This window comes from Corvus cornix, chromosome 6 (genome assembly GCF_000738735.6).
Source record: "Corvus cornix cornix isolate S_Up_H32 chromosome 6, ASM73873v5, whole genome shotgun sequence".
NCBI lineage: Eukaryota > Metazoa > Chordata > Aves > Passeriformes > Corvidae > Corvus > Corvus cornix.
Genome location: NC_046336.1, coordinates 6,813,757 through 6,876,183, shown reverse-complemented (window position 1 = coordinate 6,876,183; position 62,427 = coordinate 6,813,757). Strand labels below are relative to the sequence as shown.

General features: G+C 41.1%; 1 protein-coding gene across 2 annotated transcripts; it reads right to left on the bottom strand.

Moving 5' to 3' along the window:
• Positions 1–4,651: 4,651 nt before the first annotated feature.
• Positions 4,652–57,883, bottom strand: HSPA12A (heat shock protein family A (Hsp70) member 12A). Of its 2 annotated transcripts, none has more exons than XM_039553884.1 (12): positions 57,663–57,883; positions 43,806–43,891; positions 41,773–41,900; positions 35,292–35,478; positions 34,335–34,439; positions 32,394–32,510; positions 17,187–17,358; positions 14,112–14,198; positions 13,522–13,626; positions 12,845–13,103; positions 11,099–11,202; positions 4,652–9,827 (listed from the first exon to the last, which is right to left on the bottom strand). In XM_039553884.1, exons 1-12 carry the CDS (start codon positions 57,688–57,690, stop codon positions 9,193–9,195), a joined length of 2,013 nt encoding a protein of 670 aa, XP_039409818.1. In that variant the 5' UTR covers positions 57,691–57,883; the 3' UTR covers positions 4,652–9,192. The 2 variants fall into 2 exon arrangements, with proteins under 2 accessions (XP_039409818.1, XP_010406817.2); XM_010408515.4 differs by lacking the exon at positions 57,663–57,883 and adding an exon at positions 45,701–45,816.
• Between the last annotated feature and the right edge of the window lie 4,544 nt (positions 57,884–62,427).

The following is a 62,427-nucleotide window of genomic DNA, read 5'->3' as shown; positions in this document are numbered from 1 at the left end:
AGATCTTTTAGGGTTTTCTGGGTACACCAAGATGCTCATACCAGTCCCATAATCTTCTTTGTTCATGTGAGGTATTTTGGGTATGGAGACTGTAAAAAATGCTTAATTTCAGCTTTGGAGGAGTAGAATAGAGCAGATGAAACAAATCCTGCATGCAGTTTGACCTACAGTGAGCTGTTTTCTTGTTTACAGCAGCTCTGCTTTCTCCACTGATTAAGCAAAGAGGAAATAGTGATGCACAAGGTTTGTCACTCACTGTTGGCATCACACCAGTCACAGTTTTAGGTGATGGAGCATTGGGAATCTCCCAAGAGATCATATGGTTCTTCCACAGCCATCAATTTGAGTAAAATAGCTATTAAATAACTGAGTCTAAAACAGTCTTCCGAAACTCTTCATTTAGATCTTCATTTTCCAAAGGTCAGGTTGTCCCATAGCAGCCACAGAGAAAAGCCAGAGATTTTAATGACAGGGGTGTTTAAGGGACACTTAGACACCCAGAGGTGCCGACACTTAGTCCAAAGTAGGGGTGACTACTACCAGATTAAATTAATCTTTAACTCAGAGTGGAACCCGATTTTCTGTGGTTGGAGTATTTTCCCGCATTTTAAATTCAGAGTAAAAAGCTCAATGTACTCTGCCAAAACCTCCCCCTCAAGTCATTCATGAAGTCAGAGATTTCTCACCCTCTCTGAAGTTTTTCATTACAGCACTTTTCATGCAGCTGAAAAGCTCAACACACTTCAGGCCTGCAAAGTACAAGTAGCTTATCAGAACTTCCACAGTATAGGAGTTCAAGGAAAATGTTTTAATGGTGCAAATTCCAAAAGCAAAGTGAGTGGAAAATTCACAGTCTGCTTCATAACCATGACTTGTGGTTACCTCATCAGTGCCATTTATCCAAAACACACCCAGCCAATATAACATTAACTACTGTCACAAGCTCCTAAGATTTAAACACATACCTTTCAGCTGAGACACAAGGAGGAAGGCCTTTAATCAATGTTTGCAAAAGACAAAACCACAACGTGCCTCAAATACCCACATCCCATTTCATTGTTTGTTGGTGCTGGAGAGGGATGCTCCCAACACAAGTCCTTCACGTGTGTTCACACAGAACAACATCAGCATCAGTTTCCAAATCTCCTCCCAGCAAGAAGATGCTTATCTGCCAGAAACCAGCATCCACTGCCTAATCCTCAAAGCTCCCAACAGAGCCATAAAAAGCATCACAGGTCTATAAAACATGATTGAAGGACCTGGCATTTAATTAAATAATCAGATTCAGGGCATGCATGAAACTGGTCCTCAGATATGTCAGAAGATGTCAGGGCAGGAATGAGATTAATTGTTCCCATGTTCTCTAGGGGTAGGACAACCACAGAGAGTCAAAGCTGACACTATGAGGAAAAGGAAACAAACTGCCCAGCAGGTGACCCCAATTCAGCATCAGAAGTTTTAAAACCAGATTAAACAAAAATTGGGAATAGTTTAGGCAGAACTAATATTGCTTTGCAGCAGAAGGTGATATATGACTGATACCTGAGGTCCTTTCCAGCTATATGAATCTCCTGTGAGGCTCTGACAGAGCTGCAGTTGCAGTCAGCAAAAACACTGGATGGATCTGAACAGAGAAGAGAAAAAACCTGGATTATTATAAGCTACTTCACTCTGAAGGGGAGAAATTAAAATTGCTTCGGTTGGATGTGATCAGTGTAGTTGTCAACATCCCCTCAGTCCTGTAACATCCTTGATAAATGTGTGGCACTTTTTGATCTTCAATCTCATGTGTTTCACCCATAAGACAAAACAAAAGAACTATGACATTAATTTAAATGTGCTTTGGAACATCCTCAGTGATAGTACCTGATTCTTCAGCTGCCTTACACAGTTATCAGGCTAAAATGTTGACCTTGTTTCCTGAGTAGACAAATCTATTCTCCTGCCCACTGTGTAAGGGATTTTTCATGGGCAAGGCTGTGTGTTCACAATCACCCTGCAGATAGTACTGCTACCCAGACCTCTGCCAACACAAAGAACATAGGGAGCAAATCATGCGAAGAAGGATGCTGGAATGTTGTTTGTGGAAAAAACCCCACATTTAGATACAACTCCTGCATACATCATGCAGAACCAACACCTTTTCTGCTGGATTCTGCTCCACTCACAGTGAACCTCCTCCAACTCCACTCATTTCGAGGAGTCATCTAGGCCAAGTTTTGGTGGGGGGACACAGCTTGAGAAAAAAGATCCATCATGATTGTCACTAGATGAAAAATAAACCTTCAGAGCAATCCATTACCTGCAGCCTTGTGTGTTACCAAGTGCACAGCCTGCAGGCTGTTTGTGTGTGAGAAGCACCCGGGCACCACCGAGGCTGCTCCTTGGACTACAAAGGAAGAGGATGTGTTCAGTCTGGTGTCTGCTCTTATCAGCTGATGGCAGACGGAAGTTCCTACTAGAGGTGCAGAGATTACTCCTCAAAGGGAAGGAAATACTCCTTGTTGCCCTTAGGAAAGGGAGAGTCACCTTTCTAACTCCTTAGATTACTGCGGTTTAACAAACTCTGGCAATCACAGCTGTCTTACCACTCTCTGCTTTGAAACCATCCCTGATCTTGTAACTGCTGGAGCAGCACTCCAGTGCCTCTGTTTACGCACATCAGGTCCTGGTTACACACCTCTCCAGCCAATTCCTTTGTTTCCTTACACTCAGTCTGGTATCGTCCTCCTTTGACGTCTTGGCTCTGCTGCAGCACACAATATTCCCCGAGTAAGCTTAGATTTATTTTTCATTTCCCCATGTCTGTGTCAGCTCACATGTGGACACTGATAGAAGGATCATAGTGGCTGCAATCTACCAAGTTCTTAATTTTTTTTGCCATCACATGGTAATGAACACCATGTCATCATTCAGTAACTTCTGCTCTGGGCACAAAGCCAGAGCTCCTGGGATATGGCATCTAGTAAACTTTTCCCTATTATTGCAATCCCTGAAAAATGAGAAAATATGTACTACTTTAAAATCAAAGCCAGCACATAATCAACTGTATGTTAACTAAAGAGAGAGTACAGAATTTCTTGTTTGCAGAAAAAGGTTTGCAAAGATCAATTTCTTTGCATCTGTGGAACTGCACAGGCTGTGGTGGAAACTCCTTCCTTTTTTGAATACCCACATTCAAGGTGGTTTCCTTCTTAACTTGAAGGAAAAAAGCTCAGTGCCTTATTGTGACTTTGCATTGGTTCCACCACAAAAATGTTTTGGTGTGTTAGAACACAGCAAGGCATGAATGAGAATTAATAAAGCAGAATTTATTCCTAAAAAAAGTTAAGTACAAGACTGGCAAATAACAGGCCTGAATCCCAGACACACAAAGCATCTGCAATTCTCACCAATTTATCCAGGCTGCACCTCTTGAAAATCAACCAGTTCTTACACTGAGTAAAGGAGCTCTGGGCCCACTGTCCCTAAGACAGAGCTGGACACTGCTGTCAGGGAGGCTCTTTTACAAGTGGTTTTATTGCATAGCTATTCACATGAATACAAAATCTGCAAACTTCAGTAAGGACTTAACGTGATTTTGTAGAACCAACAACTTATAAAAAATCCCTCAAGTTGGGGCTGTAACTTTAAATTAAAAAACACTCATATGAGATAGCCTTAAGATTCAGAAAAGCCCAGTGTAAGGACCAAATTCTGAATGCACACACATGAAACCCCACTGGAATCTTCAGCAATGTGGTAGAATACTGAAAGTAAAATTTGGTTCTTAATGTGTCTCTGAAGACTGTAATTATATTTCCCATTGTACTAGTAACATTAATTGAATGTTTAGGTGAAATCAAGTTCATTACAAGTTAAATACAGTACCTAGCCTATTAGGATGGTGTTTATAATTATAGTCATAAAGCACTTGTAAAACACCTTCATTGCAGCAAATAGGTGGAAGCTGGCTGTAGTGGCTGCTAAAGCATCTCAGGTCACTCTCTGCATCTTTGCAGCCTCGTGGACCAAGGTCACCTGTGCCACTGAATCACCTCCAGAGCTTGTGCCAACACTGCTGAATTTCAGAGGGACATGGCCTACAGCTGTTAGCAGAATGTAATGCTGCACAAATTGTTATGCAAGGGTTTTTTCAGTGCAGCTGGACCTTACTAAACATCCCTAGATCTATAAAGAGGCACATTCTCATGCTAATGTACCTGGTTATTGGCCAGCTTATTGGCCTGATAACGCATTTTTAACAATAAAACAGCTTTTAATAATGCAAGACCTAAGAGATTACAGTTCTCTTTATCAAAATTTGTATTTGATTTCATGGCTCTCTGAGAGCATCATTACAGAAAATAATTGATCTGCTTTGGGTATTGCTCAAAGTCTTTCTGTCTGAACTCCAACAAAACCTTACTTGGACAGCTACACCAATTTTGCTGGAAGCTGAGTCATGAGCAGCAGTGAAGTTCCACCTTGGGCACACTCGGAGGACACAACTAAAGCAGTACAGATGGTTGGTGTCACTTCTGCTCAGTTACACACATGAAGGAGAGCACCCAAATTCATGCATAACCACTTGGCCTGTCTCACTTTCATAATAAATTAGGTTTCTTTTTATAGCCATTTTTGTAAGAATAGTAGCACCAAAAAAGAGAAATTAGTTTTAAGGTATTTTATTTGACATGACTGAAGACACAAGAACACTCAAGATACAATCCAGACAAGTTGTGAACAGCTCCAAGTATCAGTGAAATCTGAATTTATCTTGCACAGAGGTGAACAAGACCACAATGGTTGGTTTTATAATATAGTTTAAGACTATTTCAAGCAGGTGTGACATTATGCCCAACAACTTTTATACTGTTCATCCGCTTAAGCCACTTCGTATCATAAATATGCAGCTTATCTTGGCTATTAAATCTCTGCAATATATAATTAGCCTTCTCATAATAATGCATTAAAACTCCTGTATATTAATATTGGTATACTCATACCAATGCAAGCTGTCCTAACCACCACTGCACATTTATCATATTCTAGCACAATTAATCATTCCATCACAATTAGCTGCTAAACTTCAGCCGAGAGTTCAGTAACTTGGACCCAAACTTGCAAGTCTGCTTAGAGCAAAACTCCTGCCAAGACCTTCTGCTTTCCCTATGGATAGCAGGCCTTGTTGTCTTTTCAACATTAAGTTGCACAATGTCATCCGAAACCCCTACTAAAAAAATGCTCTGCAGGGAATCTCCTGCAAAAGTATCACAACTACAGTTCTAAGAATGCCTCATTTCCTAGTAAATTTCATATTACTTTTACAGCCTAGCATCCTTTATCAAAATGGGCATCCACATGCCTCTTACAATGTAAAGTTGTTTAATTGGGTTATAGTCTATAGACCACAGCAAAATATTCTACTCAACAATTCTAATTCCTTAGAGAGACAAGCTAATTTTCCATTCTGAAAGAGGGCAACAAGGACAGCTGGGAGTTTCTTCAGTAGTTCAGTGCTCTGCAAAGATAAGCTTGATAGTGTTCTCACCAGACTGAAGGAGGAAGTGCAAAAATATGTAAACCACATTTTACAGTTACAGGGATCTCAGCAACAAGGCCCTGCTTGGATCCAGATGGGATCTCACAAAAGGTGAATCAGAGAGGGCAGAGAATCACTGCTGTGTAGGGAACTGTGCTTCAGAAGAGCTGCAGAAACCACCTGTAGCTTTCCCTGCAGACAGGCTGGAAACAGCACAAAAATCATGGGCCACCTGACCTTGCAGGTCACCTCCTCTTCACAGGGGAGACAGGGGGTGGCAGCCATTTATTAGATCAAATCCTGTGTTAAGGCCACTGAAAACAGACCTGTGCAGAACTGGACAGATTCAGCTTAACAAAGCATGCAAAGACAGCAAAGCTTATTTTTCTGTAAGAACTTTTGTTTTTTGGTAGGTGGACACGGTAGACAGAGACTGGATCTTACCTGCAGCTACAATACAAGAGTGTTGCCTGGCTTTGGAAGGTAGTTTTTCATTTGTTGTTGTTGTTTTTTAAACTAGAGAAGATCCTTTTTAAAAACCCAAAACCTAGTGAAGAAGCTGTATACCCAGATTTTACAATCTGATTTTTGGTTTTACAGGAGGATTCATCCATTATTATGAAGAACTGCTGGAGATGGAACGGTCACCATCTGAAACAAAGAAATGAAAACCCCAGCAACAGACTATTGCATTTGTGTGATGTGCTTAGCTGGTATGACTTGCATTGCAGGAAGAATGTTGTATTCTCTGACACACCAACATTTCTTTCCTATTATTATAAGATCGGCCTTTCACATTTCATATCTTACCATCTTTAAAAGCCTATAATTACAGAAGCTGATTGAGAAACTATGTTATTTAAAATTAACAGCTGAATGAAATCAACAGAGGCAAAGTGCATTTTTATACAAGAAAATAGCACTGTAGAAAGAAAGATTCTGTACAATATTTAAATATTGTATATACATAAAATTATATTGTTCATAACTCATCTTAAAGTTTCTCTTGTTTGTAAACCATGGAAAGCAACACACACAAAAAATCCCAGTATTTAGCTTTTAAAGCATTTAGCAGGCAGCTAATTTAGCAGGAAATCGACTGCTAGCAAGCACACTTTGTAATTATAGAAAGTATCCAGCAGGATACTGTGACTAGCATTCTCCATAGTCCTTTATTTATTTATTTATTTTAAAGCTGAATGCAGAACACATTTCCCACTCAACCAGGGAATTCTGCAGGAGACACAGAAAACTCAATGACAAAATGCAGTGGATCAGTTCTGCAGCTCTCTACTGTGGCAAAACTCCAGGATAAACACAGAAAGTTTAAGTGCAGGATTGGAACATAAATTAATGAAATAACTGATAAAGCTTTAATTTCCCAAAAGTGTCAGTAATGGATTTAACTCATGCTCAACTCTTTAAAAAGGAAGGTTTAGATTAATAATTAACATTGCAAAGTTTTGGAAATGTAATGAATTCCAGCAGGTAATCAGGCAGCTCTGTATAAATGCTCTGGAAAGTGTCAGCATTTTAGGGTGATTCTGCAGGTTGGTACCAGTCTGATAATTTGGAGTGGGACTAGGATTTGAATCTGAAGCTGTCAGTTCATGGCAGATACAGAATGTATGTTTCAGAAGTTTTCCTCCTGTAGCATTTTGCAAAATAAAAACTATTCTAGGTGCAAAAGAAATTTTCCAGGTGAGCACGCTCAAGGAAACGTTTCCAGAAAGTTATTATTTGGAAAACAAGATGCTATAGTGGCCATCAGTGCATTTCCCCTGTGTCAAGAGCTCTGTGCTCACTTCCAGTAAGGAATGCTTTATTTAATGCTATTTGTACTTTCATTCTATTGGCTTCTACCTTCCACTTCATTGGCCATTCAACTCAACCCAGCAATACATTTTACTCAACTAAAATGTTTGCTACAAAAAATACATTATGGTACCTTTGATCTGAATGTTTTGTCTCTTCTGAATTGTTTAAATGTTTCAGCCATCATCTAGCTGTGCTTCCAAATCTTAACATAGGAATGAACAAGAAAACAAATATAATCACTTGGGGAAGTGCATGATAAAGCAGATGGGTCAGAGGGACGTTGGCAGGCTGGAGAAATGTGCAGACAGGAACCTCAAAAAGTTCAGCAAAGGCAAGTACAAAGTCCTGAACCTGGGCAGGAATAACCCCATGCACCAGGAGAAGCTGTGGACCAAGTGTCTGGGAAGCAGCCTGGCAGCAGAACAGCACCTTGACATCGTGGCAGACACAAGGCTGAGCGTGAGCCAGCAACGTGCCCTTGCAACAAGGAATGCCAGCAGCCTCCTGGGCTGCACTGGGAACAGCACTGTCAGCAGGTCTAGGAAAGTGATTATTCCCCTGATTCAGCCCTGGTGAGACCATGTCCAGAGTGCCAGGTCCAGTTCTGTGCTTCCCAGGACAAGAGAGACACGGACAAATGGCACTGAGACCAACAAAGGGTCATGAAGGCAATGAAGGGATTGGGGGATCTTTCATGTGAGGTGAGACTGAGAGAGCTGGGGCTGTTGGACTCAAGGAGGCTCAGGGGATGCTAGGAATGTGTACAAGTGCCTGAGAGCAGACAGGAAAGAGGATGCAGCCAGACTTCTCAGAGGTATCTAGTGAAGGAGCAAGGAAGAAGCAACACACCTGAATTTAAACTCAAGAAATTCCTTTCAGAGGTAAGAAGAAACTTTTGCAGTGAGGGTTGTCAAGTAAGTCACCTGGAGTTTAGGGATCTTCATTTTGGAAATAATAAAAATTAGAAAAAGCAACTTGTTCTGATTGATACTGCTTAGAACTGAGAGGTTTTATCAGACAGTCAATGGATGTCCCCTTCAAGTTCAGCTACTCTGTGATTCTATGGTTTCAGATGGAGACTAATAAAAATAAATTTAGAAGACCCGGAAGAGAAATAGGTTTGTTCTTAATATTATTTTCCGAAGTATAATGAAGGTAATGCTAGCTAATTAATCTGACAGCTTGTTCTGAGAGCTTTGACAACAAAGGCCCTGTTTTCAAACTGGAGCAATCAATATTAGGCTCCCAAAACACATATCTATTTCCTAAATATAATTCCAAGGATTTCTGGGGATTTTCTTTACTCAGAATTTAAATAATTTAGTTCCTATTTCTTTGAGTCATTGATTTTCAGCACTTTAAATTCTGAAAGCACTGGGCAAATTCAAAAGAATACTATGAACTACTAATTTGTTCCCATTGCCAGAGGATGGTGCTGTTTAAACAGATATCCCACACAGATACATGCCCTACAACAGCCACGTGGGTTAGTGAGTTTTTCTCAGGAGGAAGAAGAAGAAGGCGAAGAGATTACAACTTGGTATATTTTTAACTAACCTTCAGGACCCAACAATAATCAGTGTTTACTAAATAAAGGTAGATCTTTAAGCATGCTTGAGTAACTTGGTAACTTTTACTACCTCTGGAACTTTTGCTCCCAAAACCTTTTAAGGGTCTTTCAAAAATCCAGCCTTTGGTCACCAAAGGGCACAAACACGACATACCCCACCTTACTAGCTGTTCTCATGTAGCCTGCTGAAATTCAAGGTGATGACATGACAGACGGAAGTCAAAAAATGCAACAGTGGAAGATCAGTCTCACAAACAGGCTGTGGTGGGGGAAAGGGCCGTTAGTAATTTAAGAAATCAATACCAACTTTGACACTTTTAGAGGTTGCAACATCAACAGCCATGGCTTTGATTTCAGTGTCCCCAAACTGCATCAGTGTTTTGATCTCCCGCCGGCTGGGCACAGAAGCGTCAGTTCCCGTGAGATCCAAGCGCAGGGTGCCGCACTTCTTCACGCCAGGCTCGGTGATGAAGCTGACGTTGTCTTGCTCTGAGCTGTAGATATTGATCACTATTACTAACTGAGAAGGCTTGGCAGGTGTGTAACTGCGTGTCACAGTCTCTCCCAGGGCTACAGACTGGTCGGCTGAGATGAATTTGTCAAAGACATCAGTGCACCAGCGCGTGCCGTCTTTGACCAGCAGCTTCTCCGGGGGATGCTTCCCCTCCACAAAGCGGTTGAGCACCCCGACACCGTAGGTGAGAGGGGAACGCCGCACCTTGATGACAGCAGGGTCGAGGCCAAAGAGAACAGCTCCTTTGAGGATGGTCAGACCCACATCCTGGGGAATGATGACCCTGCACCTTGAGCCAAAAGCGCTCTGGACGGCTTGTTGGAGCAAGGGGGATTCAGCGAAGCCGCCCACCAGGAACAGAAACTTCACATTGGTCACCTCCGGCTTATCAAACACTTCACCTGAACAGAAACAGAGACCATTCAATAAGGAAAAATCCACTGTGATGAGGCAGAGTCAGTGAAAATCCCCATGTCTGAGTGCACTGAGTGTTTCCTGCACATGATCTGAAATTGACACATCTGTGCCCACACTGCCACCCTCAGCATGCACCAGTCCCATGTCTGTAGTCTCTACAACATTTCACTATGAATTCACTTACCTCAAAGCATACAACATTTCTGAAGTGGCATTTAAAACAGACCCTTTACTGAATTCCAGATAAATCACCCCATTTCAAATTCACTTATTATTTCTGACCCAAACATCTTAACCACAACAAATACCACCTGCAAAATAACACCTCTTTACATTTTTACGCATGTTCATTCTTAACTTAAGCCTGCATCTCCTACTTTCCAGAAAATCATGCAGTTCAGTTGTCAGCTCACTTGTAGTTCAAACAACTGAGTTACTTACCACAACTGTTGCAATCCTAGGTGCCTCCCTCCCTGCTCACATATAAGCTGCTCTATAATTGTTGTCTTACTAAGTTCTGAAGTTTAGCTAATAATCCCTCACATGTGATGAGCAAAGCTGGATATTCCATTGCAAACAGTGCTTTGTAATCTGTAGAAAGCAACACTTTTCTCACCACATGCATTGTACTCTACTTGATACAAATTTCATCTTCCACCAGAAAAGACCTTAAATAGTAACTTTCCTAATAAGCACATGTCACTTTCCATTACTGGACAAATAAACTCATTGCTGTTTAAGCCATGCCTGGAAGTACTTTTACCATGATGCATCATTTACCATTTGTGTTTTAGAGATGTCAGTGATTTGGATGGTCATGAACAAATGTGACCTTCCAGTGGGAAGGAAGGAACCAGAGGTCTTAATACCAGGAATAATGAGAAATTAATTACACTTCTGGCATTATTTAGTGGTTGCCTGAAACTGAAAAAAAGAAAGGCAGGATCGGGGTTTCTCAGTGCATGTCAGCCTTCTGAATGCTTGCAGCCCTGGAAGCACAGAGTAATTGAAGCTTAGGCAGGAACAGGACTGGATCACACCCAGTAAACAGTTCATAGCTAGTAGGAGTATGTGCTCAGGACACATCCCTTACTTTTATTATCTGCCTAGCTGATCTGTAGAGAGCTGCAAGTTTCAGAACTGAATTCCTTGTCCACAACTGGTGCATAGCAGGAGGGTTGTTACTGGGTTGAACTGGGTGAGCAAAGCTCCAGTTTCAGCTCAGCCAGAAATGGAATCACACACAGGTACGTACTCAGGTGCTGAATGATCTGGTCAATCGTGGGTTTGAAAAGAGCATTCATTGCATCTGGGCTCATCCTCAGCATTCCCTGGGAGGACCACTTCACAAAGTCCACACTGCAAAAGAACAGTGAGAAAGAACATTAAAGCATTGCAGCTGAGCTGCAAAACAACCACCAGGTATTAAATAAATGAATTAATAAGTTTACAGAATCTGCATGCCTTTTCCTTAGTAGAAAGTGCCCCAGCTCACCCTAGTCCCATACCAACTGCAGTTATGTAAAACTTGAAGGGAGAATTATTATTTTTGCTTGTCTAATTGTTGTTTTCTTTGCCTGATTGCCTTCCACAGCATTAGCAAGGCTCAACTGCTCTCTGAAACAGCTGGCAGTCAATGCAGTGCTCGCTCATCTGAAACAGCACTGATTCATCCCCAGAAGGGCAACATTTAGATTACAGCAGTAGCAGGCCAAAGCCACTGGAAACACACAAGGAAAACAATCAAGTTGGGAAGCCTCAGGAGGCAAAAGAGAGAACAGCATTTTTAATGAGGCATAACATTTATTAAGTGAATACAGGCATTATGCTATTCTATCACTGATACACATCTGTATAGCTCAGTAATCTCCCTTTCATTCATGCACATTATATGTCAACCTTTACACTCTTTCTACCCTGTTAGCCAATTCATTTCATTTCATTTGAAGGGAGCATTTAGCATCCCAAGATTCACCATTAAGGTTATTAATAAAAAGGAGATGGCCTTGTGTGGGGGATTATTTCCAGAAATTTTTAATGATTTCAGAACCTCAGTCTCATTTAGAAAGCAACTTTTAGCTGGGTTCAAAGTCATTTAAGCTTACTGTACATTTGCCAATAACTTCTGAAAGAGATGCAGGAGTTCCACCCTGCATACTACATTCAACACTGGCTAGTTTAAAAAATTAAGGTACAGGTACTAAATACCAAATCTTCCCCTCTCAGGTCCCAAGCCTCCTGCTCCAGATTCACAGGTTCTCTTGTTCATTCTCTTTTACACCATTAAACTCCAAGTTTTCTGTAGTATATAACTTCAAAAGATGCAAAATGCCCATTTCTACTTTCTTCTCACTTCCTTTTCTACAGCAGTCCATGATCTTATCACTTAGGGTGACTTCTCGATACTGAAAATCATGAATTAAAATCTCTGGAGGGGATTATGTCTCCCTGCCTATCAGGAAAATTATCAAACTTGTAAAATACTGTAAGAAACAAAAGCCTGCCATCACTTCAAAAGCTGAACACTTTCCCCTTGCAGAGCTTTATGTAGTAGCATATGTTTTCTCCAGTGATCTGATACTGTTAATAACTTCCTTCAAACCATAAACATATTTACACATCTCACAATCTTGGATTTTTTCCAGGATCCAGGCCGCTAAAAATTAAGGTTCTAGGCAACAAATCCTGTGTTTGATCTGACATTCCTAATTAACATGCAAGGGACTCGAATATACAAAGGAAGTGATGCAGTGGTGGCCTAGCAGAAGTCGTAGAAAGCAATACCTGAAAAGTGCAAGTCTTGTACAGAAAAGCTTTTGCAAGACATCGATCAGAACTTTTCATTCTGGAAACTGCACTAGAGGCAGTCCCATTTTCTCCTCCTTGCATTACACTTTTACACCGTTACCTTTCAGTCCTAATATAATTAGGATATTTTAATTATTTGTCTTTGCTACCAGTAGTTAATTCTGCATCCATGTGGTTTCAATTGTCTACTCACTTGCTTTTCCTCAAGGCATGTTCTACGCTGTGACCTCGGAACTTCTTGTAGTAGTCAATGAAGGAGAAAGGCAGGGTGATGTTCAGGGGGTTGGTCCTGTCGGGAGCTGCCGCCCGCTTACGGGACTCGAACGCGATCATCAAATCCACCCAGGCTGCAGGACGCTTGATTTTAAACTGCTCAATGAAATCCTCTCCAAATATTTTACACAGGAGCTTTTCAAACTCGTAGTCCACACCTAGAGAACCATATGGTCCACCTGTACCACAGACACAACACAGCTTTAATATTCTGGATATTCTTTAATATTCTTACGACATTTCGAGTTGACCACGTACACATCAGAACAACACTCTCAGGGCTGTCATGGGAGAAGGTCCACAAAAAGAGGTTCTTTTCTATAGGTAACAGCTGGTCTGATAGACAACATGCTCTCACCTTTGCCTCACTGTTACTCCTGTATCATCATAGCCACTGTAACACTACCACTTATAAATGAGTGATTCAGCCATCCAGCAGCTGGGTTATACTAATTTTGAGTGCTGGTCTCATTTCAGGAAGAACTGTCTGTAAAATGCAATAAAGGCATACATTTCCTGCCCTGACAAGCCAAAACATTACACAAATGTATAATACACAATCTAATTACATAAAGCAAGCAGTGGAAGTGACGTTACCTGTTGCTTTGTAGAGCTCCTTCAGATGTCCTTCAGGGAGCCTGATCTGATGGACAGTCATATCCACTGTGCCTCCTCCGCTGTCAACCACGATGTACCGATCACCTGGAATGCCAAGGGGAGAGCTCACTGCAATGAGAGCTCCTGAGGCACCAGGGGAGATAATGGCCTACAGACAGCCAGGAATGGCTGTGCTGGAGACTTGATCTTTGCTAGTAATTATAACACAATGATTGATAACAGATATCAAAGTCAGATGTCAAAAGCTATTGAGGCAGCACAGCTGAAAAGCAGATCAGTGGGACTGCTCATGCTGCTGGTGTACATCCTAGTGGGCTACCAAATTAATGTTATGCCTGTTCTGAGTAAAATACTCTGGCTGCAATGGCTTTCCAGCATCTCTTTAATAAATCATACTTTGCTAGAGCATACAGAATTGCAGTCCAGAATTTAAACTTGTGGGTTTTTTCCTTTTCCCCTTTATAACCACTGTGAGAACAATGCAGTGCACAGCACCTTTGTGGGAAACACAGTATCTGCCTGCAATACAAAACCAGTGAGAGCAAAGTTTGTTCAGGAAAGGACAGTACCTTCCTCCAGCTCAGACCAAATCTCTCCTATGACATTTTCCACCATGAAGGTCCGGCTCTGCCGGTTCCGGCGCACGTGTTCCTTCCCTAGTGAGTGACAGAAAGAAGTTACTGAGTATAAAAAAGCAAGAAGAAATAAAATCATAAACTGCAGGAAACAAGTGCCAAGCAGGCTGACAGAGCTGTATGTGCCACTTCGTAACAAAACAAATGTACAAAAATTATTGCATTGGAACCAGGAATGTTAGAATGTCATTCCTAGAAAGAAGGAAAAATGGTTTATAGCCACCCTGATCTTCCCTGATATTGTTATATATACTTCTATGTATTTTAATATATATTAATTACCTAATACAAATAATGCAAATTAATCATGTACAGTAATAACCTAATAAGAAAGCTATAAACATCTCTGACTTGTGTTTTTTAATACACTCTGGCTTGCAAAGCGTGTGCTGGCAGCAGGGTGGGGGGCTGGCAGCCAGCTGTGCTCACAGCAGCCTCTATCAGTAGGTGGCAGTCCCAGCCCGCTCCCAGACAACGCCGACACCACCCGGGATGGGAACATTCCCACACTTACAAAAATTGCTGCTCATTTTGAGTGCTCAGGCAAATACACCTCCCCAACCTCTTAGGATGTCAGTCTACCTCAAAACAAGCAGCCAGAAGCACTGCTGCTCAGATTAGTAACTTCTTAAGGACACAGTGACCACCAGGGCTGACCCTCATGATATTTAAAATATACACCAATTAAAAACTAGGAGTCATCTTGCAAGACTATTGTAACAATCAGTTAACTTACAAGATTTAACTTCTACTTAGACATTTAAAAGATGCAAAACAATCTGTCAAGAGAAAGCAGAGTAGTGAGAACCTCTGCTACTTATGCTTCTAAATCAACCTCTATAACTCAATGATCAAAAAAACCTGCATTCCTTGTGTTATCTTCACTCACCTTCAAAGGCACTTCATAAAACACTACAAGAGAGGCAGCCTGCCATGAGTGAAAATTCTTTGTGGAAATATCAGCACGCAAATCACAGAATGCACTTTGCTTCCTCTTTCTATAGTGCCTGTCATCAGGAAACAGAGCATCAGCTCCACTTGCTCCTGCACCCTCCCCAAAAAGACCCCACGATGCAGAGAAGCTGCCCCAGCCTCAGTACACTGCCTGGGCAGCACAGGGAGAGCTCAGATGAAGCATTCCATGACAGAACAAGAACTAGGCCCAAGCAAGGGCCTGTCAAGCCCACAGAAATCAATGGCAATCCTTTCATTCCCTCCTGTGGGCTGGAAGTGAACACAAGAGCCAGTCTTCAACTACAACTGAAGCAAGCTTATCCTTGTTACTATGAACACTGAAATTTTTGTTTTGACTTCACAGCAATAATATGGCCCTTGGAGTGCTTCTCTCTGTTTATATTTAAAGGGTTTTTCTCCTTAATCTGTTCTCAGCTTGTCTTGGGTGCCTGCCATGCCTCTATGAAATTTTAATTCCAACCCCAAATTAATTCACTCCAAACTTTGTTTTCATTAATTTTGACATGAAACCTTTCTCATCCCCAATAGCTTTTTACCATACAAAGTCAAGAATGAGAGTGGTACCCCCACCCAAGAAAAAGCCCATTAGCAGAAATCCATGATCTGCCAGATTCTGCCCAGCTTCAAAACCGTAACCAGATAAACTCCGTTATTATTTTCCCAGAAGCAAATCCCTGTGTTGTCTGAAAGTGAGTTCACGTAAGATCACATGGAACTGGAATAGTTCATGGCACAAATGAGGGGGACAGCAGCCAAGGGGCCCTGAAGGGACTGAATCCTGAAAACAGATTGTGTCCTGTACTCTGTGTGGGCTTCCAAACACTGAACACATCTGACAAGTGCTGGCTAGGAGAGGCAAGGATTTGAGTGAATGATGTAGTGACTCTGCCTAACTAAAAAAAAAAACGCTCTGCTAAGTGCAGGAATAGCTCTACTAGCTCAACCTCCCACCTGCCTCTACTGTTGTGACCTAGCAAATGTGGTAACATACAGATTCTTCTGAAAAATTCCTTCTAGGATAGACTGCCACACTACCATCAGTATGAGGGCAACTGCTACAATTTAGACATACAGGGGAAATATGCACATTATGCAGCAATCAAATCTTACTGCTGCAGGCCACTTTCCTTTTTTCCCCCCCTCTATTTCCCTCCAGTTTCAGTAGGCTACTAAGCTCAAAAAACTCTGATGATGAAGGATCTTTTGGCAAGTGACTTACAGTGGTCCAATCTCTGTCCCTCCCCTTCAAACACTGACAGTAGCAACAGATCCCAGGTCAATAAATCAGAAGTGCATTATCCAGTTGGTCTTCAACAAGCAGACAAATTCACTGCTACATTCCAATGCCATGTGTTCCACTGAGTGTTGAAAGTCATTAATGCTATTTCATAAAGATGACATCAAAAAGCATCTGCCAATACTTTGGAACACCTCAGACTGATAGTTTCATTGCAGATCCAGTTATTTAGTGCTGCCTCAATAATGCAGATAATCAAACACATAATTGCTTCCAACAAATTAAATGAAAAAAATGATCCAACATGAAGTACTAACTTAAGGCAGAAAAATACCATTGTGAAAGTACTAAAAGACTCCCACAACATCCAAATAAAGGCAAGACAGGGAAGCTACCTGCATGCTAAAATATTAGGAAGAAATTCTTCCCTGTGAGGGTGGTGAGGCCCTGGCACAGGCTGCCCAGAGAAGCTGTGGCATCCCTGGAAGTGTTCAAGGTCAGGTTGGACAGGGCTTGGAGCAAATTGCTCTAGTGGAAGGTGTCCCTGCTGATGGCAGATGGTTAGAACAAGATGATTTTTTAGCTTCTTTCCAATCCAAATCATTCTGTGATGTCTGCTGAGTCAACTTCTAAGCAAGTCTAACTATGGTAAGCAGCAAAACGGTTTATAAAAGCAAACTGATGCCAGCCTGAAACATTTCAAGAGAACAAGGATAACAAGAAATGGTCAGAAACCAGCCCTCAGGGACAAAGCAAACTTAGGCATGAGAATCTAAAAAGTGAATGAACAGAAGTACCCTGTGTAAATCCAGTTCCAATAGTGTCACTCGGGCTGTAGCCATTGACAGGTGCCCTACTACTCAGGTCTATCATCTGGTGCAGGCGCAGCTTTCGGCAGTAGATAGAGGCAGCCTCGGGTTCCAGGGCAATGATCAACTGCTCAGGATTTTCAGGAGATGCCATTCCTGCCTGCGAGAGAGAATGGATCAGAGAAGTGGGGTGGGGGATCCCGCAGCCCAGCAGACCCTCTCAGCACAAGGCTCTCCCCAGCTCGTGGGCTTCGCTGGGTCACCCCTCAGAGTTCAACCCACAAAGGAGCTGCTGCCAGGGGCTAAAGGTCTGCATCTGGGAATTGTCCTGCCCACACTGCATAGCACAACTCCACAGGCTGTAACAGGGAGGTTTGCATGCACTTACCATGCTAAGTGTCTAATCGAGCACTTGTGTACATGACAGGTGGAGAAACGAAGAAAATCGCTTTGAAACCTGTAATAATTGGCCTAAAACCTGAACTCCTAATTAACCTGTGAATCTGCCAGCTAAGAGGGGCCTCAGCCTCCTTGCAGCCTCCTTTGGCCTCTCTTTGCCACAACAATATTTTAGGTATGTCATTCTTTATGTCCCAGATATTCACAGTCCTTGCCAAAATGAGGTTCCTGCACTGTTTAACTGTATAGGAATATACAATACACTTTGCCGGTAATGCATCTTCTGTCTTACAACCAACATTTTCTATTTCAAAATCCATTGCTTTAAAGTACATTTGCTTTTATAACATCTTCAAAATGCTCAGTATACTGAAGGAGACAAAATACAACAGGGAAGGTTCCCTAAAATGTAATGAGAACAAGCCTGAAAATAATACCACATTATAAAATCAGCATTTGCCATTCTTTCTATTTTCTTTCTGGATTTTCAGCCTTCAGACACAGATATTTTCAAAAAGCCACAAGTTCTTATGTAACTACATCACTCTCAGAACTGGGCTTAAAGAAAAATATTCAAAGAACAGTTCACAAAACTGTGTTTTAATTTCTTTTCCCTGGTACTTCTGCCTACTGAATGATAATTCTGTTAAAATAGACAACTTTCAACTCTTCCTACCAACTTTTGGGTTACTTGCTGTTACTTTTCAGTTAAGTGCCTGAGCATTAAAGCTTGCCAACCAACAAATAAAACAAAATGAACATTTTTCTGCTCCAACAGTCAGTCTTCCAGCCTTCAACCCATACACATACACTGTGGTCCCTACAGAGCATCTCCAACAAAGGCAGACTCACATGGAAAGTCTGCAGATTGGTTTCAATAAAGCTACTTTGTGGGCTGTGGGAATTGCTGGCTAATTGACACCTGCCGCCAGAAACTCAAAGTGAAGTTGGATTAAAAAGTAATACCAGGGTAAGACGAAGGACAAAACTGTCCTTCATATTTACTGATTCATTTTACCCTCTCCATGCTAGTAAGCAAGATAAACAGATTCTTACAGAAAGCATCTTCCTCACTGTTGGTAACAAAAAAGGCAAAACAACAAGAACAAAGTTCTAAAATAAGAAAGAGTTAAGAGTTAAACTAATCAAGGTTGCTCATTATTTTAAAAGCACACCATGACTAGGATTATTGTCACTTAACATCCTTTATTGCCTTTGGGCAAAACTTTCAGCTTCAGTTACATCCACTGGGCTAAAGAGCATGATCTGAAATTAGCAGAATTGTGTGGGAAGGAAAATACTGTGCAAATACTACAGAATATCAAACCGTGCCAGCTGTGTGGCAACACATACTGAAAAAAATATTATATTGAAGAGAATGTTTGCAACCAAACTTTCAAACTTTGGGGCACACAGATTTACAGCAGCCAGACTAACCCTAAAATGTCTAAGAAGAGTATCAATTAAGCACAGACTCTCCTGCCATCACAGCACTTGTATGTGAGCATGTTGGCAGATTATCTATACAGGTTTAGATAAGGCCCTGGAGCTGTACTGGGGATGAAGATGTGCCTTAGTATAAACCCAATCCCTCCTGTGACCCATCTGGATGTAGTAAGCACAGGCAGGGCTGGTTTCATGCCAGCTCACTGCAACATCACTTATCTCCAGCTGAGCTTTTCCACACAGGAAGCTTCGGTTTGCTGCACTGGAAAGAGCAACATCCCAGATATGAATCAATACTCTGTGACAGACATTAGTCTAATTTGCTTAAGAATTCCAAAAATGTACGGTCTCTGCACACAAACTGTCTTTGCCTTTGGAGAGTTTTGCTAAAAGCTTAATCTGGATCTTGCTGCAATTCTAAGGGCTTGGAGAACAAATAGCTCCCAACTACCCTGCTGCAGTTTTCACTTGTATTAAATCCATTACCGTGTTGTGTGAGAGCTCTGAATCTGAGCAACAAGTGGGTTTTTTCCAATATCTAGCAATGGGGATGAGCCCAAGAGTGCTCAGTCTGCTCCTTGTACTGGCATGTGTCAGCAGCACAGACAATTCTAGTCTCAGTCTAACCTATGCACTAAAGACAAAATTGTATTTTAGTGAAAAAATAGTTTGTTGCTAAGGATATTAAAATCCAAAGGCTTTGCAGGGGTGACAAGAACTGAGTTGCACACACATGGAATGCACTGGTATTTCCTAACTGGAGGTGGCGGTGGGGGGGAAGATTGTATTAATTGACAAATCATCTGTTCTAGGGGAATTTTAGTACAAACTCCCAAGGCTGGTTCTGCTCAAAGCAAACAGTAAACCATTAACAATAACATTTGCTTCCTCCCCTCCTCCAGCAGCAGCCCGTACCATGAACTTTTCACACTGCAGTCAGAAGAGGAAGGCAGTGACCTGCAGCGGATGGACTCGGATCTGTGTTCTCAGACCCTCCATGCACAGCAGATGCTATTCTTGCTCCTTTTTCTCTCTAGCTATGATTTTAACATACCCAAAGTATCTCCTGAGGAAAACATCCAAGAGAAATGACAGTTTTCAACGGTTCAAAGCACAGCTGATCCTAACAGAACCTCATGAAGAAAATGCTGAGGTTTTTTGTTTATAAGCTTTTCTCAGAGAGTTTGAAGGGCCAGTTACAATGAAGAACGGGTTGTTTCACATCATAAAAAGACCATACAGAGAATCTTTAACAGCAAAAGGTACAAGGCATCCAACACATATTTTTATATGTAGACACACATATACATGTACATATATACACACATACATATTTATATATAAATATATATATGTATATGTAGCAATCAGTATTTCATACCTCGTGTATATAGTATTTCTACTTAGACCATGAGAGAGAACACATTACATATATATCTATACATCTATACACAGCACAGAGAAAATGGGGGAAGGGGAGATGATAAAGAAACATGAACACATAAATACTGCTGGGGAGGAATGGAGCAATGAGGTTGTTTTAATACAAGCTCCAAGATGAAGACTTAGGCAGTACATCTGTCCCATCATTACGGCCAAGGGACAGATGGGAGAAAAATATTGAGCATGCAGAGAAAGAGGAGTGGAAACAGCAGGCAGTCAACATGAAGAAACAGTGATGCATTTGTTAAAATTATTAATTGCAGGCATTTGGGAATTTGCTGTATTTTACACTTTCTGCTTTCTGTCTGCCTCACTCCGTGTTCTTGCCCACTGCTGCCCAAGTACTACTGAAATAAAGACCAGGGATTCACAAGTTAACAGGCCTGAGCAGGACAGATCTAAACAATGTCTCAATATTCAACCTTCTATAGATCATTCTGGCAGTGGGACAGACACACCAATTTGCTTTTGCCCAGGGCAGCTTACAGCAGACTTTAGAGCAGAGCAGTGTCTTGACTCCAGCCTGCTAAATCTTCTTTCTCCCGTAACGCTCACTAGCAGCATAAACCCAGCCATCACTTATGAAACATGAACGAAGCAGACAGCAGCTTCCCCAAGAACACAGAAGTGCAAAACTCATCACGGGATTACAAAAATTCTTTTGAGCACAAAAAATTTCTTAGAAATTAATTTGCAAGATATTGCTGCATTTACATACCTGGAAGAAGCAAAGAACACTATGAAAAGAACTGCTCTAAAATTCAACTTTGCTCACATGCCTGAAGACTAGGATTTCATTTTTTGACAAGAGAACTCCCAGACCTCACTCACTCCAGTAGCACAGGTCTGTGTGCTGGTGCCAGCACACTGCTGTTCATGTTCCAAGATGCATCATCGACAGCAAACTTCAAAATCTCATGTACTGGAGCACAAATAACTTTACCATCCAGATGCAGGTGAATTCTCACCCTGGCCACCAGCTCTGTTTTTATAGCCAGAGATGTGTCACCAGGAGAGAGCCACAGCTGACCACAAGACCACATTCCTGATTCCCCAAACAGCATCTGCTGCCAACTGTTAGACTAATTCACCACTAGAAAATACTGAGGTCTGGACTGCAGCTCAGTACAGCACAGCAGTCTGAGCACTTGCAGAGAACTGTTTTCACTCACACCACAAGCAAAATCACCATTTCTACAAATGAAAAGATGCTGCTTTTAAAACCCAGCCTCACACACCACAACACTCAGGGGAAAAAAAAAAAAAAGCAATGCACTTTTATTTAATATTGCAATGTATATGACCTTAAAGAGAGTACTATAGTAGAATATTCCATGCAGTCTGAATCTTTTTAAGGTAGGCCTAGATGAAAATGTCTGAACACTGCTGTAATTAGAAGCATTAGCATTTAGCTGCAGTTCTCCACAGCCAGGCAGAACACTGGTGTTCTATCTGGCTTTATTTATCATACCACAGTGATCTCAAAAGAAGTAGAATGTTAGGAAATACACCATCATTAACAAGGTACCTGTTTCCTATTCCTATCCTTGAAAATTATTGAAAGCAACAGTCAGAGTTTCTTTTTCTGGTTTTTCAGAGAGATACACCAGATATATTTCTAAAGGTGGAAAAAAAAAGCCTGATCACTGATTTGTAACACAAGGAACATGCCTTACATACAGTGCACTTGTTCTTTTGAGTTATAAAACTGATTAAAAGAATTGACTGGATGAATTCTACTTTAGTGCTTTGATATATTTTGTAGTCATTAAAGACCTAATTCAGTACGGCTGCAGGGCTGTAGGCACTGCATTCACAATTGATAAGGCATTTCTGGATACAAAAATGTAGCATCAATAAAATAAACAGATAAACACGTGTGGAAGAGCCCCCCTCATTACATGGTTGGAAAAACAAGGCACAAAGACTAAAAGGCTTTCCTTAATGTTGCACAGGAAGCCAAAACAAGGTGGAAATTCCCTGGATAACTCCAGTTCAGTGTCACAGCCAAATGCTACTCTTCCCCAACCAGCAAGGTTCCATTTCTGCCTGTGACATGGAGCACATGCAGAAGCTGCAGGGAACAGCTCCACCACAGCCTTGGGTGCCCATTCTTCTCTCCCAGTTTGTCACCTTCACCAATTGCACTACTTTAATCACTTCTGAAGCAACGCTGCAGACCAGACAAGTGCAATGATCTGTTCTTCTGGTTGGTAGGAAAAACCTTTCAAACCTGTTTTACCACCAAAGCCCCATTTGTAGGCAACAGAGATAAAATTTAGAAGTTGGATCCTATGAAACGGCTCTGTAAAGATGATGTGGTTTATTAGGAAATGAAGCTCTGCAGGACCACATCATTCAGTCAAAACAACAGAAGCTGAGGATTAACATCAACATTTTTCTATTTTCCAAGATACTTATTAGAATTAGTAACAATAGGAAAGGCATGATTGCAAGTTAAGCACTGTGCAGACTGCATGAAGAAAGTATTGTGAGGCTGAATCAAGGCAAGACAAAACAGCGGCTGGAAATTAAGTGCCTTGTGAAACTTCCACTGTTTAAACTAATCAGTTCATTGTTAAGGGATTCATGATAACACCATCCACTTAGTGCCTTGGTAAGTGAGCTCCTCTAATCCTCCTCCTTTTTCACTAGCTAGCACTTTCTCCAGTCCTATGGCATCAGACTGGGATGTCACAAATAAACCACTGAGATCTAATTACAGAGGCAGAGCGTGCCAGGAAAGAAGATGAGCAACATGGGAAAAGGCTCCCAGCACTATCCCAAAGAGGCACACAAGGGGAAGCAGGGTTGGCAGAGAGTGGGGACAGTGGGTACCACAAAGCTGCAGGAAAAGCAGCGTGCATGCAGTTTTGACGGATCTTCAGCCTGGAGAAGGCTTCATAAAAAGTGTTTGAAAATCACTACACATACCCTCACATACCCTGATGCTTTGCCCTTAGACTTTGGAGTAATGAAGAGTGCTGCAGTACAAGAAATACTGTGGGTAAACAGAATAGTGAGGTCAGACAGCCCAGTTAGCTCTGCCCACCTACCTCTTCAAAGACAGATTCTTAAAATTACTCAACAGCCACAAAATAAACAGGATTTTCAAAGATTCCTCTTAGTGACCTGAGCAAAGAGGATCGGTTTGCCAAAGGCAGAAGGAAGAGCTGCTGGGTGCTCCCCTCCTTTCAAAAATATTCACTCTGCATATAAGAGCCTAGATGAAAACTGAATATTGACTTTTTACTAAAAATCCAATCAACACAATGTTTGGGTGGTAGTTGATCCTGCAAAGATCTGACATCTACAGTGTCATAGAAGCACTTTTTGCTTTACAGAACCATGAGCATTTTGCTTTCTCTTAACATTTGCTACCCATACATGCACATACCTAACAAATGTATGTGAATGCATACATTTTCACACTATTACTGCTGGTTGAACTAAAATTAGGTTTGTGGCACAGGCTGTCCTTGGTCCTAGTCTGATCAGGTGTCACTGATGCTCTGCATTTCCCAAGTGAGAACATTGTGGATAATTATCACAGCTGCAGAATTCTTTCAGTGTCAGCTTCCCTATCTGTACAGATCAGGGACAGGACAAAGATGTTCATCTCTCTGTGAGAACACTACTTGAGAAAGCATAAAGGACACCTCAGGCTATGCTAAAATAGTAGTAACTTCATTTTGCACACAAGAGGAATACAAGCTACGGAAGATGAAAAAGCCGCTACTGGAGGGGCACAAAACTGGAAGCTGAAAGACCCCTGTAATAATTTTCATTTATTCACTTTGCACAAACATAAGTGATGAAATAACATGAAAAGCATAAAGGCATGAAATCCAATGTAAAAACCAGCCTTTACACTGTCCTTAGGATTTTGGGTTTATCCTGAGAGGTCTCTTTTGGGGCCTCAGATATTTTCCCACCTGCCATGAGGAAGTAGGTATCATCACTATGTATTTATATACTATTTCCCTGCTTTTAAAATACCAAATAGGCTTGGCAGTGCTTTCTGAATTCCCAGGGCTTGCCCATACCAGAACTCTGTACAAAGTAACTTAAGCCACAGAAAATTCACAACCTTCCCAGAGTTTTCACCTGGGCCGAACCTACTGCTGCTCCCACTTCAAACAGGGAACTCACAGGCCCTGTGAAGGGGGTTTTTGGGTGAAATCCTCGAAGCTGCAGCCAGTCAGGATAGATGATAATAAGGTACCTCACATCTGCACCTGTACAGCTGGTTTGGTGAACATACTAGACAACATAGAAATTAATTCCAGTTGATGGTTACGCTACTCCCCATTTAACAGTTGTGCTGACCATGTATGCTGAAGGACCACGAGGTTTAGATTAGCATTTCATTTACAATCAAAATTAGTTTTATGGTGGAAGAACCTCTTGTAGGCCAAGGAGCAGCAGAACACCTGCCTGCAGCTCTCTGAAGGGCACTTCCAAAGACAGCAGAACACAGTTTTTCTCAGTCTTGCCAGGAGCTGCAATGAGGGACGACAGCCACATACTGCAGCTTGTGGAGTCCAAATTGGGACCCCCTTTTTACTAAGAAGGTGATGCAGCACCTGAACAGCTGCTCAGAAAGGCATCTCTGTCCTTGGACATTAAATAAAGCCACTGCTGACCCAGTGTTGGCAATAACCCTGCTTCAACTGGAAGGTCAAGCTAGATGATCTCCAACCAACATTCCCACTTTATGCTTCCATGACTCGAAAATGGTGCAGGTATTCTACACTGAGAAAGGCCAGAACTGCAGGATGGAATCCTTCCTAAAGGCTAAGGACCCACACACTTTCTCTCTCCTTGTCTTTGTGACTCTTGTGTCAAATCCTTGCATGTATCAGTGAGAGGGAGCCCATCACGTCTGACAGGGTGACAGCAGTACCAGACTCACTGCTGCAAGCCTGCAGTTATTCAGGTCCTCACAGGTTTCTGTACAGATTGTAATTAGAACTTTTGTCTGGGAATCAAAGGAAACATTTGTCACGGCACACTTTTTTTTTTTTAAAGCGAAAAATATACAGAGCACAACAGCCTCAAGCAGTCCTGTGATCCTAAACATCAGCCATGAGTCATGTTAAAAAGTGATGCAACATATGGAAAGCAATCAGTTCAATGCAACAGGGATGCACAAGTTGAGTTTACACCACCAATGCAATCAGCACTCAAAAAAAAAAAAGTGTCTCAGACCAGTGTCTTGTCAGAGAGGGAAATTCGGTTCCTAATTAATTAATTCATGAGCTGTAGAGGAAAATATGGTCTTTATGCTTAAAAATATGAGGATACAAATAGCAGACATGGACTTGAAACCCAGCTTTTGCATTCAGCTCTGCCACAAGCTTCCTATATAAATTTTGCAAAACACCAAGAACAAATTTTGTGGAACCACCCACTAAAGAAAAAACATCAATTTCTGAGTATCCAAATAAATACTAAGGTTTTCAGTGGAGCTGTTGCTGGAGTTTGTTGGAATGAGGGGTGTTTGGACTCTTGAGTAATCACCTCGGTTGTCTGTGCATGCACATACCTGATCATGCTACTTAGCAAGTTGCTTTGGGCCAAAGCAGAATCCATTTGATATTTCACTTCTGTTTACTAACCTGTCAGTAAAGCTATTGCTGTGGTAAAAAATGCAACATTTCTCCCTCTTAATGGCTGTCTAGAAAAAATGGTATTATCTCATTCTGAAAAGCAAGAGAATAAATGGGGCACCTGGAACCATAATGAAGTGTGACTTTTATTTTCAGCACACTTAGAATAATGAATGTGTGGAGCTGCACTGGCTACAGCCAGAACTGCTGCATTTGTGTGGCCACTGATTAGATAAACCAGTTTGTTATAGACAGCTAGGCTGGCTGATTGAGATAAATGCCTTTGCTAAGCACAGTCAGACTGCCTCAATTTATTTTTCTGGTGTTGCTATTACGCAGCTAAGAGTACAAATTGCTTTACCTAAGCATTTCTATACTTCATATTTTATACATTACTTTTATTATCTGTTCTTTTACTTTCAACCTGAGCTTGGAATTCTTTGGGACTGCATAGACTGTTTGATTCTATTAATAAAATTTATACTTATCGGGTCTTTTGGATTCTGTATTACAATTTCCCCTTTTTAATTTATAAAACCATTTTTTCTCCTTTAGGAAGGGCGATGGAACAGAAGGCAGGAAATATTTGAATTATGACCACCGGCTACCAATCATGAAGCAGCACTTTTGTTTACAATTCATGGAGAAGGTTCTGCAGTTTACCTGTGTTTATTTCACAAAAACCTTTTATTAACTGCTCATAAGCAAGATAATTTCTTGCTACATACAGGCAAGGCAGATGATTTCTGGGTCATCGTGGGAGAGAAAAGGATTTCTTGTATTTGTGAGACATGAAAGAAAACCAGTAATTGCAGCAGACCTTACTTAGGACATTAGATTCAGTCTATCACATTTTGGTCTCAGAAGTAATACAGACACAATATTCCAAGGAGAAGAATCTTGGATCATTTATTAGGCAGGGAACAAATCATGAGACTCTGAAATCACCCATGTTTCTTTGCACAAAAAAGTCTCCATACTGCTTGTTTTGTTGTGCCTCTGCCCTTTCACTCCTCAAAAAGTTTCTCAGGTATTGGGACCACAAATAAATCCAAATTAGCATTACTGAAGCTGAGTCACATATTGCTGAATGATAACATGATAAAGTAGAAGTTATGTTTTCTGACAAGTTGAAGATAAATGGGACCACAGTGGCATTTGGTTCATAATTCTCCAGGGTGATGTTGCTGCAGCTCCTTCCCAAGGGATTGTTGTCACAGATCACATTTGGGTAGTAACTGAAAGCTTAGCTCCAAGTGGCATTACCAAGAATTTTTTGCTGCATTATATTATATCCCCCAAGGTGCAGGAGAACATTACTTGCAAGTTTTATGAGTAGTGTGCATTAGAAAAATGAAGCCATTAAATTCTCATAAGCTTTTCAATTTTTCATGTTGCAATACTCTAGAAATGCTTTTTGTACCCGGGGCATGCACCAGTTACCACAACAGCAAAACCCAACTCCTCCTATTTAAGTCTCTTCCTAATGTCTCAGGCTCTCTCCTTCCCTCTATTTAGAAACATCCTCATTGTGGGCTCCTATGGCTCAGGATGATTTTACTAAAACAACACAAGTGGCCCTGACTGAGGAGGACTTGCACTGAGAAAACTACTTGCTTGCTATTTTCTGTAAGTTCCAGTTTATTCTGCACCTTGGGCTTTCTGATTTTGCCTTAATATTTTTCACCACAGTTCCAATTTCAGCTCATATTTCTTTTCTCTGTAACTGAATATTGCCATCTAAGATGTCTTCTAGACCAATCTATTGTCCTTTCTATGAACTTATTGCAATCAAACCCATTTGTTTTAGACCCTGTCCACACTGAGTTACATTTTTGGATTTCTATTACTCCCTAATGACTGTAGTTCACAGCCTTTCAGACCATCCTTTTCTTTTTTTGGCTGGTAAACCCCATCTAGCACAGTGTTTCCACCAGGCAGAAAGAAAATTCTATTTTTTGACTATTTCTGTTCTTTCAGGCAATTTCTAAGAACATGAGAAATGCGTTTCTAAACTTTGTAAGACAGGCACAGATTCACTCTTACACAAAATGCTATGGAAACCTCTTGTTTTACTTGTTTTAGCAAAAGAAAAAACTCCAGATACTTCAACTTGTGCCACAAAGTGGACAAACAGAAATATAGAGAATTAGATTAGCAGACGCCTCTGCCTTCATGTGAACCTGGCTGAGGAACTCACATGTGTGAGCAGAGATCAATTAGCATACATTTTCCACTCTGTAATCTTCACCTCTCAATTAGTTATCCTTTCCTAATTAAACATAGCTACAAGATGCAGAATCCTCCCCAACACATCACTCAATAAACATTATCATCCTCATGATTAAAAAGATCTTAATATCACAAAAGTGAAACCATAGACTCAAGAGACCCCCACAAGCTACAAATAATCAGGATGGTTGATGCATTAACACATTTCTGCCTCATCTCTCTCATTAAAAAGTCCTGTTTCAGAAAAATAACCAGCTTCCCAGTGCTGCTTGCACCTTCTTATACAGTTTAGAGCAGAAGCCGGTCACACTGTCCCTACACAAATAAATTTCAGTTGTGTGTGTTTTATGAACAGAAGAACAGACTTATGAGGGAATAAGAGTAGCTCAGCTTCACAAATTTCAATCTGGTTAAGCCCCCCAAGCCATCTTTTTAAAAATCAAACATACTTCATGTCACGTTTTTATTAGCAAGGAGTTTCTTGTGCTGTCTCATTATTCTTTCACCCAGTTTGTTTATTTTTCTCCGAAGGTTTCTCCAGAGCAAAGCAGTATTGATCAATGTAATGTCATTGACCCTGGAATGCAACGTGTTAAATAATCCTCACTGTGCACATTCCATTACAAAACTGATGTGAAAACAGTAATAAATGTTGAGTATAGGAGCTGGTTAAATAAAGCCTCTGGAATTTTAGGCTCACGTGCTTAATCCTATAACCTAGACTGCCTCTCTTTTTGTTTATACGAGCTTATCATGCAAATGATTTTATTTGTATGTAATTGCAGGTATTTGAAAAATTGTAGGTAATTGAAAAATAAATCTACTTCAGAGCTCTGGAACTCAATTTCAAAACTCAACAGTTCACATTAAAAAGAAAAGAACCTTCAGTATCTCAGACTAGACCAACTGACTGATGTTTGAAAGCCCACAGAGTATTTCAGGCAAGCTTATGAAAATGCACCAGCCTTCCGTTTCCTTCACTCTGCCCTGAGTGCATTTGTTATGCCATGTTTTACTTTCTTATCGTACAGCTTCTGCATTCAGATATTCCTGTCACACTCCAAAATCTTCCTTAAAACGTTATTCCTATTAGCATGTTCAAGGAATTCCAGCCTGCAGATTCTGCTCTGCACTTACTGTGCCCAAAGAATGCAAAGCAGAACAACTGGGACACAGAAACAAGAAAAGTTGATGCTATTTATGATGCCTTATCTTTTACTGGTGGGGAGAATGGCAAATATGACTATAAATCCTAAAAGTCATTACTAAGGATGTAGTGAAGACTGATGCAATGCACACTAATCCCAGCAGACATGCTTTGGGAAAGAAAACTTAAAACTAAGTGAGTCCTACAGAGCTGACACTCTGCTCTTGCCACAGAGCTCTCTCCAGCTCTGACCACATCTCAACAAGTGTCACAGAGCTGTAGAACCATCTCTGGACACACAGGAATTAAGCATGAGGGACAGCAAAAAGCACCTGTGAACTGTTATTCAGGAATAAAGTAATTTTGATTCAGCAAAATAATCTGTAAAGACATGCAACTCTCTACAACCTGCCAGACTTAGTCCCTTGGAAGGCCCCAGAGAGCAAGATAAATGAGAATAAACAAATACCTGCTTCAAAGAGGTAATAACTCAGCTATAAAAATTGTTAAGGATACAAAAAGCACAATAGATGAATACAGATAGGGCAGGCAGAGTAACAGCAAGAAGCAATGAGGAGTAGATCTCCCATAAAAGTAGGTTAATCACAGTCAAGTTTTTGTAGGCATGAAAAAACCCAGAATTTTAAAAAGGGTTTCAGAAGAGGAAAATGAGTGAGCAATACAGATGTTCATGTCCAGGACATGCAGCTTATGTCTGAGATGACACAGATGGAGTCAAATGTGGGCTGATTTCCTGTCAAATGTGAGGCTACAAAACTCTTTAGGGGCAATATTCCAAAGAGATACAAACCAGGCCAGACTACAGCTGCTGAAGCCAAGGAAATGATGTTGCAGTAACCAAGATGCAGAATCCCTGACAGCTTGGATGAAAGCTCAGCAGTGTACAAAGACAAGAAAAGCTGTCATGCAGACAGAATTAGCAGGATTTTGATAGGCTGGATGGAAAGAGAGAGGAAGAACTGTGAGCTGAAGGGAACACCCAGATTACTCATTCAATGAGAAAGCAGCAGAGCAGCTGGAAGGGGACAATGCAGGAGCCCTTGGGCAGATGAAGAGTTCCAGGTTAGCAATGTTTTGTTTAAGGCAAAGCAGAGATGAAGGGTGTCAGAGCTGCACTGAGATCGCAGGCTAGTCAAAAGCTGATGGATGTTGAGCACAGAAGCAGATTTCCAACACTTCGTACTCTACTTTATTAATTCCATTAGCTTTGCCTAGACAACTCCTTAACCATTCCAAAAAGGCTGGGCTTTACACTGTGAACCAGTGACTGAAGCTGCTTTAGTACTTTAGTTCTCTTGGAGCTACCTCACTTGACACCGATTGCTCAGCAGAATTCCACAGCTCATTAATATTTTCTGCAAGTTAACTCCCAGCTCAGACTGGTGGCTGTACTTCAGTGTGTCTCCTGTTGCAAGGTTTCTACCACTGCCTTTTCACACTTTTCTCTACATGATGCCCCTCATTTTCAAGATGCTTCCATATTCCAATAGCTAACAACAAGAGCTGCAAGCTCTGATCCATCCATGAGGAACATTTGGATCCAGCAATAGGAATCTGAAAGACTGAATGGAAATTCAGAATTCTGTTTTCTGCACCTGTTTCTTCATTCCCACTGCTTTGAAAAAAATCAGCCATGTTTCAAGTTAACATGAATTATTTCCCTAAACTCATGTTTTCCTGCAGTGGATCACACACCCCGAGTTAAAAGCCTTGTCAGTCCTTGCTGTTTATCAAGCTTGCCCATAGAAGTACACAATCACAGACACAACCACAGACACAGACACTAATTAACAACATTCCATTGTGCCACAAATGAGAAATGCCAAGAGATCTACCTGATCCCTGCCCTGCTCCTTCCACAGCTCCCACTTCACGAGCACACATGCACACAGACAGCAGGCAGACAACAATATACAGAGATAATGAATGGGTCTCTAGTGTTTCAGATTTACCTACAACCGTGTCCTTCCATCAGAACTTTAAGAGTGTTTTGCTTCTGGCACTAGCATTAGCAATCCCACAATACAGACTGTTAAGAAAAACGTTGCTCAACATTAGAGATAGTTAGAAACAGAGTTAGAAAAATCTGGGTGCTTCCCAGGAGCGCTCTGCAAATTACTCATGAACTAGAAGATACTTTACAAACTGTGCATTGCATAGCTGCTCCCAATGGCTTACGCAAGTCTCTGAGCGAAAATTAAAAAAAACCAAACAAACAAACTAAAAGTGAATATCCTGATGAAAAAAAGAATGTGTACACCTCATGTATTAGAGACACAAACTGAATTTGAAATAAAGGACATGCATATGGGAAGTGCACATATTTGAGGGGCGGCTGGAGGGAAAGAGTTAAACGCAGATAAACCTCTTACTGGCGAAAATAACGTTTGAATTTAATTTTATATCCAGACTATCCGGTTCACAGTCCTTTCATTCCTACTGTGGGAAAACGGGAACTGGAAGAAAAGTCCCACCAAGGAGGCTCTTTTCTTTCCCTCCTTTTTCCTTTTTTTTAAAAAACTTTAAAAGTCTGTGATGACCTAAAGAAAGTAACAAAACAAATCTGTGTCCAGTATTTTAAACTCAGCTTTCCCTAGGGTCTCAAAACTGCATCTGTTCCATGTGCACTGAGTTCAGCAGGAATACATTGTCCAAGATGACAATCAGTCAGTGAGGGACACCAATATATGAAAGTAAATAGTAAGAAAAAGGCACTTAAGAGGTGAATACATATAACCTACACCTACTGCTTGGTAGATTTAACTCCTCTTTCAGTGTTTCTAGACTGTATTTATACAGTTTATACTAGAGTAAATTGCCCCAAATACAGCTTATCATTTAGCCTATAAACGAGGGCTTTAAAGGGGCATTTCTACATTCAGCCTGTAATATTACCTTGTAGGCAGCTTGTCTCATAAACTGCTTTGCAGGCTGCTTCCAAATAGCAGGCACTGTAATGACCCATCTTACTTCAGTGTTTTCAAAGTCCGAGCCTCCTTGGTCACTGAGTTCCTAAAAAAAAAAAAAAAAAAAAAAAAAGGAAAATAGAGGTGAATGCAAAATGATGGGTCTCTACTTTACAGGAGAACATTATTTTCTGTTGGCTCTGGTAACAGTAATCCTCTTTTCAATTTTTCTTCTGTTACATCCATGCTACAAATCAGAATTACTTCCAACCTGCCAAGAATGCTTTACTATGCCAAAAGGTGGGATTAAGGTTGAAGCTTTCTCAAGGAGGCCTATAGAAAAGTTTACTGCTCAACATACAGAAAATTTGGCTTTTGCAAAAGCAGCAATTTACAGAATTATGTACATTCTTAGCCATGGTATGGGATTTGCTGTAGCTTGAAGAATTCACACTTACATTTTGATTAATAGAGAGAAAAATATTTGGGGTATCACTGATGAACATTTATGTTTTACAATCTGGATTTTTCAATGACTTCTTTATACACCACTTACCTTTAAATCAATTTTTTATAATGCAGTTAACAAGGGGAAGTTATAGTTAACCCCTTTAAAAAAATGACTGATTGGTCCTTCAAAATTTTGCTTTAAGCAAACATTCAAGACTAGTTTAGTACTTTTATTGTCCTTTTTTTCCCCCTTAAAAAAGAGGAAAGTCTGTACTGCATTTGCAAATTAGGTGACATACTGACATGTTTTGGGCAAGGTTCCAAGTAAAATGTCATTACCATATGTCCTATCTAAATCTCCATCCAAACAGAGAAAGGTTCAGAAAGGTGGACAACAGGCCTTTAGAATATAAAAAAATGTTTCTGCATGTGCTGAGCCAAGGTGTTGTGTTTGTTTAGCTATGCTGCACTTCAAAAATCCATGCTGGAAAAGTAGTACCATTATACTGCACAGGGCACCACAGACACATTACAGTCCAAAGTAACAGCCCACTCACATGGCTTGTCTAATTAGTTCCAGGATTCACCCACAAATGCCAGGGATTTAGTTATTAACATCAGGAAAAGGATGTAGCCCCGAACAGGCAGCACAGCAAATATATGGGATTTTATCCAACATTCATATTTGCTAAGACTATCCCCAGACCATGCACAGGTCCAAGTCTGTGACTTTACAATCAAGCCCAAAAAAATATAGTTCAAGATGTCTTTGACAAGACAAGGAATTTGAGTTGTAGTGGCAGGATTGTTTCTCTGCAGCCATAAGGAACAGACTGGCATCTCAGAGAAAGTAAATTAAACCTATTCAAAAAAGCAGGTTAGCTTTTAACCATAAGGCTATTTTAAACAACACTTGCTTGGATGAATACTCTGATTTGACCCAGGAATTGGTCTGCTTACACTGACATTATAGTGGCATGTTGGAAGCCAGTGTTTACTTAACTCACAATTGACTGTTTACACAGGATTTAAAAATCTCAAAACCTGTTTACTGGGGACATGTATTCCATTGGAGAATAAGAAAAACAGTCTTGTGATCCAAGAAGAACACTGCAAGAAATGAGCACTGCAACATTTCAAATCAGAAATGGAAAATTATAAGCTTTTTAATTTTCTTGTCAAATCAACCTTTTTTTCCATTAAAAATACGGCAGAAAATATCTAAACCAGTAAAAAGCTATTCAGAACTCTGCATCACAGTGATGCTATCAGTGATCAAGCTTGACCTGTGCAAGGGGAAATTACTTCAGGGTATTGTGAGCTCTCCAGAGTCCACAGCCTGCCTGGAGTTTCTACACCTGCCTTGCTTTGTTTACATCAAATACTACTTAGGTCAAAGCTTGGCAAGGTTGAAAATATTAAGCTCATATTTATACTAGTTATAAATACAGCAAATCTTGATAAGGAAGCATTACCCCACCTTTAATGCCTGTTCCTTAAAGAACTGCAGAGCATAAGCAAATATCTCAAGTGCTTTGACTTTTTTGCCATTTGCAGCTGTCAGGTCTGTCTCCATGGTAAGATTCTACATGAAAGAAAATAACTAGAAGTTATTAAAAGAAAAAGGCAAACATCAAATTAATTCCCACTGCTTGAGGACAGGGAACTCTTCATTATTCACCCGGTTAGGAAAAACTGACAAAACTATTCTGAAGAGGATTTAACTCATCACTTGAATTTCCTGGAGCATGACATTTTGCTGCTTATTTTAGACTTTGTTTTTAAACACTTTCCATGCCTACAGATAACTGCAGGCAGAGAGAGAAATATGGACTAAATAATTGCAGTACATGTATCTGTAAATAATTGCAACGAAGCTGCCGATGCAAGATATTTAATCCAAGTTAAGAGTTAAAAGAATAGAATTTTGTTTTCCCACCAACACATGAAACCAGAAAACACCTCAAAACAGAAAGTATTGGCCTATTCCCAAAATTCTAGAATGGACTAAAGACAAAAATACAATCAGTAGGAATAATGTCAAATTAACAGCCTGACTGGCACTTGCAGTTCTGGCAACGAAATTCTGGTGAATTTGCTCTGCTGCTCTAGAGCTCAGTATAGCTCTTACATCCCATTTCTGCTACCAGATTTGTTGACCAAACCAACCTCATGCAGACTTGCCAGACAGGACATGAAGATCTAAGCAAAGCAGATACTGAACTTTTAAGATCTACAAGGAAGGCTGGCAAGATACAGTTGCCAAATGCAGTGAGAAACAATATGAATCATAATGCTAACTGAAGAGTTCAATTTATTCCATTTACTCTCTAAACTTAGAAATGCTTCACTTCTAGTTGACAATTTTCAGGCAAAAATCTAGTACTGTTCAGAGGAAAACAACCTGAGCAGCAAACACAGTTTGGATATTACTTACACCACTGGTATGTAGCTTCATCTTGAACTTTTCAAAATACAACCAGTGCTTTGATTCAGAGGGATCCAAGTCATGGTAGTAGTCTCTTGCTGCATAGCCAAAGCTATGGAACTTTCTCTCTGGTGTTAGGAGGATAGTGGTTGGTGTCTTCTGATTGGAAACACCTGGATCTCCACCTTCCCATCGTCTGGCCAAAGAGTGAAACAGCTCCAGTTAGTGATGCTCAGTTTTAGAGCAGCAGAAAAAAACCAAGTGTATCATGAGAAAAAACAAGTGTGCTGGCAAATTGTACAGATTGCTTTCCCCTCCAAAGATAGTAATTTCAAACCATATAATACCAAAATCAAGGGGTTTTATTCCCACCTAAGAAAAAAAGACTGCAATTTTCATTTCAGGTAATTCAGTACATTTTTGCAGTTAGTTTGTAATTCTTAAGGATATATCCCACTCAGATAAGAACACAGATTCCCTGAAGTAAGCCATACACAATTAAGGAAACAGTTTTGTACTTAAAATTTCTACCTAAGCCAACACACGTAATAAATATTGCAGAGAAAAAAAACCAAATCAAGTAATTATCCAAGAAAACTACGAATAAAACCCTAAATACGGCCTTTCCAATTGTGATTCAGACTTCATGAATGGTTACTTGGCAAGAGATATTTTTCCCATTCTGAATTAGGGACCTGCTTAAGTCATCTGCACATCACCACGGGGAAGTTGATTAAATCCCCATTTCTGTCCCAGAATACTCTCTGAAACAAGACAAGCCAGTTCAACCCACATCTGATCATGTGCCTCATTTCCTAGAACCTGAAACTCTGAAGGCATACATGCCTGCAGATGTTGAGCTCTCTGCATTGCACTTTCTACTCATGTTAAGTTGATGGATTTTGTGTTTCAAATGCCCAAAATGCTCTACACAAGTTTTAATCTGTCAAAAATGAAGCAGACTTCCCTGACCTCAAAGGATCTCAAAGGCACCAAAATATTTGTCACTACTAGTGAATAAAACTATCCTATCTCATCAAGATTGTGAAGGTATCTTTGGGGGGTTACTCATGAAAGAATTAAGGCAAAAGTAACCCAACGCTGCTTTCACAGAACGGATAAGGAAATAAATAAGAACATTGAATATGGGAACACCCAGCAGTAGGAACAGAAGGGGGGCATGGCAGGACAAAAAGGTCAGACAGTAGAAGGTTGTAGAAACAGCTGGGAGCATTCCTGTCTCCTCATTTCTCCATCACAAAAAAAATGCAGAATGGAAGAAACTGACTTTACTGTTCCTCCCCCCACCATATACAAGTACTTTCTGTATGAGAAACAAACATTTACCAGAAAATATTTTCTTAAAAAGGCATCAGTGGAAAATCTGTTTATGCTCTCAGACATAATCATAACATAGCTCAAACAGGAGCCAAGTTAAGATCACACAGGCAACTGCATTCATTATTAAACTACATGTCGATTGCTTTTTCTAAAGATAGCAAAACACACTTTCAGAATATACTCCTGCCAAAGCCCTCATTCTGAAGCATAAAAAGGCTGCCTTGCTCTGTGGTAGCTGTTTATGGACATAGGAAGAGCATGTAGAAAAAATAATTTCCATTTTACTCTCAGAAACAGTTGAATCCATTGAAAATTAATTGACCTCCAGACCAAGGCAGAAAAGTGACATGGAAAACTGCAATCTAAGGCGTTTGTACTTGGCAAAACAACAAGGAATGGGATCTTCTGAAGGGCTGGGAGCCCCTCAGAGCATTCAACTGGATCAGACAGAGCAAAATCTCTTTTTTTGCACAAGCAGCAGAGAATAACATGTCTGAACTTCCTTCAGTGCAGAAGAGAATTCCATTGCCCTGAAAGCAGAAACAGCATGATGAGGAGTGGAATGATTTCCACATTCATCCACTTGAAAAAACTTCCCTAAACCTGCCTAGTTCCGCTGCTCAGCCCCTGAGCTATAATCAGCTGGCAAGGGCTCTGCTCCAGGTCATTTCTTCTAACCTGCTGCTAGAAATGCACTTGGTCAACTCCAAAACCTTTGAGTAGGTGTTACAGCAAACATATGGTTCCAATGTGAAGAAGCTGGGATCTCACAGCTCATGAACAGAAAACACTGCTATTGCACCAGATTGTTAAATCCCACACACCCGCTGCAAGCAGAGAGGAGACAGACTGATATCGTTTTTGCTTGGAATCATTAATGATTCATTCTGAGTCACTGGTGGGAAATGCCATAAATAGGCTGTGGCTAATAACAATGCTTCTTTGTTTCTCATTACGGCCAGGCACATTTTCTCTTTCCGGAATAAGCACGCTTAAGGTGCAGTTTAAATGAAGACAAATTTATGTTCAGTGCTACAGGATGAAATTTTCAAAGCCACCTGGAGAATTGGATGTTCGCTTCCTGATGAGTTTCTGATGGAAACTGGACACGGTAATTGCTCAGCATGTTCTAAAGCCCTCGTCTTGCATTACTGTTCAGTCACAGAAACGACAGTACGGAAAGAGAAGGGGAAGCATGACTTTACCATTTGCAATCAGAGATATAAAAATATTCCCATGTGATGTTTTTCTAGAGAGAAGCAGATGCAAAAGCAGGGGAATGGTAACTCCTGGCTGCAACACTCTTCCCAGGTGGAGCCTGGCCTCGCTCCAGTTAGGAGAGGATTTTAGTCAGTAGGGCTAGGACTGCATCACCTTCGTTTGCAGATTTCTTTCATGGTACCAATACAGGCAAAATAATGGTAATAATGCTGTTAGGAAAAATAAAAATAAAAAGGAAATGCCTACCAAAAGCATAAACCTATACAAGCCAGAATTGTGCTAAATGCATGTAGGGGATATTTTTGCAGAGCAGAACCACAGTTAAAAAACTATTCAAACAGAACCAAAGTAGACTTCTTTCAAATGAAAACATATGCGTTCCTAGGTTGATACAAAGTGGAGTATCTCAACAGAGATATAAACAACATAGACCTGTTTATAGCCACAGAGCATCTAACTGTATACTAGAAGTGAAAATAGAGACAAGAGAGTCAGAAAAGGAGCATGAGGTTATATAAAGGTTAAAGACACGCCCTTACTTGCACTTCAATCTGGCTAAGACAGACCAAAGAGTGACTTGTGCAGAGTGATGAGAATTTGATCCAGAGCTGCAGCTCCACATTCAAGGAAATGAAACACTGGGGTCATCAAAATGCAGCTGAGTGCCACCAGCAGTGTGTATGCAGAAAAAAGGCAACTGTGTGTCTCCCAATAATTACAATCAGACAGGGAAGAGAGGGAAAAGGAAAAAACCTGAAGGTTGAAGTTGCACTGAAGAGAGACAACATTCTCCCTCCTTCCAAAGACAGACTGCAATTTGTTTCATAGCCACATGCATTTTTTCATTTATTCTTCTCCATTTGTGAAATACTCCCATTCAGTTGGATGCTATTTAGCCAGTAGCCAAAACATCTGTAACTTCATGTAAGTGCATATAAATCAAGAGAAGTTTTTCAAAACTGTGTAATATCTCATATATTTCTTCCAAATGAGACACATTCACTTGTTCTACAGCAGCAAATATTCCTTATGGCTCTGGCACTGCCCTGCTCACTGAAGTGCTGAGCTCATGGCCAGGCTGTTCAGATGCCTTTACTCCAGTCTCAAGTTATGGTGCAAACAGCACTCGTAACACGTTCACTCTGCAGAAAAGAGTCTGAACCACAGCTACCTTTAACAGAAGCTGGGGGCACCTATCAAGCGTTGTCAGTACTACCTAAAACTGATAAAACAGTAACCAAGGTTTTGCAATCGAAGTGAAGTCATTCATTGAACATTTACAAACCCACACCCAACTCCAAACATGCTGAGATGAGTGAGGCTACTCATACATTAAAAGATAAATAGATGCTTAAAGAACTTTGTTAAGTCAATGCTTATAAACTCATTTTTTTTAGCACTGGTCATCACAGCAAAGAAACACACACAGTCAAAAACATGACTTTGTTTGCCTACTAATTACACAACAAGAACCACGGCACTGCTGGCACTACACTCAAACCTGGTGCTAAAGCCCCATGTGTTCACTTTTCCAAAGCAGAACCTTCTAAACAAACCCATCTTACCCTTTTAGAGAAAAGCAGCTTTGTTAAAGGCAGGCAGAAATCTAAGTATCTGGAAAGGATCAACACTAAGGAGGGAAGGTGGAAAAAATGTTAGGAAGTAGAGAGGACCATGCATCACTGGTATGCTTTATTTTAAAGTAAACATTCTCGATTGCCGCTGGGAAGCTACATTTACTCTGCTGAAATATTTGTAAGTTACCCTACATGTAAGCCTCATTATACACAGAGTTTGAGCCCCTTAATACCTTCTGAACTACTGAAGACTTATCTTAATAAATATACCCTTCTTTTAATTGAATTTCTTTATTTCATGAGTATGTATATATAAATATATTTAAAGATATTACATGTATTATTTGGTAAGTCAATTTCAATTATATCTTGCCAAAATCCCTCCTGGACAGAAATACCTCTTTTAAAAAAAATTAAAATAATTCTTGGTATTAAGATATATTCCATTGTTAGAAATACCTGTTGGAAATATGAATGTATCTCCCCCTCACCCAAAAAATAAAAATGTTCCCCCCTTCTGGTTGGAAACACATGAAGTAATTTATTTAATTTCTTTCAACATCAGTATCTCATATAATAGCTACACAGGTCTGAAATCACAGTCATGCTGCCATTACTGCACAAGGAAGAAAACGTCGTGTTTTCAACCACAAGCAGCAAAATTTCAGTTAAGATTTGGAATATACTGCAAGCACCTGGATTTCAATGTCCCAGTGACTGACAGCAGGAAGCCCGGTAAGGAGAAGGGATTTCTCCAGGGAAGGAGAATCTAATCTATAACGTGAATCCAAGAGCAAAACCAGGTCCTAAGGTAAAACTTGAGTCCAAGGCACTTCAAGGACTTCCCTAGAAACAGCAGTGATTTCACACAGTAAAATCTCCACAGAGTTTAAAGAACAACACAGAGTTGTTCTAAATACAATTTAGGCTTGCTCAGATACAGCTTCAGAGATGTTTTCTCTCATTACATCCAACTTCTTTAAGAACTTTAATTAATTACTTGCTGCCAGAAGAGAATAGGAATTGATAAAAGTGGTTCCAACTTGCCCACCCTGAGAGCTGTCTGAGACAGCAACACAGAGCCTGTCCTTTGACTTCCAACCTCAGGCACCTTCCTGTACTGCTGAGAGAACAAGAGATGGCTGAAATGCAGAAAAGACCTCGAAAGCATTACTTGTCCATCCTGCAAATGATAGATATCTTTGCAACTGGATGGCATAACACCATTCCTAATTCACTCTCCTTTAGACAGTATTTCAAATCCCTCAGCTGCAGTACATCTTTGAAATACTTTGCAGCCATGCACAAACCAGCTATGCAGACCGACTGCACAATCAATAGTGTCTGCTGAGATTTAGGGAGCTGCATTCAGCTACCACCTTTGCTTAGAAAAAATGCAGTATGATGTCACACTGGACTGCAGGAAATTAGGCTTTTTGACCTTTTGTTCTCAGCATTACAGCACAGTACCTACTTCTGTAACAGCAGCCTTGAACCTCTATGGCTGAGCTTTTCATATATACATAGTTTATATCTAAAATTATCTATATCTTGCTCTTGTTACAACATAGTAGTTTTAAATATACTTTAATAAGAAATGTGTATGTTTTAAGTTATAAATAACTTTTTAAAAAAGACTATAAAATATTATAACAATGGTTTGTAGGGCAAACCTTTCAGGTAGCTGCCATAACAGTTTTTGCATTTGTAATTGCATAGACTTGTATTGTGCTGATTTAATCTAGAAATTTAAAAATAAACCCCCTACATCACAGCATCTAAATCCTGTCCTTTACATACAGATAACACAGACAGATTTCACATCAAAATTTCATTTTCACATTCATGACTTTTGATTGTTTATTTCGCAGTATCAATGGGTCAATATCATAGATTTGATTGAAATTTAATGCCACAAAGCTTGAATCAGCCAAAGGAACTCCCAGTGGAAGTACCCAGGTGTTGTACACCCAACCATACAGGGTGTGATTCCACAGGATGGGCAGCTCCTGGATGCCATGACCCTTAGAAAATCAGTCTCTGAGATAAGGGCATCCTGACTTAATTATTAAATCTGCTCCCTGAACAATTCTCGATATTCACTGAACCCTCCTTTTACTCTGTCATTTTGTAAACTCAGCAAAATGAGAGGGGATGTGCTCCCATTGACTACTAAAGCAAATCAGAATACAGTAAGATGCAACAAAAAGTCACAACCACGAGAAATCTGCACACTGTGGTATTGCCAGACAAAACCAGACACTTCAGGCTCCTGTAGAAAATATTGATGGCTACTGCAGGCAACCCATGTTATCACAGTCACAAACTAAATGCTGCATTGCAGACCTTACCTCATTACATGAATACATTCTGGCTCCTTGGTGAAGCTGTAGGCGTAGCCACTGGATGTTGTGCCAAAATCAATAGCCACAACAACAAGAAATAACTGTTCTACAGCATCGTCTGCATCAGAGTCCTTCTGTTAAACAGCACAAGCAAAATAGACAGGGTCACTGATCAGAATCATTGTAACCTGTCAGAAGTTTTGCTCTGCAAGACCTGCACATCTCTGCAGTGAAAATCAGGACTGACTTAAACTTGCCTTTGTGACCAAAGTTGATACCAGAAAGCTGCACATTCCAATGGAATTGGAAATTCAATACATGACTCAACATATATGCTAGAGCTTTTTATACATGATTTTCTAATCAAAGCTTCCTTCATACTGATTTTTGGAGTACTTCTTATCCTGTATTATTAAAACTTACGGGTTTAGGGATGGGGGGTTTTTTTATTTTTTTTTCTTCCTAAACTGATCAACTGAAGAATATGTTTATGCCTATTAATGTGGTATATTTGGGACTTACTTGCTGATTTTACAACTTAACTATGTCATAACCTTGAACATGAAATACTATTGCCATTCAAAAATAACGGAGACAAACCCATCCACCCAAAATACAGCAAAATAAGCTTTGTATCCCATGATATAAAGAAGAATTTATGTAACACCTATTTAGCCAGCACTACATGCATTCTTTCCTCCTGCCTCTGCTAGAATGTGGGAAGCTTTTTGGCTGCTTATGATGAATTTGAATCCTTCTCCCTGCCTTTTACCTGTATTCCTGCAATCCCTGAAAAGCACAGTCAAGGGCAATATGCTCCAGACCCTTCACCAGCCTTGTTGCCCTAAATCCACCAGGGCTGCTCAGCCTGTACTCTCAGAAACACTTTGAAGCAACTGTTGTTATCTTCCACAGAGGAGCTGCCAAATGTCTCACTCTATGAGCAGTGTTCCACCATATTCCGCACACATCTCTGTTAATTCCGTATCTCCCACTTACTGCACGTTTCTGTTGTATCCCTACATTTTCCAAGATCACTCCATACACCTGCTACTTGAAATGGAAAAACAAGAGCAGTAAGTTTTGGTCTTAAATATGAAAGATTTGTTTGGATTCTCCTAATAAAGCTTTATCAACTAGGACAATGTCTTCCTCAAAGAGTTTAACCAGCAAATCTAACTGAAATAGGACATGATTCATCGATATGACAGAAGTAAAAAGGGAATTTCAAGAGAATATGAGAAAGAAGGGAATAAAAGGCAAAAACCATGAGAGACAGCACTGGAAACCCTGAACATGGGTTTCTGCACAACTCTGAACTTGAATCAGAAAGCTAAGGCAGAAGGCTGACAAGGATAAAAATGTGTTCTGAACACGATGCTTTGCAATAGCATGAAATACACTGTGCATGTACTGTGTTACAGTACGTATATCATACTGGTGATCTTAAAAACGGGTGGGAGTTAAGTTTTAACAGGAGTTTATCAACAAAATCAGCATGATGTACAAGAGACTAAAACACACTACCTATGGGACATTGTCTTGCTTCTTAAAGCTCACAGAAGTGGCTATTTTCCTTAAGAAATAAAACCAGTTAGTTCTATTTTGAGCTTCTACCTCTCTCTCAGAGCAGATTTTTTTCTCCAGGAATTTGCGTTTTACTTTTGAGTATCATATATATCCTTCTTTTTCTCTGAAAGGAAGACGACTTATCAGGGGCTGCCTAAACAAATCAGTGATAAAGACAAGTACAGATTTTGGGAACCCTGAGGATCAAGTCCCTGTGTTTGATATAAAAATATGCAGGAGCAAGTCTATGAGTATAGCAAATGAAAAACGGCAAAACTAGGAGCCCAATGAAAAGGAATGAGAGCTCTGTCAACAACCCCAGTGTGACCAAAATCTCACTTCATACTATGGATAGCATAAAGGTAATCAGTATGGAGGAAATGACAACTTTCCAAATAAATTATGTCCCACTAAACAGGCACAAGAATGTAATGTCAGCATACAGAGTATGTTAAGAGTGCACTTCTTACCACAATGTGTGATGGAGACAGTGGAGTTATTCCAGGGTCTCCCAAACTTTTGGCTGGTGATGAGTAAGCAGATGTGGAAACTGCATCTAAAAAGAAACAAATACTCATCAGTGTCAGTAAGCAGAATGAGTAGATACAACAGTTACTTTGCATACTGCTAAACTGTTTTCCAGTTGTAAAAAATCTGCTAAAACAGAAAGCAAATTCCACAGCTGCCATCTAAAATACATGTTTTGCCCTTAAAACATCCTAAGACACAACTGCAGTTTAGGTTTCAAATGTTTGTCTGACCTTCATGACAAACTACCATTATTTTATTACATTGTCATGTGCATCTTAAAAGTCTTCCTAAATATATTAAAAAATCATAGTTGGTACAAGCAGCTTGAGCACCACACACTGCCTAAGATTTAAATGTATGAATGTAGAAACTAAACACAAGCTGTGAGATCCAAAAAGACAGACTCATTTTCAAGAAAAAGAGGAGTTGAGAGCAATGGGACAAAGTAGGAAGAATAAGTTGCAATTTGTCCATCCTGAGCCTTTATTCTGAAACTTTCCCAATACTGTCTCTGTTTTTATCCTTCACTACACTCTGCACTGAAACATCTTGCAGCTGTTAATACTACTGCAGGACAGAATCCAGCTGGGAAAAAGGAAAGCATTATTAACAAGTCATCAAAGAAATATTTCTACCCAGCATACAATACTAAAACTTCATTTAAAGGAACAGACCAAAGGAGTGACAAATACTGTAATGCACTACTTTTATTTTTCATTCTGTTATTTACACTGCTGATGATAGAAAAGGAAATGGCTTATTAAAACAGTTAAGCACTGATGGCTTAGATGGATTCATATATACCATGTACTCTTATGAAGAATGCAATAGTTTATCACAATGGAATGTACAAAAGGTACCACACACCCTGCCCATGCTCAAACTCCTCTGCTCCCAAATTTAAGCCCTGAGCTTACTGAACTCTCTTCTACAGCATAGAAGCTATAAGTAGATGTAAAGCAGAATGATCTAATAGGTCTCTGAAGATTTATTATTAATAATAAATACTAAATAACACATTTCAATGTATTTTTATCACCTACTTGGATGCATCACGCATTTATTCATAGCATGTTATTCCTAGACATGACTGACAATTCACAGCATAACTCCAAGATGACACCAGAGCTGCTCTCCAAGACCTTAGAATTACTTAGTGAAGAATCCTGTTGTTCTTGGTAATCAAGTATGTGTTGTTTCCCAGGGAAGATTCAAAAACCATGCAGTGGGCAAGTAGGAGATAATGCTCCCACAAGAAAAAATCTTCCTCCAAATCTTAATATTGCTCTTGTAACATCATTTATTTCTTTAAGTTATAACATGCATGCTCAGCCTGATTTTCAGAAGCATTTGCAGAAGCACAGCATTTGCATTTTCTACACAAGTTCTCCAGGAATATATTAAGTCACTCCTCTTGCAGTGAAGTACAAAAAGTCACAGGCCAAATGCGACAAGCACAGAATCTGCTCGGTTCATTAAGATATCTTTGGAACAGATGCAGTTATCAGCCCCCTTTGTGCAATTTTTGCCTCTTAATTTTTGCACCAGCAACATGCTATTTATTTTAGAATTGAAGAACAGTATTTCGACACAGAAAGAAAACCAGAGAATTACTAACAAAATATATTCCTTGCATCCTGCTATCATTCCTGGCTGGACCCAAACCAGTACTTCCTGAGCAGACCAGGGCATTGCAACAACACTGACTCAACATCTTTGGAAACTGGCACTTTACCACCACTTAGGATGCTGACTTGAAGCACAAAAATGTAGACATCAAATCACTGTCTGTGTGTTTTCAGTGTTTCACTTTGCCACTAATTCTTTTGGTTACCTGTTTCGGCACTCATGTTTCAGAGTTGTGCTGGAGCAGATCCAGAGGAGGCCACAGAGATGATCAGAGGGCTGGAGCACCTCTGCTATGGAAACAGGCTGGGAGAGAAGGCTCCAGAGAGACCTTAGAGCACCTTCCAGTACCTAAAAGGGGCCTACAAAAGAGTCAGAGAGGGACATTTTACAAGGGCATGTAATGACAGAACAAAGGGTAAGGGCTTTAAAATGAAAAAGGGTAGATTTCCATTAGACATCAGGAAGAAATTCTTTACTGTCACAGTGGAGATGCACCAGCACAGGCTGTCCAGAGAAACTGTGGCTGCCCCATCCCTGCAAGTGCTCACAGCCAGGCTGGACGGGGCTTGGAGCAACCTGGTCTAGAGGAAGGTGTCCCTGCCCATGGCAGGGGGTTGGAATGAGATGATCTTTAAGGTCCTTTCCAATCCCCCAAACTATTCTGTGTTTCTAAGATGCATTTTCCAACCCATCTTCAGCTATCAGCCTTGAGAAGTTATTTATATCTCTATGTGCAACTCAGAAAATCCTGTGTGAAAGGATACACGTTTTTATATTTCAGAGAGCAGTGATTTAATATCCAGTATTCATATCCACCCAATGAAACCACTAACTTGGGTGGTGTCCTACCAAGAATTGATCCAAATTAATTAATAAAAAGGATCCTTCCAAACCCATGACCATGCTGCCTTGTATTCACTGCTGTTCCTGCAAATACCCAGCTAAATAAAATAATTCTACAGTGCATCCTGCCTGGATCTAATGCCAAGACTTCTCAACAGGCAGTGAAATGATTGTCAAAAGCAAATGAAATTAGGATATTTGTACTGCCCACCCCATTTGAACTGCAAGGTGTTAAAATATATTTGCCCATGTGGAAGCTTTCATATTTTGTTGAGTTAGTGTTTCCTTGGTGAAAAAAATGTGCATGTGTCACAATTTTTACAGCTGTGTTCTGAAGAGCAGTAAATGCATAGATATTCCAGGATATTTAAAAATCCCTTATCTCTAAAGCACCATGATTGGTTGATCTGACAGAAATAAAAGCATCTGTTCTGAGCCAGAGAATGGGAAAAGGATTGCAAAGAACCTGATTTGCAATCATGAAAATGAAAAAGGATGCCTGGACTGTCCTGGATAGGATCAGGGCATTTGGAACAGTTTTTAAAAGCAGAATGACTTAGAATGACTTATTGTGGCTTCTGTAACAAAAAACCATAATCAACTAATGTTCCACATAGCTCAAGTTCCAACTTTATCTCCATGATTACTAAGGATCTCTATCTCTGTAAAACTGCATGCTATGACACAAACACAGCTAAACAGTATGCATTAAATAAACATTTAACTCTTGCCAATTTATACATCAAATTAAATGGAGGAATCTGATTTAGAATCCAAATTAAAATAAGTCCTCAAACAAACCAGTATTTAAAGTAATCTTTTCCTAAATATGATACAAACTTCTTGAATAAAATTTATTACATTTACTTATGATATTCATATTAACCTGGAATATGGCTTGGGTAATTTCAATAAATGTGTATAGACTAAATTTGAACACGTTACAATTTCTGACTTTAGTCCTAACCTAAGCAATTGAACACCTTGTACATTTTTAAGGTGATCAGAAGCTGAAGGGAAAACACAGAAGGCTCCCATTTTCAGACTTTGAAAGGTTGTTTTAACAATTCAAAGGGCCCCGATTTGCAGATTCCCAAACAATTACAGAATTGGTGAAATTATGAGATCAGAAGATATTGTATTAATAATGAAATCATGTCCATTATCACATTAGCTCCAATTGCTGGTTTAGCAGATTTAATTTAAATTATTCCTTCTTTTCATCTAAACAGATGCAAGGGTTTATTTTCTGTGGTTTCCGGCAATGCCTAATCCGTTTAGCTTTTTCTGTTTTTCAGTAAATGATCAGCCACGTTGTAGAATTGAACAAAATGCAATGAAGTTAACCTTTAAGTGTCACAGAATGCAGACTAAAAGCAAAGTCCAGAACATTTATAAAAACTTTGCTGATGCAGAGTGAGTATTTCACTGATTGCGTGTTCAGCTGAATCTGATTTTCTGATAGATCTGGAGAGCAGGACCAAGCTCATTATTTAATTAGAAAGATCAGTTAATGGCAGCTGGAAGGCTATCAGTATGTTCTGAATATTTGAGAGCCCCTGCCACATATTCCTACTCAGGACTGGATAAATGAACTTTAGGGAACTACTAGAAAAGCCAGACATGGACCACTACAGTCCCAGATAATCCGTTTCAAACCAGCACCTTAAAGAAGGGTGACTGTTGAACCTCCCATGCACAAGTCACTAAGGTGGTACTCAACAAAAAAATTCAGCAGCCCCACAAAATCTTTTCTATTAAATATTTCAACTATATATAATTCAGCTACACAAGGCATCAGCAAAATTTTCTGCTTCACGTATTACGGAACTTGTTCATTTCCCCAGCGAAGCAGGTGCCAGAGCAGTGGATTCTGGCTAACAGAATGTCCCCTGCAACCCAAGTGCCATAAACAATGGATAACCTGAAGTGGGCTTTGTCTCCAGGTAGAATTTAACTGGACAAGTAAAAGCAGGAACCTGGGAATCAGGGTATGGGGCTCTGCAGCATAAAGCCCAGAAATGCTGTCGCACTACGGAAAGGGGAACAATTCTGAATGTGCCTCATGTCACCAGTTCAGTGTATGGAAAAGAAGCAACTTTAAAAAAAAAAGAAATAAGGATTCAAGCCCCAAGTCTGCCATCAGAAACCTTTTCAGGCACATTCTGCACGGCTTTAGAGTGATGCCTACAAAAACAAAGGCTTGGCCAGAGAAGTTGTACTTTCTGAACCTTCTCAGACCTCACTCCCATGTGACTGGATCTCCTAGAATTTTTCACAAATCAAACAATAAGCAAAGCAGCATCACCATGATATCACCTCTCTGTAAGAACATGCCTGAACACCAGTGCATATATTATATCCCAATCAACACAAGTTAATTTCTATCTCTATCCTGACAGAGTGGCCACAAACCCAACACAAACTCTTCCCACAATTTTCTGAATCAACAACAGGATCAATACTATTCCCCATTTCAGATCACAGTTCCAGTATTTCAGTAAGTGCTTTCACAATAAAGACCCCAATGGGTCCCAGCACAGCCTTTTCCAGGCTCTCCCAAACTCACCTGAGAATGGCTGCAGGACACCACCCCGGCTCAAGAGGAAAGCTGCAATAACTCCTTTTGATTTGTATAATGCATATTCACTGTTCCAAATGCCAAATCATCCAAGCTCTCAGCTCTTTGTAGGCTGACGAACCAGGTGCACAGGGGAAGCTGGGATGCATTAGACCTACTACAAATGTCACTATTGCAGCTGATCTTTGTGGCTTCAATAAATCCATGTTAACCGAATTCACCATGAACACACTGAACACTTCACAAATCAAACATTTGCACATATCTGATGGCCATTTTTCTAGAATTTCCAGCCATCCAGCATGTGGTAAAGGTGACTGCTGCTATGTGCGTATACACTGCTCTGCTCTCGGTCAGGTTGCTGGTAATACCAAAACCTTAGCCAAATTCTTTATTTCCTATTCAGGCACTACCTCTGGATTCAAAATTTAGGAAAAGAAAAAGAAAAAAAAAGGATGCTCTGAATCAGACATGGGTACAGAGTAGCCATCAGGCAAAAAAAGAATGGAATTAAACCCATTATTTTTCATTCAAAAAATTTTATAACTTTTTGAGCATCAAAATAACTTTGACACAAGCAAACCTTGGTAATGATGTTTGCACAGCAGGAAAAGAAGGGTTTACCATATTGCTATTAGCTGGCAACTGCTGCACTGATGAAAAAAACCTTATTCAGCTTTTCCAGTTGCTGAGATTTGCCTTTGCACTAAGCACAAAACGTCAGAGCTTCCAAACGAAACACGACAACCTAGAGCATTTTACTGTAAATACAAAGATGGCCTTTCAAAATAATTACAGAACAACAAAAAAAGATGGAGAGAAGCAAATACCAAAAAAAAACATCCACTTAAAATATTCTTATGCATAATAAAAAGATCCCATATTTCATATCAGAAGTAAGAGCCTTCTGTTTCTACTGAAACCAATGGCACCACTGTTATGACCATCAATGGAATTAGAGTTCTTTGTTTTAAAATGCCAGTAGGCATCCAGCTGGTTTGCTGAAGACTGCAATACAGTTCTCCTCCATGAATACAGCCATAGCTGATCTCTGATACAAATCCAAGTTTCCTGATACCCTTTCATAATATCTGGTCCCCCAAAGATCTGGTATTCATTGCACCGACACCAATTAGAGCACAGTGATTTTGTAAGGAAAAAAAAAAAAAAATCTCCCAATACTTTGGATAGAATTCTAAAAGTAAGACATGCTTTTTCATTACAACTTTGACCTTTTCCATTTATGCTTTTACAGTCTCCTATCATCATGATATTTTGACTAGAGGAATTACATTTTCACTATACTATCAGTGCTTTCTAAGTTCATTTCAATATTTTACCATTACTGTTAAGAGTATCAAAAAAAACCCCCAGTTTCATCCCATCACTCACTCTGTGGACAATATTCATTTTCATGCACCTTACCAGCGAAGGGAGACCAGAAGACACCACCTATTTACTGTGAGCTTAATTTGAGATGAAAGAAACACGCAAGAACTCGCAATAACCTCCTGAAAATGCCACATGGGTTGTGTTCACTTCTCCTCTATTTGACAGGAGATAGGCTAAACTACTTTATCTACATTTGATGTGACCTCACTAATGCTTGGTAAGATGGACTAAAGCAGAGTGATCACACTTCCCTGCACACTGGGTCTGTAATGCCCCAGCAGCTCCTCACCAACAGCTAAGTCTGCCTTTAAGCAGCTTTAAACCAAACCCTTTCTACATGGTAAGGTCCCAAATCCAGCTCCACCTTGAATGACCTGAGAGTTTTCCAGTCTCTGTGAATGGTCAGCTCCCTAATCTCCCCCAGTCCTGATGCAATTCCAACATGCTCAAAACCAGCTCACACCCCAGAGCTTGGGGTTAGGGGAACTCACCAGCACTGCTTTGCAGTTATCCCTCTCTTCCCAGGTTCCAGCTCTTCCATAGCCACGCACCACTGCCAGGAGAGACAACGCTGACCCTGGTTTACCTGTTGCAAAAGGCAGGCTTGCAAGCTGTGATAAAGGTGGGTTAACAACAGGTTTGGCAGCTCAGAGCAGCAAAAGGCAATGCTCTGTGATCTTCCTAAAATTTCCACAGATACAGTTCTGTGACAGGCACCTTCACTGCACACTAACTAAACTTCTCTTCCTTCAACAAGCTCTTCTTTGAACTTGCTTCCTTCAGGCTTCCTGGCACTATTTGCCTCTGAGCAAGCACTGTCTTCCTGTATCTCTCATTTCCTCCCTTGCTGCTTCCAGGAACACGTAAGGAACAGAAAACAAAACACAAGATGTACAAAACTTAGGTTCTGTGAAAACACACCTTCCTAGAAAAGGCTTCCTGCTGCTTCTCCTTCATCATCATGTCCGTCCTCATCTACCTCCTCAGTATGCTTGGCTCACTGCAAGGTTGTGAGGAATGGCACTAGTAAGAGTCATGCTCTAATTCCCAGGACCATACTCATAAAACAGAACATCTGTGATGTTAATCACTTTCTTTGAGAAAAACACCATTTCCCAGCTCAAACTGGACTGGTTCTTGTTTTTTCTCTTTATAAAGCAGGATCAAAATATTACAATTATAAACACCTTGTTGTCTATGAGTTTCTATTTAAGAACCATCTCAAAATGCCATTGTATCCCGAAAAGAATGCAATCCTCGATTTACCTTTCAAAGGAATATTAGTCAAGAACTGAACAAGAATCACTGTTCAGCTTTTCAGACTGTGCATCCAGCACACAGGAGTAAGAATATTTTGGGGAGCATTTGTTTACTTTTAAAGCAAAAAAAAGGTAATTTAGTTTTCAAGCATTCCTAGATTCAAACAATACCTTGCAATGCATCAAGCTGGATGAATGTAGTGACACCTTTTTCTTAAAACATGAATTGGAAAAAAAAATTGAATTTATTTGTCTTCATTTTGACAATCTTCTGGAAGGCTTAACATGATTCACACATTTACAGAGTCTTGACAAGAGAAAAGCAACCGCTCTCATCAATTCACAGGAAAAAAAAAAAAATAGGATGAGCAGGGGGCAGGCCAAAAAGAAAAGCCAAACTCAAATAACCATTACTTACAGTAGTCAGCATGAGGGATGCTGTATATAAATCCCTGCATATTCTTCAAGGCTGTTAAACCCAATTTTGTTCAGAAATGGAAGAATAAAAGAATGGTAACTGACAAAACTGCAAAAATTGGTCATGTCTGACAAGTCATTAGCAAAGTTATCTATGAATCCATAGTCTATGGCTATTGATTTATCTTCTGAGCAGCATTTCACTGCTATATCAAAAGCCAGTTTTTTATTTCTTTTTATTTGATGGTCTTGAAAACACTAAGTTATCAGGCTTAAAGGATAGCTCAAAGAAAAAATACCTTATGAGAGAAGAATAAAGTACCTGATTAGTATTTGTAGAGTAGATCACAAAATCATGCAGTCACCAACCAAAATCCATTTCCAGAGGTTTTTATACTAACACCCATTAGGGTTATGCTCAAGTGCCATGACTGTGCATCCACAGAGACCAGTGACCAGCCAGAAAACCAACTGCAAAGTTACACCGTCACGGTGACAAGCCCCTGGCACAACCTTCAAAGGAGTTCCTGTGGCTAAAATCATAACAGGAGCGTAGCTGAGTAAGCAAGAGAGCTCCTACAAAAGGTTGATTTTTGAATGCAGCACTTCCATAGTGACAATACTGAAAGCTTTTGTAAATGGCATGCCCTGCCATTCTGATTACTGCGAGTGCTCTACTCAGGTATCCATGGAAACTTGAGAAATAGATGTTAAATTTGTTGGATGTGTTTGGCAGCAGGGAATGGGACTAGCTGCCAGTCAGCCCAGTCTAACCACAGGTATTTTGATCTTTAACCATGGAGAAGGCATCAAAAGCCCTCAAATAATGATGAAATCCACCAAATGATCACGTTTCCCAAACAATGACAAAAGGAGGAGGCAAGGATGCACTGAAGAATGGTTATTTTAATGCTGTTATTTGAGAGAGAAAATTATCCCAATCCCTGTAATGAGGAAAGAGACACCTAAATATTCACTCTTCCAACCTCCCAGGGAACAGGAAAAAAAGAAAGCATGGATAAAAATGCACAGAATCTCGTAGGGACAGGTGGACATGGAGTACTCAGGACTGTAAAATTCCCTTTGAGAGAAACTGCTTCAATCCTAAAGACTGGTCCTGAACAGCACTGAGAACTAAGGATGTATTCAGAAATGGATAAACTGAAGCAGTGTTCCCAGATTATTCCCTCTGAGAGAAGGAAGTAGCGTAGGGAAAATAATTTCTCTGCTTCCTTCCCCAAGAAAACTAGTACAGGTTGGGCAGGCTCCTGGAAAAGGAACTGATATCCTTCACAGAGAGGATGTGCACTAACTCCCTCAGATGACATGGAATTGCTATTATTGAACTACATCCAGATCCACGCTTTTCTGGACTCCAAATGGTAATGATTACTAGAAATCTATCTCAGTATTCCTCCGAAACTGCATCTGCAGAGCACAGTCTGAGAGCGCTGACTGAGACACTACTGACAGAAGAAACAGTTAAAAGCAAAATCCTCTCCAGGTCTCCCATTCTTGCAAATTTAGGTGCCTTTAGAACTGATCCATGTGCCCAGAGCCTGCAAATCTCTAACAACAGAGCTCCCGATTTGGGCCAGGGAGCACCCAGTGACTCACGTGGGAGTGGAGAGCAGGGAGCCGGGGCCGGGGAGCACCAACACAGCTCACAAAGCTTTCTCTGATGTCCTTGACACACTCTTGTGCGGTCCTGAGTGAAGAACAAAGGCTTTCTAGGCTTTCTGGCCTTCATATTCTGAGTAGTTTTGTTTATTTATTTGCTTACTTCTTAGAATCAACTGCATTTTCCTCTTCATTTACATGAAAATGTTTCTCAGATCCCTCTGAGACAGCCTTTGAAGGAATTTCCTGTTTTAATAATGATTACTGACACAGATCACCACTGCCATCCTAATTTTAAAACACTGCAAAGTCACTCTTTTAATCGCAGTTATGGCAAAATTTTAAACTTGCATTTGTTTATTTTAAATGCATATCACTCTGATTCTCAATAGCACAGCACATGGGCCAGAGCTGACACATTTTTAATAATGAGAGCAATGGAATGTTCTTTCAATATCAAAAATGTGCCTGGTCACTGAGAAAAGGCAGATTCGATGTAATGACCCGGGAGCCAGGACACGTGTCACGGTGAGGAAGATGAAGCCTGCAGGTCTGTCACAGGCCTTTCTGAGCACCGAGGCTCAGCCTTGGCCGCAGCATTCCTCAGCACAGCACCAACATCAGTGACCTTACAGCTCCAAACAGCTGCACACTCTGCAGTGGAACATCTGTGAAGCAAGTGTACCATTTACAGCCACGGCTGATGGACTTCAGAGCTCATCCCTGAAACAGACTCCAAGTCCTCCTGGCACCTCTCTCACCACTGCAGAAACACAAGCCTGATGCAACCTGGAACTTCACCCATCCCTGCTGCCACCCAGCCAGGCTGTTTAATAGAAACATGACAAGTGCCATACAGAAGCTGAGTAATTATGTAAGAACCAAAGTCATCTATGGATAGACAAAGATTCTGCTAAAGCTGCATATGGAAAATATCAACAACTAGTTCACTTAGGGAAAATAAAAAAAAAAAAAAAAAACAAACAGATGCAAACTCCCCAAAAAAGTCATGTGGCTTCATACCAAATTAAGGTCATGACTGTTCTCATTCTCCTAATCAAAAGTAGCATTGTTTGCATGCATTGTTTTTTATTCCTTTTATATCTTCCATTATCCTTTATTGGGAGCCAGTACAGCTTTATTAAATATCCAAAAAGCCAATTTCCTTCTTCACAATATCTACAGACTAAAACAGCCACAGGGAGAAGTTTCTAAAACCATAAATGGTGTGTTCTTTGAAGTCAAATACTTGTGAAATCCCATCTGACACATCGTCAAAAGGCAGAACCAATTCAGGTACAGAAAACTGACACAATGGGATCTTTTAATATTGGTGTTTTAAAGTAAAAAGTATATTCTTTAGATTTTTTTAAGAAAGGGATAGTTGCTTTGTGCATTTATAGAGAGAATTAGTGAAATCATAGTAGAGGAGAGAAAAAAGGAATACATCCCCTGGAACAGCTTAGAAGAATAAGTAACTGGAAATTTTTAAATATTTGACCAGATCTGTAACTTTAAAAGGAAAAAAAGAAAAAAAATCCAGACTTAATTGCAACAGCAGATATGATGTCCAGAAGGGGCCTAAAAAATTTCAACAGCATTGCCACTAAAGTGGGAGAAGTTTGGCATGGCAGGTCACATCAACTCAACCAACAAAGAAGCATTCATCAGAAAAGAGCACAAGATGAGACACCAGTCAAGTCCCATATAACCCCAACCACCAGTGACACAGTTAAAAAGCAAAACATGCCCCAAACCCTGACATGTTCATGAAGGGATCAGGTCTTTTATAGCTGAGGCAGCATTCTGGTCTTGCTGCACAGAACTGGCCTCCCAGAGGCTGCTTTAACTTGAGCTGACATCCAGGCTGCAGCATCCTCTTCCAGCTCCTGGTGACAGCTGCATTGGAGAGAAACCCTGGTCACACCCTGTGGACCAGGATAAATCCCCTTTTACACCACAAATGCATCAGCTAAAAATGTCTCTGGACTTGACAGACCTCTGGGGGCCTCTCTACAGCTGACTGAAGCTTTGGGGAGACTTTGCAGGTACAGAGCTCTGTTGAACACCAACTGCTGTCCCCATGGGAATGAACTGAACATTCAGACTGAAAGCTTGCAGGGCGACAGTATCATGAAGGAAAACTTGTCAGCTCAACCAGCATTACCCAATTATGAGGCAATGGTTTTAAAAATGCCAAAAACCAGTATAATTAGAAGCTTTACATGCAATAGCTCCTGGGTATGAACAATTTCACTAACCAAGCTGCAGATACCGCAGTGCTGTGCTAAGTGAAGCCATAAAGATGATGGGCAGGCACTGCATACAGCACTCAGCTATTTTACATACAGACATTTCTTTTACGCATTGTACTGCGCTGCAAGAAGTGGCTGCAGCTTCAATATTGTCAATACAACACACACTAAATCACAGTTTATCCCTGAAGCCTTTTTTTTCTCTGACAGCCTCAGCATTCCAGTGCATGGAAAGAACATAAAGATTTCTGGCATCACAAATCACTGCTTTACTACCTGGTCTTCTGTCTTCTAACCAAATCCCTCCAGCACAGATTCTCCTAGTCACAAGTTACTTCATTTCAGTATTGCATTGCACCAACCTTGCAACTTGGCAGAAAACAAAACGTGATACCCTGTCATCTGAAAGACAAATTAATCTGTCAATCTATTCTTCCCTTTGTCAGCTGCATGCTAGAAAATTGTTACAGGTTACTTCAAACAAAACAGACATTAAAGACTTCATTTAGGAAGCATTGAGGGAACATTTAGATGATGGGGAGGGAGAAGAACCCAGTAGAGCATCTTGAAGATTCAACTAGTTTCTAAGTATTATTTTCTGGTTTGGTTTGGGTTTTTTAAATGGATATTTTATGACTCTTTTATTCCACTTACACTGAAATTAAGCTATCTCACTCAAAATGTTCCCCGAATCCTACTATAATCAAACTTAACCTTTTAGGTTTGCCCATGCATTTCTGCCAGCACCTCTGGTTCAACATTACAGTTTCCTCAAAGCCTTTGCAGCATACAGTGAGGAAGAAGGCATGGAGAGATCGAATGAAATCAGGCTGAGTCTGCACTCCCCTTAGGGTTATTCACCCATATCATTTGTATCCTAGGAACCCTGTTCCCTCCCCCAGCTCCGTTCCCACACAAGGAGAGACCACCCCGACCTGCAAAGGCTGTGTTATTCTTATCAGGCACGGTGTAACCCCAAACGGATCAAACCCGCAGCATCCTTGTTTCAGGCAAAACAAGGTTCAGCTCAGCTCGAGTCAAGTTTGTAAAATCGGAGACATGCGGCCCCGTTAACTTGGTAAAAGGGCACCGCTGGGGGTTTCCCCCACCCCTACACCTCGCTGGGAGCTCCCTGGTCCCTGAGGCTGTGCCAGGATGCTCAGGCGCTCCCACCCGGCTGTCAGGTCTTTCTTTTCCAGTGCACCAGGCTTCTCGCTATACAGGGGTGCTGCCTCTATGTCAGCAGCAGCGTCTGAGCTTCAGTCCGAGCCCTCCCCCTCCTCCTTCTGGCCGCTTGCTGGGAAAGGGAGAGACCCCGACCCGCGGGGAGGACGGAGCCACAAAGGCCCGTCCGGCCGGGATGCCGCGCCCGCCGCAGCGCCCCGGCTCCGGGCAGGGCGCCCGCCCCGCCTCGCCCCCGCCCGGCGGTGCCGCCGCATTGTTTTGTCACCTGGGTCCCCCCGCGGTGCGGCACCGGCTCCCCGGGGACCGCACGTGATGGAGGAGCCGCGGCTCGGTGCGGCGGATCCGCGGGGTGCGCTCCGCACCGAGCCGCCGCCTCCCGCCGCCGCAGCTGGCCCTGCCCGCGGGGCATCCCCCGAGCCGGGGCACGGCGGGGCCGGCGGCCGTGCCGTGCCCTGCCCCGCCTGCGTGCCCACAGCCGGGACACTGTCTGCCGCCTCCCGCCTCCCCCTGCTCCAGACGGGGCTCCCTCCGTTTCCCCCCATAAGCCGTGGCCGCCCCGCCGGGCCGTGCCGCGCCCGCCGCGCTCCTCCTGCATTGCGGCGGGGCCCCCCTCACCTGCGGCACCGCTCTCCGCCTCCGACATGGCCCGGTCCCGCCGCGCTCGCCGGGGCACGGGGCCGGCGGCAGAGCTGCGCTGCCCACCCCGGGGGAGGCTCCGCTGCTTCCTCTCGTCCCCGCCCCGCTGCGCCTTCCTGCGGCCGGTGCGGAGCCGAGGGGAAGAGGCTGCGCGCCCGGGGCCGGCGCTGACGGGCTTCCCGCGCCGGCTGCGGGGCTGCGCCGCCCCTCCCCGCCCGCTCCCGCAGCCGCACAAGGCACCGGCGGGCGCGGCGGGGGGGGCCGCCTGCGAGGGGCGGCCCGGCCCCAGATGCGGATTTCACGGCCGCTGAAGCGGAAACCTCTGCGCGGTGACAGCCGTGGAAAGAGACCCCTCTGTGACACCCCGCCTCAGCCCCGTGCGCCCCGAAGGGGTGCTGGAGTCTTGCGGGAGACGGAGTCGTGAGAAGGCTGTTCCCCAGCTTGTCAGGGGAGTGTAGGTACAGCTAACCCGGACAGTCAGTCAGAAATCATGAACGGGTCTCCCGACACGATGTATTACGGGGTGACTTGTACGGCATGGGATTCTTTTTAATTGTGTTCGGAGTGAACTCTCTCACATGGTTCTGCAGTGCTATCAGGCCAGAACTTCTGATTTCCAATTATTTTTAGCTACTTGTCTCCAGGACCTGGGAGAGAGACACCCATACTGTCACTTGATTAAGGATGAAGTTTGAGAGTTTTCCAAACGAAGTAAGAAGCTACTACAACCACAAGATAATAAAAATAAGGCTGCTATCCTCCCATGAACAATCCTGGAGCCAGAAAAGGCTTTTCCTGTTGTCCACCCATACTTCATGGTGTAATTCTCCCTTACTTTCCAGCCTCAGCAGCAATTCACATTTTGAAAGCAGTGCCAGCATTTCACGTGAAATAAATAAGGGCATTCACCAAGCACAGCCTTGGTTCCTTGCTGACTCCTGGGCTCAGGTCACTGACAGTGTAAAATCCACCCAAAGTTCTCCCAAGTCCCCTCACCAAAGCTGTTGCTCCCACAAGGTGGGATCCCTGTGAAACCCCTGAGGAACAGGGAATTTTGAAGCAAAGCCCCCGGCACTGCAGGTGCTTACTCAGCCCCTCCCTCTATTTTTTCCCTGGTTCCTTGCCCTCACGGCATTTGCTCTGTTCCCTGTAAGCTTTATTGCCTCTGAGGACAGAAGGTGTGGCACAAAAGTTAAAGCAGTAAATTTCTTCACATCTGCACACCCGACTCATCTAAAAAGCCTTCATCCACCCTGTACACACTTAAAGACTATCTCATCGTGAAATCCACTGTCTCATTCAGGGAAAATGCAGAACTCATTTGTCCTGCCTCCCAAAATCAGCTGCACAAAGGGATTTTCTAAACTGTCGAGGAGGAGAGAGGGAAGGAGCACGCTGGCATGGTGGGAGAGCAGCTCATTCCAATACTGACATCAGTGTAACCTTCTGTTCTTGGGGACACGCAGTGACATGGGGAACCCTCATACAATTTCCAAAGCCAAGGACAGCGTGCAGTGTGACAGCGGGCACTGGAATTGCCACTTCCTGCTCTTCCCTCAGCTCCACACCAGGCAACAAAGGGGAACATCTGGCCAAGAGTCAGCTTTAATTACCTATTCAGAGTCAGGCTGAATATTTATGCTGTCATTAAACAGCCTCAGAAATAAGAAACCAAACAACTCTAATACTTGGTTTCCTGACGAGACTTAAATAGCAGAAACTTTTGCTTCAGATTAAATGCACTTCAATAGCAATTAATGGTAGGCTTTAAACATGTATTGAGGTAATTAACAAAGGCAGAGGAAAAGAAAAGAAGCAAGCAAGAAACACGTAAACACATATCCAAATCATATTCTTTCTGGGAAAATACATAGTACTCTGGCTACTTTTTAATGATCCCTCAAGCAACAAGACAACACACACAAAAATAGCATTCACTGGGTACAGACAGCTTTCCCAATGTCATGGTGGTGACTACATTATTCAATATCAAGCCAGGTTGCCTAAGTTACACACTCAGCTGTAGGTGTTGTGAATAATGCAGAAGGAGAATATTTGAAGGCATGTGACTGACTGGTAGTTTCAGAAATTAGACCCTTTTCCAGAGAGCTTAGTATGTCCTTTTAAAACCTAATGAGAGGAACCACATTACAAAAAAAAAAAAACAACAGCCTTTTGAAGTAAAATTAGATTCTCAGTCTGAAATATAAAATTAAGAACTAAGGCCCTGTAAATTTAAATCTGTTTTATAAAGACAAAAATCAAAGAAAAATAAACTATTGGTGTTTTTTTTCTCTCTTGTCATTTCTCTCTCCCTTATAAATGAAAAAAAAAAAGTACATTTCATATGAAGGAAAAACACTTTTTGAAAAGGTCACCATCTCAATTGAGCCTGCCCTGGGGCTGAAGAAGCTTCATTTTTGTTACTTACTCCATAGGAAGTTTGTTGTTCTTATGGTCATTTTGAAAGGTTGTTTGGAGTCTGTGGTTTCAATGGTTACAAGCATAACAGAAAATGAGTCAAAATATAGTGATTAAAATATAAAAGTGGATGGTCAGATTTTGAAAAGGATGGCACAAGTAAAGTCATCTACATCCTCTGAACACCTGTTCTTACAAACACCTTAGCTTGTCCCTTGCACAAGATTCGGTTTCAGTGTGGGTCTGGAAAGAATTTCTTTCCTTCTCAGGGAACTAACATCAGCCAGCTTAGTACACTACAGGGGAGTAGCAGCAGCAGAAAGGAAGAACATTTCTTTGACCCTGAAACATCAAAGTGTTTTTGTGTCAAACAACCAAGGCACCCATCAGTGTTGAACTCAAGCACCAACTCAGTTATTATGCTGTTACTCTGACTATGGAGAAAAGCATGATTTCTGCAGAAGCTTGGGACTGTGTCTGCTTTAAGTTCCCCCTTGCATCTGCTTGGGACTGAACACATCTGAGGAACAATCAAGAAGTGATTTAATACACTGTACTCTTCATCTGCAGCCTAGGTGATCCCCAGAAAGCTGCAGCCTCAAACTATTCCATTCATCACACAAAGGGTTCAGATACACTGGCATAGACTGACAGTACAAGAAAAATAGCTGCTTGACCTACCTCTGATTTTAGCAGAGCTACCACAAGCATGTTATCCATTAGCATCAATAAAAATTTCATGAGAGAATTGGAGATCACCACAGTGTCCTCTCGGGGCCATTCCCACACGTTGTAAGAGCTGCACAAAACTGGGGCTGGTCAGTGGAAAGAGCTATGTGCTTCTCACTCCTGAGTACCAGAGTCTAAGTGAGGCACTGATGGGGTAGCACTGAAAATCAGTGAGCTGGAAACACCAGGCACATAGATCTGGAAGAAATAGAGGCATTTGAATATTGTTTTCAATGCACCTGGCAGCAGGAGGTACAGACATTATCACAGACACAGAGACCGGTGAGCCACTGAAGCCCAACACCCAGTGCAGCACTGGCACCAGGGAGAGGTGAATCTTTAAAAACACCACCACATTTAAAACAAAGGAATAGAAAGCAGGTAAGCATGCTTTGCATCTTGGCAGCTCAGGACCCCCTCATCAAGCACTGTGTTCATCTGCTCAATTAAAATTCCTAGAGTAATGGTTCCTGACTTCAAAATTTCTTCTTAGGTAGTTTCTGGAGCATCATTAAACATACAATACCTGGGTTTTGTTTGCCACCTGCATAACTGTTACTGCAGTCTTCTCCTTCATTCCAGCTGTCCAATTTGTCACCTTTACAGCACTTTAACCTCTCCAATTCGACTTATTCCTGTGATAAAAACTTAGAAATTATTTTTATTGCAGAGCCAACTGGCAATCTGTTTCCCTAGATGCAATTTTATCTTCCCCTTTCCTAAAAACAGCCTTTTATTTTAATACTCAAGAAATCTCTGTAAAGATAAGAAGAACAAAAAACGATTCATCACTGTCACAGCCTTTCAATAAAGAAGCTTATTGTGCACAAAGGAACATGAAGGGTTTCTTCAAAAGGAACAGGTTATATAATTTTCACCTGTCTTTTATACATTTCTCATCCCCAGTATCCCAACATCTGTTGGAAGTGTATCACTCGGGAAACACTGCCTGCAAAGAATTCTCCAGCATTTCTCAGCAGGATGGTTTTTCAGGAAAACTGCTGGGCTGGAGACACTGAAAGTTTGTGGTGCTCACAGATCTCTGGCTCACTTATTCATCAAGCATGACAGTCCTCACACTGTCTGGGTGTGTCCAGCACTCCCAAAATATAAATGTTCTGTGGTCTTCTCCTGGATCCCGATGGTCTGTGGTAGCTGCTGTGTGCACAGAACTAAAAGATAAGTTCCATCCCAAAACTCTCCACTCATACTGTGTGTCCCAAACACCTTTTTTACCTTAAATTCATTTCCCTTCCTCTACTTTGGTTGTGTTAAAGCCAAAGCAAAGCAAAACAAAACAAAACACACAAACCCCAAACAAACAAACAAAATCCCAGAAGAAATAGATTTATTATATAACAATGTTGTCACCCATCTATTACTCTCCAAACATGCACTCATCCATATACAGTAAAAAGTGCTGTTCTGTCAAGGCATTTTTAAAGTATCAACCAGATTGTGCATCCATATTGGCTTGTTTCACCACTCACTTCTCATCACTCTAAAAGAAACAAAGCTCTAAATGCATCAAACAATAAACTTAGTTTTGTGAACATGTACACTGCTTAAGTAAATGATGAGCATTCTGGCTCCC

What these genes read in the sequence shown, in the direction of transcription:
- HSPA12A (XM_039553884.1), bottom strand. Translation starts at nt 57,690, where the DNA reads ATGTCGGAGGCGGAGAGCGGTGCCGCAG. An exon ending in CATGCCTTGAGGAAAAGCAA is followed by an intron (nt 11,203 to 12,844) that starts GTGAGTAGACAA and finishes GTTCTTTTGCAG; the next exon opens with TGTGGACTTTGTGAAGTGGT. An exon ending in CCAGATCATTCAGCACCTGA is followed by an intron (nt 9,828 to 11,098) that starts GTACGTACCTGT and finishes GTTTCTGTTCAG; the next exon opens with GTGAAGTGTTTGATAAGCCG.